We start from the raw sequence: 71478 nt of genomic DNA, 5'->3' as shown, positions 1-71478 counted from the left end.
CCTCAAAATGTGACCTTTGCCATTATCCCCCCAACCCCAGCCATGAGCAAACACCCACCTGCTTCCTGTCAATATAGATGAGTTTTGCTTTGTCTAGATTTTTATATAAATTATCATATAGTAGATATCATTTATATTTTACACTCAGTCCTAGGTTTTGAGATTCACCCATGTTATAGTATGCTATGGATAATTTGTTCTTTTTTTAGCTGAGCAGTATCTCATTGCATGGAAATAAGACAAATTGTTTCTCTCTTCACCCAGTGATAGCTATTTGGGCTATTTCCATTTTGGGCGTATTACAAGTACAAATGCCTTTTCTGATTCCTGATGTAGCACCTGGAGTAAACACGACTGTTGCCCTTAGAGAGCTTAAAGTCTTGGCAAAAAGAGACAATTTAAATGATTTAATCCTCGTGGAATTGTATTACTGGCTTTGATTGGGATATAATCAACTGCAGGGGTCTTGTAGTTGTGCTGGGTGCTATGGAACTGGCAATGAATGGAAGAGTACAGGGGGCCGGGGTCACTTCAGGGCTTTTTATTTTATTGGGGAATGGCATGTGAAAGCTCCATCAAATGACATTGGATGGAGCCCTGCCCTGGGAAGCAGGCAGAGGAAGGCCACAGGGGGAGCAATCCTGGCAGGTCAGAGGCTGCAAAGATGCTGCCAGACCTGGAATAGAGAGTTTGTGTTCAGCAAGGGGGATGGAAATCACGGAAAGGCCTTGAATACTGCTCAAATTGCAGGACCTGCCACTGCCATGATGAGTACACACTCGTTTTCCATTGCTGGGTAACAAATTACCTTCAACTTAGTGGCTTAAAACAATACAGTGGCTTTTTTTGGTTTAATCTCACAGTTTCCATGGGTCAGGAGTCCGGACATAGAGGAGACGGGTTTTCAGCTCATTGTCTCATCAGGCTGAAATCAAGGTGTTAATCAGGGCTGTGCTTTCATTTGGAGCTCAGGGCTCCCCGTTACCAGAATTCAGTTCCTGCAGTTGTAGGGCTGAGGTCCCATTTTCTCGCCAACCTAGAGGCTGCGCTCAGGTCCTGACAGGCCGTGCAGGTCCCCTCCACGGGAAGTTCACAGCATGGCTGTTTACTCTCCTCCAGGCCAGCAGGAGAGTGCCTGCAGCTTCATCAATTACATCTGCAAAGTCCCTTTTGCCATACAAAGTAACATGTCACTGGAGTGACAGCCAGTCCTATTTACAGGTCCCACTTACTCTCAAAGGGAGGAGATGATGCCTGCATGGCAGAGGCCAGGAATCTTAGGCCCATCTGAGAATTCTGCCCATTGCACATGGTTTTTCCTTTGACCTCCTGTTTCTCCATTTAGAAAGGCAGGGGCTGTGAGCTAGGTCCTCCCAGAGATTCTGCTCTGCACCAATACTCTGAGTCTGTGTTCCCCTTCATTTTATGATTACAGAGTCAATGTGGAAGCACTATGACCAATCATCTCATCCAAAATGTGCCTTGAACATAGTGGTGGGGATAGGGGCAGAGATGGCTGAGAACCACTGAAGGGGTCGCAGGCCAAGGGAGGCGCAGCCAAGTGACAGGCAGGGAGGCCTGCTCCTGGAATGGATGTTTGGTGAGTCATTAGGGCTGTTCACATACATTCTGTTTCTTCTTCTGAGCAGCAGAAGTGGGATTTACTTCCCCATCCCCTTTGCAATTCAACATAGGCATGTGCCTGACTGTGGCTGGTGAAATCTGAGCAGGGATGATGTATATCATTCTGAGCTGAAGTTTTAAGAGCCTGTGTGTGTGTGTGTGTGTGTGTGTTATCTCAACTCCCTTGTCCTCTGCTATAGTGATTAGCAGTTTGAGGCGGTGGCTGCTCCGTTATCCTGGGTCCCTGAAGGAGACTGATGCAGAACAGAACTCCAGCCAACCCAAAATGGACATGTGGCACAGATGAGAGAAAGAAATCTTTGTTGTTTAAAGCCCCTAAGATTTAGGGTTGTTCGTTACTGCAGCATCACCTAGCCTGTCCTGACTGGTACAAAAAGGACAGTATCACAGTTAATCCAGTGGCCACCTTCTCTTTTTCTCCGGAAACTCTTATCTGAGCCAGGCCTCTGATGCAGTGGCTTCTGTAAGATATAGCCATAAAGTCCAATCTTGATGAAAAGTGACTGTGTTGCTCTATAGTCATGTATCTTCTGTCACTCAAACTGAGCTACTCACCTGCTTGCTGAGAGAAGATGCTCTCCCAACCCTGGGCCCTCAGCCCTCGTGATAAATAAGCTATTTTTGTTTGAGAACAAATAAGAGTAATTAGCACATTCAGAGAAAGCTGCCAGTCAAACCTGACTTGGACATGCTTTGATGTAGTTTACTTGTCATCTCATTCTGAAAAATCTCAATTCCCTGAAACCTGCCATCCCCACTCTTTTCTTTTCCTACACCTCTAATTTGTTTGTCAGTCACATTGGCATCTTTATGATCCCTATTTTTTCCAGGCTTTTATGTTGATGATGTCTTTCTCTTGGGGTCTTTTCTACCACCACATCCAGAAGACTGCACTTTGTTTTTTCCTGAGCATTTTGAAACTCTGTCCCTTCTTGGATGGCTTCTCACATTGCAGCCACCTGTGTAGCTGTTGCTCCCTGTTTGCCTCCCTTGCTCTGGGGACCATTCTCCACTTTCTTTCTTCTCTGGGCTTGCTTCTCCTACTATCCCTTATCATCTTTTGGGGCTTCAGAGTGGCACTTCTCACTGGGGCCATCTGCAAGCTGTTCTTTGGCTCAGGAGACCATTGCCCCTGCTATACAGTCTCCCGATCAGGGAGGATGCTGACTGAGGTTGGCTGCCACTCAATGACCCAGACTCATTCCAAAGACCATGCAAATTTTTGTCCAGAGAGATGGTGACTGCCAGGGGGACCCATAGAGGGCATACAGGCAGAGATCACCCTCAAGCAGAGACGACAACTGGTTAGGACTATGAGAAGAAATGCACAAGAGCGTGCCATAGTGTAAATTATACCATGGTGTAAAGAGGAAATAAGACACAGAGAGAATCTGGCAATTACAATAATAATAATAACTAACAGTTAATGAGCACTTGCCATGTCCCAAGCACAGTGTAGACACTTCCTATGGATTATCTCCTGCAGTCTTCATATTTCCGGTCAGGTAACACTAGTCTCAGGACCACAATTCGGATAAGGAAGCAGGGGCTCAGAAAGTTAAAGCGGTTCACCTAAGGTACACAGCAAAAAAGCAGAGAACTGGGATAGGGTCCCAGACAGCTGACTTCAGAGTCCATGCTTCTACCCAGGCAAAGGGAAGAAAGAACTGCACTGGCCAAAGGGGACCCTCTGGTTGCCAGTGTCCGTAATGATTCCCTTGTGAGGGGGCCCCCCAGTCCAGATCCTTCCCATCCCACCTAGCTGGGACTCACTTCCATCTGTGATTGGCTACAGGGCTCTGCCACACAATGCAAACTGGAAAAGGCCCTGTTTGAACTCTTCTCCTGCAAGAGTTCAGGCCCACAAGTTCCGGTGTGGGCTTGCTCAGCTGGAGGTAGCCTGAGGTGAGCTGGAGTTTACAGCCCTGGCTGCAGGCATCCTGCTGGGTTGGACTGCCTTGCTTTTCAGAGTAGGGGGAATTGAATTATTATTGCATCAACTCCTCCGACACTCTGAGAACTATGGCCTCCCTCATTCCTTCCTTTGTGGCTTTTCTCTGCCCATAAATGAAAAGCAGATTGCCTCACTGGTGCTGGATGCTCAAAGCAGACCCGCATCCTAGGTGTGGAAGAGCAGAAGTGTTTCTCACCATCTGTTTCTCATTGACTTCGGTGGGGCCATGCTTAGACAATGGGGCAGTATGCAGCCTGAGTGGGGCGCGGCCCCACAGGGTGACCCCATGGCCTGCTGGCTGGCAGGCTGGGGAGTGGCCCTCCTCTGCCTTAAAGGCCCAGAGGCTGGGGAGCTTGTGTTTCCTAGAGTGTGGGGGTGGTTCCCCCTCATTTGGCCGTTTCTTCTTCCTTTTCTTTCTAGAAAGATGGATTTCAGCTGTTTTCCCAAGACTCATGGTAACCTCCCAGTAAAGTCGATATTTACTCTGTGTGTGTGTCTGTGTCTGTGTGTGTGTATGAACAGTGTAAATTTATTCTGTTTAATGCAGAAAACCTAGAAGAATGAAAAGAAGCAAAAAGTAACAGCTCCACTATCAAGATTTTTTTTTTTTTGGTGTGTTCTGTTAGTCTATTTTTCTTGATTATTTTTTAGCATCATTTAAAAAAAATATCCGGACCTAATGCACACTGCTGAGTTAGACAGTATTCTAGGTACTTCGCAGGGGATAATTTCAGGCTGCATATAGTACAACCCCGTGAGTAAATACTTTCATTGACAGCATTTTCACAAATGAAGACACTGCAATTAAGAGGGGCAGGAGCTCCACTCAAGATCACCCAGGAAGGTGTGGTAGGACCAGGACTCAGGACTCAGTTGCAGGTTGGGTAACTCCAGATTTCACAGCTCATAACTACCTCCACCGTACACACTATACATGAAATGCAAGGCAGTTTGTGTCCTGTTTTTTACTAAGCAATAGATGGGGACTATTCAACAAATAGTCCTGTAGGCATGATTTTAACAGCTGCATGTATGTCATTATATTGATTTAGCTGAACCTATTTAGCCAATCCCTTGACTTTGGGTTGTTCCAAATGTTGTCATTATAATCCTAAGATGATCGTTCAATACAGATACCCTTAAGCCTGTATCCATTGATTTGCCAGTAGTGGAATTTGAGCTAATAGACATGCATAATACTTTAAGAAGTTTTGAAAGATGAGGGAAATTGCCTTTAAGAAAAGTTGTACTCTGCAACACCAAGCGTTATAATCTTTCATCTGTGAAAATAGCAAAGATTTTTTTAAATGCATCATTCACTTTTTATACCTTTAATTCATTTTTTTAATGATCAAAATAGGGAATTTTTTCATTCATTGTCAATTTTAACTTATCCTCCTGTAAACTCAATGTTCATGCTCTTCACACAGTGTAATTTATTAGGTAACTTAAGGATGTTGATCCTTTGCCACCGGTGTTGCAAACATGTCTCTCCGTTTGTTATCTGCCTTTTTATCTTGCTTACGATGTTTTGTATTTTTGTGAAATAGAGGCTTAAAAATGTTATGCAGCTAATCAATCAATCTTTTTCTTGGTACTTTCTTCCTACAGTATTTTATTTTTTTAAGTTTTTTTCTGTCTTGCCAAAAATATTGAGTGAACATTAGTACTAGATACAGATACTGTCCTATTGTTTAAAATTGAAGTTGCAGTTATTTTATTTTCTAGCACAACAATTAGAGAAAGTACTTATATTCATTTTTGGTCATTTTTTGTTTATTAATTTTTAAACCACAAACTTCTGAATATATAGATCAAGAATAGCAGGTGAGAAATGAATGTACTGCTGTGTTCCCTTTTTCCCCAGGTTGGCCCCTGCATTCTCTCCCATGGAGCTCAGAAGGGGCTCAGAATCTTGCTCAATACAATGATCCTCAGTGCCACAATCCTCAGCACAGGTACTCTTACAAATTGAGACCCACAGGTCTCATCATTCTTTATGTTTAACAGTCATTAAGAAAGACCTACACTGTGTAATAGCTTTGGTGGCCATCAGTCATTGCAGATGATACTTCCTAAATAAAGGGGTGAAAGATATGGAACAAGAAATTAATTTCTTGGTCTTGATAAGATTTCAGAAGCCAAAGACAGCTTAGGGAAATAGCAAAGGGCTAAGCATAAAATCTCAGAATTTTCTGATAACACAGTCCAACTGGACTTTTGAATTTGGGATGTATGCTCCATAAAAGAAGAGCTGCATATCCAGAATTCCCTATCTTTTTGTTGTTGTTGTTGTTGTTGGTTTGTTTTTTGTTTTTGTTTTTGTTTTTTAAGACAGAGTCTCGCTTTGTCACCCAGGCTGGAGTGCAGTGGCGTGAGCTCAGCTCGCTGCAAGCTCTGCCTCCCGGGTTCACACCATTCTCCTGCCTCAGTGACCCAAGTAGCTGGGACTACAGGCACCCCCCACCATGCCCGGCTAATTTTTTTTTGTATTTTTAGTAGAGATGGGGTTTCACCGTGTTAGCCAGGATGGTCTCGATCTCGTGACCTGGTGATCCGCCCGCCTCAGCCTCCCAAAGTGCTGGGATTACAGACATGAGCCACCGTGCCTGGCCTGTGTTTTTCAAGTTTATTACCTCAGTCACTAGTGTAAGTCTATTTCAAGTCCTTGAATGTCTAAGAATGTTGCCTTCATAAGGCTACAAAATTATTGGATCCCAACTTTCTTCCTTCAAAACTTTCTAAAGCCTGCTCTATATAGGATGGCAAAGGACAAGTCTGAAGCCAACCAATTTTTGTAAACTTTGAAAGAGGTATTTTTTTCCCTCAATGCTTATGACATGAAAACAAGTTAGTCTTATAATTCAAATATGTTGCTAGAATGTGTTTTCGCCCCATGACACAGTGAGGCCTCTGTGTCAGGGATCCCCTAGGCCACAGGTCCATCACTGTTTGGAAATCCACTAAAATGACTCACAAAACTCAACTTAAATTCTACTCATGGCCAAGATTTATTACAGCAATGTTGTAAGGATATATGAGTGGCTCATGAAGGGAAAAGGCACAGGCAGTCTGGAGGAATTCATGTGCAGGTTTCCTCATGCTGTCTCCCTCCCATTAGGAGTCACATACAGCTCACTCTTCCCCAGTGACAAAAATGAAACAACATACACATAATGTATCTGCCTAGGGAAGACCATCAGAGACTCATTACACAAGTTTTTTTTTTTTACTGGGGTCTGATCATGTAGGTCCTTCTGTCTAGCATGAACTAAAATTCCAAGAGAGTAGGTGCTTAGCATAAACCACATTGTTTGTAAAAACCGGTTTAGGTACAGTGAGCCAACCTTATTTAGGGAAAGTTTTATATCCATGCGTGGAACTGCTCAGCAGCTGAGTTCTCAGATGCCAGTAAGCAGGCCTTTCTAAGTATTGCAGTCTTCAGGCCTGCTTGAACTCTTTTCTAGACAGCCCCCTTTTAAATTTATTTTTCTTAGAATGCTATGGGCCACTTTGATTTGCATACTGAGAGCTGTTTTCTGTAATGATGTCTTTGATTATTGCTTTCGTCCCACTTGTTCAGAAGTTCTGTAATTCTTGGATACAGCAGGACAGAGAAGGAGGACCCAATCATCCTGTCCTTCCTCATCACTTTCATCATTTTGCTCTTCTCCTTCGATCTCATTCTTGCCCTCCACGTTACTGATTCACTTTTCTATGGTGTCAGCTATGCTCCTTGTTGACTTAATGTTTTTTTTTTTCAGATATTGCATTAAAAACATTTTTAATTGCAAACCTGAGTACTTTTTCAGAAGTTTCATGATTATCTCCTCCCAGTCCCCACCTCTCCACACATCCTCAAATAGTGAAAGGTCTATCTAGACCCACTGATTTATAGGAGAGGTTGTAGGGGTTTGTACTTGTCATTGCCGTTGACATCTTGGGTGTCTATCAAAAGCCTTGTTAAATAAACAGCTGAGTAGCAGATTGTGGTGTGCAGCTTCTAGTGCTGCTCTTAGTGACCACACGTTTTTGTCTACTGAACGTCTGTTAAACTGAAATCCATCTTCTTCTACCCCACCATGTAACTCGCTGGCATGATACAGAAATGGAATGTGTAGAAAGGGCAGTGCCCTGGCATGCCTCCCTCCAACGTTGCCATCGTGGGCTGTGACTATAGTGCCATGCCCGTGGGACTCTCCTCCTGGCTACTGTGGAACCCATAGTTCCTCCCTGTGCATCTCCAAGGCCATGAGGAGGGGATCCCGTTGCAGCCAGGGCCCCACTGGGAAAGCATCCCAGAGTTTTGCATGGCACAGCCCTGTGTTCTTGGTTATAGGGGCAGGTTCCCTGGCACACAGTGTGGGTGGTCCTGAAATGAGATTTTCAATCCAGCTTCTTGCCTGGCCTTAGGTTGAATCTTGATCTTAATTCACAGAATAACATTTTTACTTTTTTCAACATCATCTTAGATATTTTTAGAAGTTTGGAGCAGCTTGGTAGGAGGTTATTAACCAAGAATCATTTTAAAACTAAAGTCTTGAGGAAAATTCTAACTAAGGGGACATGGGGGATCACAAAGAATAAAATGCTATAAGCAACCAAGGGAGTAGAGTCGCATTAGGGAGCTAAGACACACAGACACGGAAAATAACTAACAATACCAGACGGTGTATCACGAGGGTGCCCTGGGAGCGTGGTGGGCCGGGAATCGGGAACTCTGGCTTCCCATTCCTGACTCCAGCATGGACTTGCTGTGTGACCTCAGATGAGGCAGAGCTCCCTTCTGGAACTCTCTTGCCTTGTTTACAAATGAGGGGATTGGTCTAGTTTCCAATGTGCCTCCAGCTCCAACATTCATCATCTTTCTCAGCTGCTGTGATTCAGTGGGAACACTGCAGAAAGGAGGGACCAGCTGACCTTGGGCTGACTGGTCAGCTCTAGGGGCCAAAGGAACAGCAGATACTTCCCAGTGTCCCGTCTTTGTGCCAGGGAGAGTCTCGTGTCCCACCAGAGGGCTGCTGTCTCTTGTGCCCCATTCTCCAGCTTGTCTCTGTTCAATTTCCTTAGAGGAGCTGGCCCATACATTGTGTAACTTTTCACTTTACAAACATTTGATCTACTCAAGTCATCTTGCCTCTGTGTATGTGTGCACCTAATGTAGCAGAAAATGGATTTCAGGCTTCCTTTTAAAAGAAGTCAATTCTCCCTCTTATGACTGATTCATCATTTAGCCATAAGGAGCTGGACATTACTTCATTCTGACAATGAGCCATGATCCCTTTGTTAGGCCAAGTTTAGACAAGGAATCTAAGGCACAAGTGAGTAACTCCTGATGCATCAGGGTGTGCAGAGACTCCTTGAGTTCCAGAGAACTTGGGGCCTAGCCTGGAGCCTCCTGTGCTCTCCAAGAGGATTTTTTTTCTTCTGTTCAGAATTTTACATTCTCTACTGTCTGACAGGTAGAGGTGAGTCAGCCTCACGGTAAACAGCAGAGTGGCACCCTGCTGTTTGGCAGGGCTGGTCTTAGGTGTGAACGCCGTTGGGGCAATAAGAGGAAGAACTGGGACCTCAGGGACTCCTGTGCTCTGTCCCCCCACACATGGGCACGGCTGGCTGCCTGTCCTCCCTAGTTCTCTAAAGGCAGGAGGCCCCTGATACCCTCTACTCTGTCTCAAGACGTCTCCTTGCCCCAACCCAGGCTAGGAGGGGCAGTTAGCTAACTTAGCAGATTATAAAATAGCGCCGAAACCAGATATTCTACTTGATGCAAAATGCACTTGAGAGGAGTAAATAATTTAATTGGCTGTTGTCACGCAAACAGGATAATCACAAGTTCTCCCAAGTACTGGTTGTTCCAGCGCCCTCTCCTTTCAGGACAAATTGCTCACACTTATCCCACTCACATATACCAATACTTTAGGGAGAGAGAAGGGCAGGGAGAACTGCTTTCGTCATTCCCACCTGTGAGGTGTTGCAAGTGGGGAACATGTACAGGTCCCAAAGGATCTTTCTCTGTGGCTTTCCTTGACTTCACTGCCTGAACTCTTGTACCCAACAGAAAGATCACACTCTTCATTGTTTCCCCAGCACTGGTGCTAGTGCACAGCCTGACCATAGCATTTTCCACATTGTCTGGCATTTGCCTAGTGTCTGTCTTTCCCTGGGTCTGAACTTCCAAAGGTTGGGAACCAGGTCTCGTTATCATCTTGAACAAAACTTAAGCAGAGTGGATGCTCAGCAATGATTTGTTGAACCAAATAAATAAGTCAGCCAAGGCTTTGCTAAAGAGCTGAGGGGATGATATTCCTGAGAAGACAAGTTAACAAACACAGGGTATGTGCATTCAGTTTACATAATTGATAAATATTTATTGAGCATCTACTGTGTCAGGCATTCATCTAGATACTGGGGATATAGCAGTGAACAAGACCAATAAGATTCCTACTCACAAGGAGTTTAAATGTAGAGGGAGACAGATGATAAATATGCAACAAAACAAATCAAAAAGTAGCAGTCATGAAGAAACTTAAGATAATAAAGAGTGATCGGGGTCAAAGAAGTCTTTTCTATCTACTTTAAAGTGAGATCTGAATAATGAAAAGGGGAGAGAGTATTGCAGATGGAGGAGACAGCTAGTGCAAAGGCCCTGAGGTAGAACTAAACTTTCTTGTTAAAGAAACAGGAATACAGAGTGGCTGAAGAGCACAGAGTGGGAGTGGGAGTAGGGACAGGGAAGTGGAGGGCTAAAGTGTAGGCTAGGGCCAGATCACACAGGTTACTCTGACTGCATCGGGGAGCTACTAAGGTACTTTGAGCTGGGCAGAGGAGGGTGGGACAAATCTGTTCATGGAGGCATTTTGAAAAGACCTTTTGGTAAAACCAGGGTCCCATCCTTCATGTACAGGGATGACCTTATACATCCACTCTTGTCGTTTTCCAGGAGGCAGAGGAACCTTGCCTGCTTCACCATCTGGTGCAGGTTTGGACATATGGGGAGAGGAACATCTTTGGCTGTGGGGTAAGGAGGAACAGAGTGGCTCCCATGAGGATAGAAGACACAAATTTGGTCTTGAAAGCATTGAATGGTTCTTCATTGACCAGGGCTCTTTTAGTTGCAAGTGACAGAGGCATAATACAAACTAGTTAAAGTCAGAAAAAGAATTTGTTGGCTATCAAAACAGATCGTTCCCAGGGCACAGCTGGCATGGAGGACTCAGTGTTTGCAGGACTCTCTGTCACTTGGTCTTTCCCACTCTGCTTCTCTGTTTCTGTAGATGTTACTCTCTCTTAGGAGGGCTTCCTCCCAAATGTCCTTAGACCCACGAAGTGGCATCTCTGTCCTGGGCTTCATGCCTCTGGGGACCCTGTGCTTTGGGGTAAATTCCTTGAAATTTTCTAAGCCCCTTGGATGCCTGGAACCAGCTGGAGCCATCATTGACAGTCAGGCAGGGTGCCCCAAACCCAGACCAGGACTCATATGGGCCCTGGTCCTCATGTCTCCCCAGTGGGACATCTGACTCTCTTTCACCTATGCAGGGTCAACCAGATATTCTGAGGAATTTTAGGAATCACATCCATGGAATTATCCAGGGACCCTGGGGCCAGGCCCCAGTTCCAGAAAGATGGTTTGGTGAATAGATCACTCTCACGAGGCAGTGTATTTCTTTCAGAGGATCCCATGAGATTGGGCCTCAAGAATGGTGCTGACAAGCTGATTTGGAATCCTCTTACTTCCATCTGATCTGAGTTCAGAGCTCTAGGCTATACTGGCCCTTGGACTTCTACTGTGTGTGAAGGCCCAAGTGCCAGTCAATCCTGTTCATTCATGTTCTGATTATGGGGCACCAGAGGGTGGTGGAGGTGGTGGCTGGAGTCCTTTATCCTGTGTGCTTCCTGCTGCTGCAGCCAGGTAGCCGCCCACACTGCTCCACAGGTCAGGATCTGTACCATGGGCTGTGCCTGTCTCCTCCAAGAGTTTCCAGATCATTGTTTCAAAGCACCAATGGGCCCTTCAAATTGATGTCCTCTCTTGCATATGATTGATGTGCTGTCTTCTTGGGCTAGTTGTCATTCATGCCAAATCAAGGACAGAGGTTCCTTGTGTAGATCCAGATAATAATAGAGCTCAGGCCTCTGCCCACCAACTCCCACATGGGGAATGGCCCGTGACCATCAGCATCTTTCTACCTTACATTTTTATTTACCTCTCCTTCACCCATGATTAGATATATAACCATTATACAGCCAGCACCAAGTGGTCCAGTTTCAAGGAGGTGCTAGTCAAAGAAACACAGTTCATCTACCCTAATTAATTTCAAAATAACTCAAGTATTTTGCTCCTTGAAAATTACATGGCTTGGTGTGGTGGCTCATGCCTGTAATCCCAGCACTTTGGGAGGCTGAGGCAGGCGGATTACTTGAGGCCAGAAGTTTGAGACCAGCCCGGCCAACATGGCGAAACCCTGTCTCTATTAAAAATACAAAAATTAGCCTGGCATGGTGACACACACCTGTAGTCCCAGCTACTCGGGATGCTGAGGCAGGAGAAACACTTGAACCCACGAGGCGGAGGTTGCAGTGAGCTGAGATCGTGCCACTGCACTTTAGCCTGGGAGACAGAGTAAGACTCCATCTCAAAAAAAAAAAAAAAAAAAAATTAGCTGGGCACGGCACGTGCACTTGTAACCCCAGCTACTCAGAAGGCTGAGACACAAGAATTGCTTGAACCCGGGAAGTGGAGGTTGCAGTGAGCCAAGATAGCTCCATTGCACTCCAGACTGGGAGACAGAACGAGACTCCGTCTCAAAAGAAAAGAAAAGAAAAGAAAAGTTATATAAGGGATCTAAGTACATGCTCCACAGGAATCCCACACATTCACCAGACAGTCCACAGCTGCTCCAGCCGCTCTCTTCAAAGTTCTTACCCTTGCCAAAACTCTTCCTAAATCCACAGCTCTTAAGGCTTTTCTTCTTTATTTCTATGCCTCCCTCCAAGGAATGAATTATCTACATTTGTGCTGTCTAATATGGTAGCCACTAGCCATATGTAGCTATTAAGCATTTGAAATATGGCTAGTTTGGTTTGAGATGTGCTGTAAGTGTAAAATGCACACTGGAGTTTGAAGACTTGGGATGAGAAAAAAAGAAATATAGAATGTCTCACTAATATTTTTCATATTGATTACATGTTAAAATGATAATGTTTTAAATATATTGGCTTCAATAGAAATATTTTTAAGATTAATTTGTACCAGTTTCTTTTTACTTTTGTAATATGGCTACTGATACAATATGATTCTATATTTATAAAGTATAAAATTACGTATGTAGCTCAGGTTGTATTTCTACTGGGCAGCCGTGGATCAGATCAACTAAGACTACCTAGAAGTCTTCATTTTTTTCTCCTTGCTCTGTGGTTCTTTCTTCTTTGCCCCGATATCTTGATTTAAAAACACAAAAGCTCCTATTACTGATCTGGCAGAAATGAAACTCTTCTTAGACAGGACGCCAAGGAGCAAAGGCTCTAGAAACAAATGCATTCATCAGCTTTGTCTCATCATACAGATGTTAACTTGCATTTGGATTCAAACTGGCATTTTAGGAAATAACTAAATTCACAGTCTGTGGAAATTGCCATCATAATACTTTACCACATAGAAACAACATCGAATGGAGGAAGAAGATTAAATTTTTTTTTCTGAAACTCTAACAAATTCACATTTTAGTCTAGAGTTTAAATTATTTCATTCATGAGGGAGCTTCTCTCTAAATTCTGTTCTTTCCAGGCCCTGCCACAATCCCATACTACTTAGTTGACACAACTCACGTAAGACAATTAGCTCCTTTGATTTAAAACTGGCAGGAAACATTTTCCTGTTTCGTTTTCTGCACTTGGATAAATGTCCAGTTCCCAATCTATCATCACTAACAACTTAAGACTCCACCATTTAGTCCCCGCTTCAAGGAGACTGTCCTGAACCATGGAAGCAAAGCTGCCCTGACTCACACTTCACATAAAACATGTCTGGATGTTTGGGAAAACAGCCAAAAGCACTTAATATAACCTTACGATAAGAGATATAAGGTAGTTGGGAAATACAACAGGAGGATTCGTTATAAGCTTTGAAATACTTTTTATCTGATAATCTTTTAAGTCTTTTTTGGATTAAAAAGCAATGCACATTGACAGCTAACAGGAAAATAATTTCAATATCTAAGTGTTCACATATGTGAAAAAAATTGAATGTGAACTGAAAGCATGCATTTGAAATAAATCTTGGCTAATGGGCAAAATTATTCTCCCTAGATTAATAAGGGAATGATTTAATCTGGGTGGTTGTAGTGAAAGATTTAAAAGCTAACTACTTATTGTTATCAGCCTGTGGTTTTGAAAATCAGAAATGAACTTGAAAAATGGTTTCCTAGAACCTCTAAAGAATAGGGGAGAGGGGGAAGACTTTCTCAGGTACATATTTTCTTCCTATAATACCATATTTTTTTGCATATAAAGGACACACATATACAATTTTAGAATTTGTTAGTATTTTCTGTAGTTTTATATGTTTAATATTTCAGACAATTGCTTGTTCATGTTACTTGAGGAAGAGGAAGTAGAGTGTTGTGCAATTAAATGGAATCTCAAGAATTAACGCTGATATTTAGTAAGCCATTTCCTCTTACTGTAAGTGTCTAATTCATGCATTTCTCTATAAATGGCAAAGCTGCAGATCTCATCAAAAATTTCATACTCAAAATATGAATCTCTGAGTTCTTAGTTAACTTTAAGGTGTCATTTCTTAAACATTTTTTGAGACAAGAGGCAGATCAGAATTTAGATAATCCATAACTGTTTTATTTTATGAAGAGATGCATGTACAGACATGAGCAAACAAAAGTTTCTTGGTGTTTGGCCTAGAAGGTTCTATTTTTTTCTCCTCTGAGCTGAAGTTCCTGTGTGAGAGTGAGACCTCATAGTAGAGTGGAAGTTGGAAACATTTGTGGAGATACTGGCACTTAAGCAAAAATCAGAGATGAGCTGCAACTTCTCCTGGCTCTGGCCTGAGGCTGGCCGCACACACCACAAAACCCCAGGGTAATGTCCTCTAGCTCCAGCCATGTTGTTGCAAATGACAGGCTCTCATTCTTTTTATGGCTGAATAATATTCCTCTGCATATGTACCACATTTTCTTTATTCATTTACCCACTGAGGGACATTTGGGTTGATTCCATATCCTGGCTATTGTGAGTAGTGCTTCAATAAACATGAGATTGCAGATATCTCTTCAACATACTGATTTCCTTTCTTTTGGGATTATTTCTAGCAGTGGGATTGCTGGATTGAATAGTAGCTCTATTATTAGTTTTCTGAGGATTGTTCTCTATAGTGGTTGTACTCATTTACATTTCCACCAACAGCATATGAGGGTTCTCCTTTCTCCACATCCTGACCAGCATTTATTATTGCCTGTCTTTTGGATGAAAGCCGTGTTAACTGGGGTGAGATGATATCTCATTGTAGTTTTGATTTGCATCTCTCTAATGATTCGTGAAGTTTAGCATTTTTTTCACAAACCTGTTGGCCATTCATATGTTTTCTTTGGAGAAATATCTATTCAGATCTTTTCCTCCTGTTTTAATTGGATTATTTGATTTTTTCCTATTGAGTTGTTTGAGCTTCTTATATATTCCAGTTATTAATCCCTTGTCAGGTGGGTAGTTTGCAAATATTTTCTCCCATTCTGTGGGTTGTCCTTTCACTTGTTGATTGTTTCTTTTGCTCTGCAGAGGCTTTTTAGCTTGATGTGATCCCATTTGTCCATTTTTGATTAGGTTTGTTGTGCTTTTGAGGTCTTATTTAAGAAATCTTTGCCCATACCAATATCCTGAAAAGTTTCCCCAATGTTTTCTTTTAGTAGTTTCATAGTTTCAGGTTTAGACTTAAGTCTTGAGATAAGGGTCTAGTTTTGTTAAGTGGAATAAACCAGGCACAGAAGGACACATTTTTCACATGTTCTCACTCATATGTAGAAACTAAAAATTTTAAAAAATTGATCTCATGGAGATACAGATGATTACCAGAGGTAAGGAAGAGTAGCAGGAATGGGGGTGTAAAGTAGGAATGGTTACTGGGTACAAAAATGCAGTTAGATAGCATGAATAATATCTAGTGTTCAGTAGCATGATAGGGTGACTATCGTTAACAATGATTTATTGTGTATGTTTAAATAACTAAATGAGTGGAATTGAACTGTTCCTAACATAAGGAAATGATGAACACTTGAGGTAATGGATACCACAATTATCCTAATTTGATCATTACACATTGTACGCCCTGTATCCAAACATCAGATGTACCCCATAAATACATACAACTATTCTGTATCCATAACAAATAAAAATAAAACAAAAATGACCCCAAAAAACCCCAAGGTAGCAGTAGCCTTCAGAAATCTTTTTCCCCATCCTTCCTCTTTGCAGGGCTTGTCCTCAGACAAGTGCAATAGATGGCTGTATGTTCTTAAAGATCTCCTTGGGAAGCTGCCCAGCAGCCTCTGCAGCCTGTTCCAAGCCTAACACTCAAGAGGCCCTTTTAAATGTGTAATATAAATTTGCCCCACTCTAACCTGGGGCCCTGCGGGGTACTGGCCTTAACACCACATGCCTAGGTGAGACACAGGGAGAGAGGCTGACTCATTTCTGTCTCTGCTAAATATCCATTCTCTTATGTGTACTAGGGAAGCAACACTTTCTAACATTTCTCTTGAGACTTATGATTTGGGCCTAAGAAGATAATAATGAAAGAAATTATCTGGCTCTTTAATAAATCCTGCCATATGCCTGCAACCCCATCGGTACAAATTCTTATCTCAGAGAAGAAATGAGTCTTGAATGCAACCTACACTGATACTTATCAGAATCCTGTCTACAAAACGGGAAGGCCGATCCTTATGAGAAATAGGTGTCTGGCAAGGGCAAGAAATGAAAGTGAAGGTCACCAGCAACTAGAAAGAACAGCAGCTTGGGTTGTAGAACCCTGGAGAGGAAGGCATTTTGTCAGCCCTGCTAAGGCACATGAATGGCAATGATGGTGAGGTGATGTCTCCACCCTGTGTGCTGTCTGTAGACATTAAATATCTGGTTCTCTGCCTGATTTTTATGACGGCAAATTACTAAATGATTTCCATAGCATGAAGGGAAAACAGAGGAGGAGTCCAAGCCCAAATGCAAGTCTCTGCATTAAAGGAACATTTATCATGGACTTGAGCTGAGGCCAGGCTCAGGCTGCCAGATGGATCTGGAAGGAGCGATTGGAGAATATTTCCTTTGAAGTTTGGTGGTCAGCTGCTGCCGGCTGTGCTGATGAACCCATCTTGTTCTAGGAAGAGTAAGGCTATTATTTAGAAGGGAGGGAGTCCACATTTGAAGTTCTGTATTAACATTGCTACAAATGATGGAAAACTTTTTATTTCTAGGCAACGTTTAAAGCAACTTGCCTGATGTGGGTTTTGCCCGTTCCCCTTAGGGTAGTAATTTTTAAAGAGCTTTAATTTAATGGAACAATTAGTATGCGAAGTAATCGCCAGCGCTGGTGGTGGGGATGGTTTGCAAGGCTCCCTGAGCGGGTCTCTGCCTGGGAAGGGAGCAGGGCGGGGGTGCAGCTCTGTGTGCCTAGGCAAGTGGCAGGTCTTTCAGGGTAAATAAAGAGAAGTGGGTTCCTACTCTGCCCCTGTAGCCCACAGGCTAATAGGATGGGGTGAAGTAGGGAAAGAAGGCATACAATGTGAATCCGAAGTAGAAAGTATAAGCAGAGAAAACACTACAAGGAGGTCACAACCAGGCAGAAGGGATCCAATAGAGGAGGTATCTTAACATTCTCCCCAAAAGGAGCAGAAATTTGGGCAAGAAATGGAGCAGAAGACAGCAGACTGTGGTGGGTATGTGGGAAACTTTGAGGCACGTTAGGGAAGACAGAATCATCAGGTTGGATTGGAATGGAGGGGAGTGTCTGGAGAAAAGTCTGGAAAGAAAGTCAAGGCCATGTTGTGAAAGGTCTTCCTTTGGGTGGGAAGAGCTGGAGGCTGCCACGGTAGCCCAGGTGAGAGAACGAGCATGCAGCGGCGAACGGGTGGGCAGAATGCACAGAAGAGCTACCGCAGATGAGGCTACTATTTAGAAGGGAGGGAGCCTACATTTGAAGTTCTATATTAACATTGCTACAAATGAAAGCTGTTCTCCATTGTGGCTGCACATCAGAGTCACCTGGGAAGCTTAAAAACTAGTGATGCCTGGACCACATGACCAGAGATTCTGGTTTAAGTGGTCTGGGCTGTGGCCCTGGGCATCAGGATTTTTTAAAAGCTCCCCATGATTACTTATTCTAAGTTGCAGCCAGGGTTGAGAACCACTGGTTGTAGCAGATTCTGATTCAATGGGCTGAGGCCTGTTCTAGAAAACTTGAGGTAAGGTTAGTGATGCTGGCCCATAGACCATTTTTTGAGTAGCACTTGACCATGCCACATCAGCACAGCACCTGCCTGCATTTTCACTTCTCTGGGGAGGAGAAATTACAAAAACTTTGACCTTTTTTCATCAGCTATTCCCTGGGATGTTGGGCCCTGCTAAGAGAGGGCTGCCTCATTCACTGGCGGTTGCTGCCCTTCAAGGACAAACGGGGACTTCAAACGGGAACACACACATCCTTGGGGCTATAGGAAGACCTTTCAGGGAGCATGCATAATTTTTACCAGAATCAACTTCCAAGTCCCCAGTTTCCACATGTGCCCTCTCCTAAAACAGATCAGCCTGAGCCTGTGCCTCCCCTCTGCCGATGTTCCTACTTCCCCTTCCTCAACCTCCCTTCTCCATGAAGGCAAGATTTCCCTCTCACCTGGCTTACCATGGGGCATAGTGCCAGGACTTCTAACAAAGGGGAGTTAGAAAAGGCAGCCTCTCATTGTGCAATTAGAGTTTATAATAATAGCAAACACTTACACAGAAGTGTGGAGCAGTCCTTTTTCTAAGTCCTTTACATAAAATTATCTCATCTAATCCTCCTAATAGTCCTGTAAGTAGGTGTTATTCTTATTCTCAATTTGTAGAAAACATTGACATAGAAACAGTTAAGTAACTCGCCCAAGGCTGGTAAGAGGGACAGAGCTGAGATATGGCAGAGATTTTCTATCAATTGCATAAACTAAATCTAAAGTTCCAATATTTTGACAAAAACGTAACGTAATGCTCATATTCAAAATACAATGCTCTGACATATTTTACTGTTATTTAAACACATGATAAAAAATCTTTATAAGTCAACTTTAAAATGTGCAAAAAAGGTCAATTCTTAGAGTTGGGTTGTGAGCAAAATATTTGAAGATCATTGATTTTGAGCCAAATAGCCCTGGCTATGACTCTTGGCTTAGTCACTATGCCATCTTGGCCAAATCCCACTCTTTCTGAGGCTTAGTCTCTCATCTGTAAAAATGGGGACAACCATCTCAGCAGGGTTGTTGAAAAGATCAAATGAGACAACCCAAGAAGTGGCCTGGCCTGCAGCCAACTCAGGGTGAATGGCAAGTATTAACGTGGTTTGCGTCTGGCAAATCTTGGCATGTGGTAAGAGCTCCATGAATGTGAGTGCCCTTCCCCTTAGTAATGGTTCCCAGATTTGATTCCCATGGAAGCCCAGACATCTTGCGGAGAGGGAGGGGGTAGAATGAGGCCCCCAATTTTCGTGCCTCCCATTGTTTTCCCTTTTCAACTTCCTCAAAGAAAATCTCAAAGTGCACCTCCCCCAAGTTGTCTTCCCTGACTAATACAGCTTCACAATGACGTTTCTCTTTCATCATTTGACTGGCTCATGCCAGGCACTCCACAGTTAATTAACCAATGAATGAATGAATACCGGGAATGGGGTAGTGAAGAAGGCAGGCATTTTCCCTGCCCTCATCAAACTTGCCGTCTGGTAGAGAAAACAATGTCACTGATAGATGCTATGGTGAAAGAAGAAAAGGAGCCAGTAAAAGCCCACGGAAAGGGCACCTACCCAGGCCAAAGGCATCAAGGAGGGCCTCCCAGAGAAAGTGTAGTCTAAACTAAAATCTCATGGACACATGGAAGCCAGACAGCAAGAACATAGGTCTGTGTTCACAGGTTTGGAGGTGGAAAAAAAGTATGCTAGGTTCAGAAAACTGAAAATATTTTAGTAAACTTGGCTATAAAAGTGTATGTTTTCCAGTCTTGAACTTGATTTATTGCCTTTCCTTGGCCCTCCCAGACAATGGTGTGCTTCTGGAAGACATGAAGGACCTTCTACATCTTTTGTGTTTACCCTGTATTTGCTTGACTATGCAATATCCACAGCTGACACTTTAATAAATGCTTAGTGGGTTTGGAACTTACTAGAAAAGGAGACCTCTCTGAAGCTTCCTTGGAGCTCATTTCTACATTCCCTGGGCCTGGGCAGCACTGTATAGAATCCCTTCTAGCCAGAAAGGGGCTAACAGAATCCACCTATTGGCCCTTAAGACATTTATCTCCAGGAAACCATGCTCTGAAATATCTTTTCATGCATTATCGCAAACTCAGAGTTATGTATTAATAGGAGCATTTCACCTGCAAGGGGTATTCATAGCCAGTGGCCCTGGGGCTGGGGCTCTGATTCTGTAGGATGGATGAATGGCAACGAATGGCTTGTCTCATTCTGCATTTCCTGTCCAAGACCAAGGAAGGGCACAGGGTTGGTAGGAGGGAGGAGAGAGCAGGATTGTCCAGTCAGCCTCTGGCTGTATCATGGACAGGTCAGATCCAGTCACCAGCAGATGGACTCGGCCTTTCTTGCTGTCCCAAAGTGGTCATTGCTAGCCATCTGTTCTCCTCTTCTCACACCCTTCAAGACTTTCTGATCAAGTCCACAAAACTGACTCCTGCAAATGACATTGGGAAATAAGCTGTGGTCACCAACAAGTCAAAACCAACTGAGATGGGATATTTCTTTTGAAGCATGAAAACAAAGATTTTTGGTAATCTTTTAGAGCATTCCTAGCTGAACACTTTTCCTGGAAATCCATAAGTGCTCCTTGTGTCCTAGAGAGCAATGAAATTTATTCTTACACCATCCACACCAACTGAATGCTAGTTATGAGATAGGCTCTAAGGTGGTCCATGATACCACCACATACATAGGTAAGCTTACTTCCTGTGTGTCTGCTGGAGAAAGCCGTGTTTATGGCAAATGCATTTATGTTTCCAGTTTTCAAAGTTCAGATCTGATTTTCCCTGGTTTGTGGCAAGCGGGTTGGCCAGCAAATGAAAATCAGCAGGAGGAGACTTTCCCAAAAATCAAAGGAAGATGGAAGCAGAATGTGAGAAGCCTGGGCTCAGCTAGCCTGGTCTCCAAGCCTTGGGCCACATGCAGTCTGGCTGGTACATGACCAAGGTCTGAGGTCAAAGGTGAGATTCCACACAGATGGAGACAGGCCAGTTGAACCATGCCAGAAACTACCACTTCCTAAGTGCACCTCTTTTCTCTACTGAAAGCAGACCCAACTGTCTTTAGTGAGTCCTTTACTATGTCTGTTTTGTGTCACGTGCATTGACCCCTCATATGCACTCTGAAGTCAGGAACAATCTTCTCTCACCTCTCCCCTCCAGAACTCTAGAGGAAGCAACCATTTCATCCATGATAAGAACAGAATCCTGAGCTGATGCCTTCCTGCATACCATTTCCTTGGTTATGAGATGTTTTTACCCCAAATCCAGCCCATGTCTTTCCCTGTTATTTAGGATTATTAGATGTATGCACTTTTCTACCACCTTCTTTTTCAAGAGACATCTTGTCCTGAGGTTCTTGTGTCGTTTGCTATCCATAGCATACGCCAGGTAAACATTCAGCAAGAAGCAAATGCTTCCAGCCACGTGAGTTGTCTGAAATGAAAACACAAGCAGGCCTTCTGCCGGGACCAGTAGCCGCCTGCTGTTAGCTGGGGAGAAAAGACTTTCATTCGTTTTTGTCACCGAGCTGATACTGTGCCAACGCCCACATCTGGAAACAGTTATCAAGAAAGAAGAGGCATGCAAGGCTGGGTCTCATGACCCTGCAGCTTTCCTTCTGCTGCTCTATTTATTAACGTGCTGGTTTAGAGTGATCGACCTATGTCCCCAGAGTAAGTTACAGAAACTAAATTTTAAAAAGACCGCTGCCGTCATACCAATCTACAAAAACAGGCCAAGGTCTAACTTATGGGGTCTTGGATGGAGTTTGTATCTAAATAAACACATTTTAAAGTTGCTTATTGTGTTGTACTTTAATCACTGAGCCAAGCCTTTTTAAGCTTTGCTTTAAGTTCTGTGCCCCTCCCCAGCTTGGCAGAACTCTGTCCTGTCTGTCTCAAGGGCTTGATAGAATTTGTACTTATTGGATCTGGACACACAGATAGAGGAGTCTGTTATTTTCACATCACACAGACCAACACACACAGATACACACTTGTTGCCCTTCCTTGCCTCCTTCACTATAAGTAACTAGAAAGTTAAGAAGGAACCTGAACTGTGTTTGTGTAGCACCAGCGCTATGTGATGGTACTTACTGATCAGGCCCCGAAGGTGTAAGTAGAATCCACAAGGGCTTCTTGGTTTTGGAGTTTGAAAAGTGCCCACAGAGAAGGCTTGAACCTATTTTTGAGAAGGACCAAATCAAGTCATAAGATATTTAGTAGATCTCTCTACAACAGAGGGAGGAATAAAAGTGGCCATTAAGAGTGAATACAGAGGAAAGCATTTCCTTCAGGCTTATATATGTCTCAGGAATTGTAAAGCACTAACAAGAACCAGAAATTCAGACCGGCAATCCTGTCTCTAGTACTAACCCCGTCTCTGGTTTCTGTTTTGATGAGTTGCAGTCTACCTTGCTGACTTGGCTTCACTGTCCACCAGATGATGAATCACCTCTTCTGGGAAGAATCTGGTTCCCCTCTGGCTACCCCAAACTCCCCCCGCCAATCCTTGCTACCCTCCCACCCCCGTTGTGTGGTGTGTGGTTGGGTACTTCCCTTTGGAGTCCTTTTGCGTACAGCCATGCATTTGGCACTTATTTCATTGTATATGTGCCTGGCTCCCCACCAGAGAATGACTCACTTGCGTCTAGAACCGTAAAAAGCAGCCGACTGCTGGGCTCCTAACATAAGCTCAGTAAATACTGGTAGAATCTATCAAGAACCGCTTTCTGGAGCAAGCTGGTTGTTCACACGTTGTCAGTAGTATTTTTAAAAAATAATGTAGAATAACAGGACTAACTGAACTTCTAGTTAGACTGTTACTTCAGGAACGTGCTAACTAACATGGCAAATCTTTTCTAGGCACCCTGGAGGTCATTTTAATTTTTTTGTTGTCCTGCAATTTTGGTGTATAAAACGTTCATTGAAATGACCATGCCACGAGTTTGAAGATTTCTCAAATCTTGATATTTAATTGATATTTCATCAGTGATTAATGAGGGATTAAAGGTTGTTGAGGACTACTAAGCAATTCTAGTTGATATACTGAAAGGAATACTGATTCATGGTCATCTAGAGAGTGGCTCCAGCAGCTCATGTCCCCTACCTGTCTGGAGAAGGAGATGAGTGGCTGTATGCTGGCTGCTTTCTTCCCCAAGCCTGCTTCACTACCAGAGCAGCTGCTAGAGTCTTGCTCAGTGAACATGTGTGTGAAGGAGAAGGTTTGAGGATTGTATTAGTCCGTTTTCATGCTGCTGTTAAAGACAGACCTGAGACTGGGTAATTTATACAGAAAAAGAGATTTAATGGACTCAGTTCCATGTGGCTGGAGAGACCTCACAATCATGGTGGAAAGTGAAATGCATGTCTTACATGGTGGAAGACAAGAGAGAAAGTGAGCCAAACAAAAGAGGTTTCTCCTCATAAAATCATCAGATCTCGTGAGAGTTATTCACTACCATGAGAACAGTATGGGGGAAACTACCGCCATGATTCGATTATCTCTCACCCAGTCCCTTCCACAACACATGGGAATTATGGGAGCTACAGTTCAAAATGGGATTTGGGTGGGGACACAGCCAAACCATATCAAGGATTTTCCAAAAATATGCAACTACGTTACCTGGGGAGGGGACGCATAGTGGTTTAGGTAGGACAACGACTGGGGGCTGGGCTGCCTCTGTTCAAATGCTGGCTCTCCTACCCACTAGCTTTGTCACCACTCCAACAAACTTCTTCACCTCTCCAGCCTTGCCTTCTTCATCCGGAAACAGAAAAGAGGACAGTACCCAACCCATAAGATTATTTTAAGGATGGAATCACCTAATACATAAAGGTATTGAGAATAGGACCTGACACTGGTAAGCTCTTATTTTTCTTTAATAAGCCAGTATTCTACGTGGGCACATGCATGCACATATCTGTTTTTTTTCCCTTCTGCTTGCTTCCCTGCCTCATTCTCAAACGTATAGCCCTTCCTAAACATAGCCTCATCTGGAGGAAGCTTGGAGGCTAATTCTTGCTTTTGTTATCTTTAGAAGCAGAAATCATTCTAAACGCTTGTAGCTTAACTGCAGAGCACTATGTGGTTTGTGTAGAGCACAGTAGTCACCCCATTCCTGTCCCAGTGAAACATGAGGAGTCCCATGGATGGAAGACTGAGGAAGCAAATGCTGGGAAAGACCGGGGAAGGGGGCGTTATGGCTGGCCTGCCACTGGGCTCAGTACCCAACCACTCGATGAGGGACAGAGAAGTCTGGGGTGGGTATCATGGGGCACTCTATGTGGGGTTTAATTTTTGTCCTTTCCTGCCAGGGCAAAGGTGCTGATCTGGATAATAAGCAAGTTCTAAAATGTTAAAACCAGCAGACAAAATATGGTGGCTCTCATCTCACCAGCTCTCCAGCCTGCACAGATTAATTTCTATACCATGGATTTGAATGTCCAGGGTGTTTTGGAGTAGGGTGGATGGGGTCAGGATAGCAGCAAATTCTTAGCAATTTTGAAAATGGCTCTCAGAATGGCTGCTGTGGAGCCATCAGTCATGGCTGCATCAACCCTGCTTCCCCTTTCTACCTTCTGATGCTGGCACAACATTGCAGCTGGGGAAGCAGAGACTCTCTTTCACCTAGCATGAGGGAGCATCCAAAGGATCAGGATGTGATGTTGGGAGCACCAGTCCCAGAGAAGTTCACTCCTTCTCCTTCATGCTGGGACTTAAGGCCTGTGCTAGGGAAGATGGGGAGGGACCCAGGTCCAATGTTCTTTAAAGCCCTTCGGAATCCCTGCCTGACCCAGAAGGCCACGCAAATGAAGTCACCTACAGCAGAGCCAACAAATGTCTTTGTCTATTCCGACCACTCTATTAGAATAGGTGTGAATTATGTTAGAAAGAATTTGGGAAGCCAGTCAACTGATGGATCCGCAAATGCTAACTGGGCTCCATGCTGACTTATTAGGAGGCTGTAAAAGAATCAGAGAACAAACACATGGGCTCACTGTGATGATGGATGTTAGACTTCAAAAAGGAGAGGCTCCATCCAGTAGGAGAGCCACAGAAGGGAGACCAGCTGAAAAAACAGCAGCCCAGAGAGGTGGAGGAATTTGCCTGAGCAAAGCTTCTTAGCAAAGCTGGTTTTGGAGGAAGAGAATCACATACGTGTGTAGAGGCAAAAAAGGAGCATAGTGCTCACTATACGGGAAGCAGAGCAGGGCTGGGGCTGGGGTCCTGAGTGGGTGGAAGAGGCACAGGCCAGCCCTGCAAGAGCCCAGGCTGAAACTGGGACACAGGGAAAGCAAGTTACATGAAGCAAAGGGGGAATTTTGCAGAGGACTCTAGAAGCCAGATACAGTAGAAAGAGGGCAATACATGGGGATTATGGATGTATGTGTTATTTCAGTATAGGGATTATGGATGTATGTGTTCCTCTCATCTAGCCTTTTTGTATTTTTTAAGGTTTTTTTTTGTTTTGTTTTTTTGTTTTGTTTTTTTCTGTTTTGTGATGTGCCTGTATTTCTTTTTAACATGGTAGGGTGCTGGAGAGGATGAGATGTTCATCAAAAAAATAAATAAATAAACAGAGAAGTCTGGATTTTCTTTTACAAACAATAGAAGCCATTGGGAGTGTCCTAGAAGAGCAGTGTTTTGGTAGAAGTGGTGTTTTAAGAAGATAAGACCAGCTACGTTGGGAGATGGATGACTGGGGTGGGAGCTGATGTCAGACTGGCTGGAGGCTGTGGGTGGTGAGAGGCAAGGCAGTGGGGACCTGGAGTATTTGAGTAGTAGAAGGGGGAACAGAAACATCTAGGAGAGACTTGGAAGGAACACCTGCAGGATCTTGGTGACTGATTGCATGTGGGTGACCAGAGAACAGGGACCAGCAAAACTGAATGCAAGATTTCCAACCTTGAGCTGCACCATGGGCAAGAATGAAGAAATGAAGAAGGGGAGCTGGACCAAGGAGCCAAGGGATTTCTGCACTTTGGAATGAATCGCTGCTGGGTGGTGTCCATTTCCCTGAAGGCCTTTGTTCTACGTGCAAGAAAACTCAAGGGAAGCAGAGGAAAGACATGTGTAAGCCAACAATCATCTGTGGGCATCCCTCCACTAAAGTATTTGAGGTCAGGCAATTAAAGCAACCTCAAAAATGCCTCTGGATTCTTCTTAGATATTTTAGCAGAGCCAAATCAATGAAACTCTCATGAAAAATCAATTTCCCTGGAAAATGAAATTGGGTTCTAACCAACAAGTAGCATTTGGCAGGCCCTGATTAAGAAAGCCAGTGTTTGGAGAAGTTCTAAAAACAGCCAAGTCATTTAAGAAACTAAACACTGGGGCCTAATGCCATTCTAGGGCTGCGACGGCTGTTCTGTTCCCATCAATTGCAGAGCCCGAAGCCTCAAGTTTGTTTTAAGTTCCTGCCGTTACAAACCTGTTGACCATCCCAGACTCCCTTGCAGGCTTTGAAAAGAGAGAAGAATGGAAGTTGACTGAGCCCAATTTCCCCTCCCCATCCAGTGTGTAGAAGACACTGAATATGCAACAACTGACCTTGCACCTGGGCATCTTGAAGGTCATCCACAAAGTGAGCTGGGTCTCAGCAGAAAATGAGAGTTCCTCTGTGGTCATTTCACTGGTATGCATTTTCAGGTGCATTCCGTTTTCTTCCATGCCTACATAAATCGAATCCTGTTTTAACCGCCTCTGAGCTCATAGCTATTTAACTGTAGTTAAATAGCTGTAGGCCTGTGCATACAAATCACCTAGGGATCTGGTAAAAATGTGGATTCAGTGGGTCTTGGGTGGTTATAAGATTTCGCATTTCTTCACCAGAGCTAGAAAATAAAATAAATAAATAAATAAAAATGTTTTAAAAATTTCCACATTTCTAACAAACTCTGGGGTTGTGCCAATGATGCCATTTTACAGATTACATTTTGAGTGGCAAGATTGTGGAAAATCCTTGAGAAATCAGTCCAAAATCCCCTAAATGGTACTACAATCATGCCTTAATGTTAGCAAACTAGGATGTTTCTTACTTTTATTTGTAACATGGAAAAAATAATTACTGTATATGAAGTACCATTCTAAGTTCTGTGTGTTATACAAGGGATGGCAATTTTCTCCCAAATTTGATTCATGCCTTTTCATTTGGATATCTCTTGCCAAAACTTACCTTTTTTTTTCCTCCCTAGCAAGTCTTGGGGAGCTGAATTTTAAGAGCTCTTTATTTAGCTACATGTGGCCTCTGAAAGTGATTTTGACTGTGTCTTCTGTCTCCACGGATGCCCAAGCATCACCAGGAACTTTAGGGAGTATGGAAAAGGCAGGCCTGGGGTCAGCTGGGCTGCAGATGCCAGCTCTCCCACCAACAGGCCCAGACCAGTTTCTTTCCTAGGTTTCTTTGTGAAGAACTTGTTGGAACTACTAATTTATCATGATGCGTAAAGCTTGTTGTCATGCCCTACAGGGTTATTTTCAAAAACTGAACTGTTTTTGGTGACCTTTCATGTGCCACAGAATGTAAAAGCAGTCATTTTTTAAAGTGCTTGAAAAAGTCGAGTAAAGATTCCTCTAAGCAAGCCTCACTTTCTCCTGTTTAGATTGTTTAATCTGGAAGGAAAAAATTCTTTCTCAAATGACAGGGCTTCTGGTGCTCTGTGTTTTCCTGGTTGGCTCTGGGTCATCTGGGGATGGAGGGTCCCTGCTCCCACCTCCAGCAGCATCACTCTTGTCTCCAAAGAAGCAACAACCTCAGGTGGGAGAATGTTTATACTCACAGGATTCTGCTTTGCGTGTTTGAAAGAGGGAATGGGTGGTGGGTCATGGAGGTGGGATTTTAAAAAAAAAAATCTAAACCATAAATAAAGTATTACTGCAATCTCTTTACTGAGCTCATGGAAAAACTCAAGTCATCGAATGTTAGTTTTGCAGACTAGAGAAGTGAGGTCCAGTGAACTTGCTTGACTTGCCCTAAATCTTGCTAGAGAGAGCTGGAACCAGATGGCAGGGCTCCTGGCCTCTTACATACAAGGAGCATTTTTCCTAGAAACTGCAATGCAGCCAAATTCTACTGGTCTCAGGGGGAACTTGTTCTGGGAGTCAGCCTGAGCTTGAATCCCTTTGGGTTCTTCCCATTATCCTATGCCAAGCTGTCATGCTGAAACCGAGAAATGTTTTGCTTTCCACAAGTGAAATGAGCATTTTCAGATAATTATTTCTGTAGTTTCTCAAAACTATCATATCGTTTAATTGAACCCTACTATATAGAACAATTACTGGGAGAGATAATAATAGCAATGCATATTTCTTGGCCATTTTAGTCGAATTGTATCATGTAATCTAGTTTAGAGTCCTGTGAGGTGGGTTTTATTATCCTGTCTCTGAGGTTGAATAAGTTGTCCAAGGCCACACAGCTAGGAAGTAGTAGGACTGGTATTTGAACCCATCTTCTCCTTTTCTTCCCCTTCCTCCTCCTCCTAATCCTCTCTTCCAATACCTGCTCCCGAGGAAGCTCATCCAGTGCATGATGTTAGCTACCGCCTGCTCGTGATGGTGACTCAAATCTGCATCTCCAATCCTGACACCTGTCCTGAGCTCTAGACCTTTGAATATAGCTCCCTCCTGTCCATCCTTCCTGGAAATGAAGGTGGCTGGCTTGTCATGCATAATGTGAACACAAATGGAGCACTCTCCTCACACACCCAAATGTGCACCTTCACCAGGGTGCCCAACACAGGCATCCCTTCCTGCCAGCTACTTCCTAACCTGAGCCTCGAGGTTAGCTCTACTCCCCTTCCCTAACCCTGCATGCCCAAGGGGTTTCCAAGTCTAATCAATGCTGCCACTGAAATATCCTATACACCTGTTCCCTCCTCTCCACTAGCTTGGTCACTCCCCATGCAGGCCCTCAGTTGCTTCATACTCTTAGTAGGCAATTCCTCCTCCAGTGCCCACACCACTCTGCTTCCTGCTTCCCCTTGCTCCTGTCCCCTCACTCTCATTATCCCTCTCCTTCCCTCTTCCCACCTTCTTCTATTAGAGTTCTAACCTCTCCAAGCCCCTCTTGTCTTTCCCTGGCTTCCATCCTAAATCGCCCCTTCCCTTCTCAGGCAAGCTTCTACATGCTACTCATCTCTCCATCAAACCACCATATTGAAGCTTCGGATATCTGCTCTCCACAGCCAAGTCCCCAGTGTCTCTGCTTCTGACACAGTGGACGCCATTCAGATCTGTCTTGCTGGCAGCAATCCTCACTTTGAGCAGTGCTGTCCTACTAGGACACCCCTCCTTGACTACAACCCCACATTCTCCACTTCCTGGACTCTTCTGTCACTGGAGGATGACTCCCAGGTGTGAATCTTCATCCCACGTCCCTTGCTCAAGCCCCCGATCCTCATATCCAGCTTTATCCTCATGGGATGCTTCACCAGGATGAATCGCAAGCACCTCAGACTCAGGGTGTCCCAAACCACTCACCTACCTGGCAAGCCTGCACCCTGCATGTGCCTCATCCTGAACGTGGCACCATCCCCTGCCACAATATCCAGACCACAAACACCCTTCAATATCCTTGACTCTCCTTTCTCCCCCTGTGTACAGTCTGTATACAGACTCCAAGTTCTACTGGGAATATTACCTCCTACCCACCTCACATTTGCCCAGCCTTCCCCATCTCTGCCTCTACCACCATAGTTCAAGCTCTTGCATGGTCCCTTCCTGGTTACCTGTTCTTCCTGCCTCCTTAAGCCTGCTCATGACACTGGCCATGTCACTTGCCTCCACCCATCACCTGCTAGGCTCTTAGCTGGAGTCTGGGCCCTGCTACCTTCCTTCCCTTCTTCCCCACCCTTGACTCCACCTCCCTGTGCTTCAGTCAACCAGATAACTTGAGTTTCCTGAATTCATGCCTCAGTTTACCTGGTTAACTCCTTTTCAACTTTGAGGCCTCAGAGCCAGCATCACCCTGTCAGGGCCAGGTGCCTCTCTCAACTCCCAAAGCCTCAGCTACTCTTCATGGAACATCATTGGCTTGGGTTGTGGATTTCCCCAACTTGGAGCTTTTTCACAAAGGGCTTAGGTCTCACTCATTCTATTCATCCATCTGTGTCTCCCCAGGGCTAGCAGTGTCAAGTAATTGATGGGTCATTAATAGGTGCTTGGGTGAGTATTACCTCTTTACCATGTGACAATTTGTTTACCTGCCCTGAGCTCCTCCAGGGCAGGACTCTTGCCTTTGCAGCATGTATCTGGCAGGTACTGTTGCAGAGATGTTTACTGAAGGAAGGAATGAGTTAGTACCAAGGTGAGGACCCCACCCTTCCCCACGGGCTCCAAAAGCAGCTTAGAGCCCAACAAAACCTGCCCCACATTTTTGGCGTTTCTGTGGATCACACGATTTACTCATCAGTCTTTCAATGAGCTTGACAGGTGGGGTGGGGGTGGAGGGATTAGAGATGAGGAGCTGGGGAGGGGGGCCGGCTTCTGGGGTGCAGAAACGAGTCTGATGGGCCACAGTGTTTTGGGAATCAGCACTGCCTCCCCTCACCCCTCCCTGCAGTGTTCTGTAGCCTCAAGATCAGTGAGGGCCCCCAGCATGCAGGACCCAAGCCCCAGAGACAGCTGTCCCTCAGTCCCAAGGTCCCCATTTGGAAGCAACCACAGGAGGCCTAAGCGGCCCATACCCTTGGTTCGAGGGAGCCTGTGGCGAGAGAGGGAGGGAGGGAGTGAGGGCTGGCAGTGTGGGCGAGGGCTGGGAAAACTGTGAGCACGGGCACAGTGCGGAACAGGGTGGGTGCCCAGCGCAGCCGGGGGCGCGCGGGTTGGGAGGCGCCAGGCGGCCCGCCCTTCATGCACGGGCCGGCCCAGCTTCCCCGCCCCTGGCGTCCGCTCCCTCCCGCTCGCCGCTTACTTAACCTGGCCCGGGCGGCGGAGGCGCTCTCACTTCCCTGGAGCTGCCCGCTCGCCCGTGTGTCGTTAGCTCGCTCGGTGCGCGTCGTCCTGCTCCATGGCGCTCTTCGTGCAGCTGCTGGCCCTCGCGCTGGCTCTGGCCCTGGACCCCGCCGCGACCCTGGCGGGTCCCGCCAAGTCGCCCTACCAGCTGGTGCTGCAGCACAGCCGGCTCCGGGGCCGCCAGCACGGGTAAGCCGAGCCGCCCGGCCAGGGGCCGCGGAGGGTCAGGTCGTCGGGGCTCGGAGCGCACGCCGCTGGGGGCATTGAAGTGGGCTGGGGGCGCAGGGAACAAAGCCTGAACTAAAAGCCGGCAGCGTGGAGCGCTTGGACATCAGCCCCGCACGCAGTGGAAGGAGAGAGGGAGGGAGATGCGGGACCGTGGAGGGAAAGCGGTCGGCCGCCGCTTTGTAGAGGAAGTGAGTAGGGAAGCGGACCAGAGATCCTCAACTCAGGCCAAGAGCCTGAGACGGATAGCGCTTTCAGCTTCTGCTCCCAGCCACTGGAAAAAGGGGGAAATGGCAACTCTTTGGCCATAATCACCGTGGGAAGGTGCCGAGGGCAAAGCTCACCCAGCAGTGCACCTATTCCAACCCAGCCAGGCCCCCAGCCAGCGACTCCAGACAAGAACCTAGGCCACACAAGGTGGCAGCATCCAAGGTGCTCCAGGCTCCTGTGCACCTGGCCAGGCCCTGCACTCAGATTGTGCTGGCACCCGACACTACTCTCTGGGCAGAGCAAGGGCAGTGTGACACTTCTTGCCCTGCCTGATGAAGAGCAGGAGAATGCACTGGGCCCTCACACACACTGTTCAAATGGGGAAGCTCAGTCCCGAGTAGTTCCACTTTCCCACAGTCCTGAAGTGTGCGCTGGAACCAGGATTGGAGTCTGTCTTAAAGTATTAGCTGGGTTTGTAGATGTAGGACACTATCGTTGCAGGAATTCCTTTGAGACACTGAAGATGTGTTGACTTTAGGAGACAATCTCAAGCAGGTCTGATCTGATAGTGGCCCTAACACAGACCCAGGCAGAGGCAGGCAACATTTCAACATCAAAAACCAGGCCATACCTGCGTCGCACATACCCAGGTTTTGCTGCAGCTTCCAGCCTACCTGGTTGCACCAACTTCTTTTTCACAACTAGGTACACCTATATATGAGTAGAATCTTGTAGTGACTCCTCAGAGGAGTCCCCAAATACCATCAGGGTCTGGCATTCACACCCACAAGCAATGCCCAGACCTCCAAGAGACTGGACAGATCTGTACTCAAATCAAAATTTATTGGTGGGAGTGATAGAGTTGACTTCACAGGCTCTGACTGTCTTGGCTCCTTGCACTAGGAGTGCTCTTGGTACCGGTACAGGCTGCCCCTTGTAGGGCATAGTTGCCCTTGTTTCCTCTGCTTGTGGCTTTATAGTCTAGGCTTTTCAGGAGTTTGGGACTTTGGGAGAGAGGACCCGCTGGGAACACATCTGGCCACCCTGCAGAGTGAAATCAAACCAGGCCCGGCTGCAGCGTCAACACCCTCCCGGAAACAGGAGAACACTGGGGATATCCTGGGGTCTTTCTGGAAGTGGGAGAATCACCTTTGACTTGGGCAGTGTGCAGAATAGAGTGAGGGGGGGATGTCAGAAAGATGAGAGGAATATGAGGCTCAACATCAAAATGCGAGCAACTGGCATTTTTATTGTCTCTGCCCACCTCTCCATTGGTCTCTCTGCCTTTCCTGCCAATGAATTGTGTTATGTTAGGGTGCCTCAATCTGCTTTGGAGGTTTCTGTTTCTTCTGTATCTTCACCCTAAGTCAGGAGAAGATCCTTATAGCATGCCTTGCAACAGTGTCACTTGTAAGGGCATCTCTCTGCACAGCCACAGTGAAGGATCCTCAAAGGTGTGGAGGGCTTTCCATCAAGAGCCATCTTTATAGCAAACATCTTTCCCTTCAGAGCCCAGAAGAGTGGTGACCAGCTGGAAAATAAAGTTTTTTTCTGAAATGCAGATGCTCCTGATTATGAGTTCCAGATATTAGATCAACTTCCCCACCATACCCCTGCAGGCAAATCCTCTTGATTAGCTTCCTGCAGCATAGCTGGAAAGGCCTATTGTAATCTGTGATGGGCAGAGTAATCTAAGAAGTCACAGGAGCACCCCTCTCCCAGTAGAATCTGGATGTGCATGCACATGAACCATAGCACAATGGTTGCAGGCACAGTTGTATTTACTATGATCTAACTGTCCCTGTTAATGCCACAGGGCCGCCTGGCCTGGCACACATGGGTGTGGCACCTCATGCAAATGGATAACGCTGTTCAAGCTCCAGCCTTTCATTCAAAGTGGAAACTGGTATAAAGGGAAGGAAAACTTTGCTATTTTAAGGAATTGTAGCGTGCTGCCTGATACGAAGGAAGAAGTAACAGCTGTGCCTTGCTTATGCGCAGCACTTGATGGCCACTTTTGCTTTCGTCCTCGCCACAACACAGCGAGACCTACTGTTCATGTTCCCATTTTACAGGTGGTGAAACTGCAGCTTAGTGAGATAGGGTGTGACTTAGTTCAGAAACAGAATGCTGTTGGGAGAGTAATAACTATGATGTGGTCTCTTGACTCCCAGCTATATCTGTGTTGCTATAGGGAAGGGGAAAAATAATACTGAAAGAGAAGTAAAAATACGATCACACTTCCAAACATCAACAACCAAAAACTGAACTGAATTTCCTGAAGCACTTGGTTTTCAAATCTAAGCTGAACATCAGTGCTGTTATTCTTGAGGCAGAAGGCCCAGAAGTGACTTGCTCATTTCAATTAAGCTTCAGCATAAATTTCCTATGTACACAGCCCACCCACACTCCTCGATGTGAGAAGGAGAGGGTCACAGCCGCCCCCAGCCTCTGCTGCTGCCACAAGGACAGCAGCGGTGGAAACACTCAGCAAAGGAATGTTGGAGCCACATCCACAAGAGACTTACTGAAGATTCGCCAAACGCCTACGGAAAGTTGCAGGGAATTCATCGACAGTAATTGTTTCCTGCTTGGTCAGATTGAAGAGCTTCTGGGATTCTATAACAATAAATAGGACCGGAGGCTGGATTATGGCCAGCAAGGACTCTTCAGGGGTTGTTCCAGGACTGTCTAACCTGTGAATCCTAGGCAGCAAACAGAAACCAGGTATTCAGAAATCGGGAGGATTTGGTCAGTCCCAGCTAGGACTAGGGAGGCACAGGCCTCTTCTGGCTGTGGTCCCTTCTCCAGCCTTCACTTCTCTTGCCCGCAGATCCTTACATGCATTCACTAATGCTCATTGTCCCTCCTGGGCCCACTCACTTTCACCTGTTGAACAAAAAACTGGCCAAGAGGTGACAGTTACATCACCGTAGAAGAGACAGGGCAGAGAAATGAAGGGGCTGAATGGACTCCCACCCAGAAGCCTGACTCTGAATATTTGAGAATTGTTTAAGTTCCTGCAGAGGAATCATGATGGGGACAGTAGGTGTAGTTCTTACTGCAATATTGGTGTCTTCTTAAAAAATACACCTCACCTCAAGTGATGTCTGTGGATGGCATTTTTAAAGTAACAGGGAAGTTGATGTTAAAGAAATACTTGACCCTTTGGGTGATATCTGAAGTTCTCTGAGCTAGGAGGTCTTGTAAAAGCCCTCAGTATTGTTTGTTTTCTTTGCTTTCGCTGACTTGTGATTCAGTCAGATGCATGCCTGCCTCAGGCTCAGGAACATCAACCCTCTCCTAACTGTGACCACCTACGTAGTCCTAGGGGCTCCTAATGAAGCTTTCACAGTCACCTGGCCTGAGCATGGTTTGGGTCAGGACTTGGTGTATGTGAATAAGATACACAAAATTAAAATCCTATGGTTCTGGAAAGGCTTCTTAGCAGAACCCCCAGGCATTTACGCTCTGCTTTTTCACAGGGTCCCTGAGGATTCTTTGGATCTGGGTAGTTTGGGGAGCAGTATTATCAACAAGTTCATTTCACGCTCCTTCTACACCCTGCTTGGATGCTAGGCCCCATCTAGAATGTGAACAACAGAACAAGGTAGAACACTTGCCCTCAAGGTTCTGTTGAGTGTTAGATGCAGAGAAGAGACACCCCCCACCTCCCTGCATCACTTATAGGAATTCTGTTTGGAACCCAACATCAAATAAGGACTGCATCCACTGTCAGAGGATGGAAAGCAGCATGTCATCTGGGACATTGGAGAAAGGCTGTCTGGGTGAAGTGAGACCTGAGCTGGTATCTAAGTAATGAGCAACTGAGAGTTAAATGGGAGAGTATCCCCTATCCTATCAGGGTCCTGACAGCAACCAGCCATGCTTTAAGCCAGCTATAAACCTCTGGTTTATTGGATGGACAATAACAACGGCTCGTCTTTGGGAGCCAAGCAGCTGGTCCAGGGATGCAGAACGTGTCTGTGTGGAGAGCTGCCTGAGAGATGCTTTCGTTTACATTTATCAATTGCCCATGTTGAAGAAGGATACTTACATGAAGTTACATCAATGTATAAGACAGATTTTAACAATTTTTGCAGGGGAAGCTTTCATGGGGGGCTGATGGGAATGTAGGTAAACAGAACCAAAGTCTACACCCAAGATATCCGCAGTACCAAGACTGAAATGTCTGTCTCTCCTCTATCTCTAGAAAGTTCCAGTGACCCAAGGAGGCCAACATTGTGGGAGTCATTGAAGTGGGGTGGACGTGCTGATCATCTTCCTAACTCTGCTGCTTCTGTTTTCAGCCCCAATGTGTGCGCTGTGCAGAAGGTTATTGGCACCAATAAGAAGTACTTCACCAACTGCAAGCAGTGGTACCAAAGGAAAATCTGTGGCAAATCAACGTGAGTATTGGTAACCATCCAGGAGACCAAGTTGTATATATGCTGGCTGCGGTTCCCCGGGGCCTGGGCCAGCCTTCTAAAAGGTCAGGCTGCCTAAAAAGCCATGAAGATGCATGCTCAAACGTGTCTGGGACCTGCGTGCTGGGGAGTGGCATTTTTAGGAAGCTGGCCAATTTTATTTTGCATTTTTAAGGCTGCTGACAAGACTTGGAAACATTTTTCAGGGCTGGTTTGGGTTTGTAAGAAACATGAAACACTGTGTGTGTATGTGTGTGTGTGTGTGTGTGTGTCTGTGTGTGTCTATGCGTCTGTGTGTTTTTCAATCCTCACAAAATAATACAGATATGCAGTGGACAAGCCACCAGCATGCGACTCTGGAAAAGAAAGCCCGTTGGTGAATTTGTACTAAAGAACACTACCTCTATCTTACAGTCCTAAGGTAACCACCCCAAAAAAACTTAGGGTGCTACATACGCACATTATGAGACAGCATAGCATATAGTATTTGCACAGACTTCCTGATTCAAACCCTGGCTCTACCTGGGCCAGTTGATTCATCTTTAGAACTCTCCATTGCTTTACCTGAAAAGTTGGTATAACAAAAGGACCCGCCTTATGGAGTTGTTACAAGGATTGAATGAAATAATGTACATAAGAGACTGAATATGGTGCCTAGCACATGTCAGTGCTCAATAAATGCTAGCTACTATTATTATTCATTAACCTAGAATTTGCAGATCTAGACCACACAAATAGAAGTAAGAGTGCCAACGGGGTGTGGACCAGCGTGGTTACAACAGGGCTTGTTGACGTCTGTATCAGCAAGGAGGGAGGCAGCTTTTACCCCACTGCCCAGCTCCCTGGTGGAATCAGGTGCATTTTCTAACAATTCTGGGGAAACCTAATCTGTTTTGGCACTAACTGTCAACAGATCTCAAAGCTGGCTCTCTCCTACAGTTAGGAAGATGTGTGTGACAAATCTCCTGAGCCACTTGTGAGGGCCTGACCTTCCTCCTATCTCCATACATAATGGGACAATTAAGAAACTCTAAGCCACTATCTTGAGCACTTTCCAATGTTAGGGAGTTCTGAGTTTATTGTTGTGACATTGCTTTTGAGCAGACATCTCCTCCAATTTAATAGCCAACTGAAAGAAGAGATAATGCTCTTTCCTTAAACTGTACGTGGAAATAAATATCCCAATGTGTGACCCTGATCATATTAGGCAGCTAGCAATCCTAATATGAATTGAGGGAAGTTGGGATTCATGGCAGAGCTGGGGAGATACCAGCAGACCCCGGGAGCCTGTCCAGGGCAGGTCCGTGGCAGCTTGCTCCATGCCTGATCAAGAGCCCAGCCTGCAAGCTAACAGTTGAGTGAGCTAGGAGGACACACTGCCAAGATTCAGCGAACAGACACCCAGCAATATTCTCGCTGCTAAGAACGAAAGGAGAATGCAAATTATATACCACCCCTTCTTCCATGATGCCCGACTTAAAAAATAAGAAAGAAGAAAACCTTTAGTACTGATTGATTTTCTCCCATATGTGTATATTATCTACTCAGATTAACAATTAATTACTTAATTAAATGCAAAGCCAGGCCTCACCTAATTGCTTCTTGGAAGGTGACCAGAGCACTAGTGCCAAGCAAACAACTCTTCTATATCTCAAGAGCCCTGGGCTTCAGAGGACCATCTTTTTTGTTAGTTCAAGTTTCTCTGAAAATGGAGACCCGTTTATGATGACAAGCTGGCTACAGGGTAGCATCTGCCACACTGTTTCGGGGGTGCCCCTGGGCTGGCATTTGCCCATCTAGTTAACAATAGCTTGATAACATTCTCCAGCAGTGTCCAGCCTGACAATACTGTCAGTGATGAGTCGCCTTGGCTCTTGTACCTGTATCTTTGTGTGCCAGGACAACGCACAAGTAGCAGAGCTGTGTGTTGCCACAATGTTCCTGATGAGTGGGTCATCCCCTCGGGGGCAGGTTTGGATATGATAATGTGATGATGTGGTGGTACAGCTCCCTTACCCAGTGAGCACAAGGGAGTCCTCTGGGAAAAGGAAGACATGTCTGGATGAGGTGGGGAGATGGGGTTCAGAGTGGACTCAATCCCAGCTGTTGGCCTAGTCTCACAAAGCCGGAAGGATATGACATTCACATTCAACTCTTGAATGTGGCCATTGCTTTGAGCAACTTCAAAAAGAGAAAATGAAGATAGAAAAATATTATTTGATATAAAACTTCTAGGACAAGAGAGACCCTTCCTGGAACATCACATGCAGTATTAGGAAGGTGGAGCAGACCTGGAAAAGATCCAGAGAACTCAGAGAGAGGAAGAGGTGGAACCCATCTCTGTTCTTGTAGAGAGCTGAGTAAGGAGAGTGGCTTGGCAGGGCTCCTGTGTACCTGAGACCAAGACCAGTGAGAAGGCTACTGTCTGACCACCATTCGGTCAGAATTCAGTGCTATGGGTAGTCAGGTGGGAAGGGGAGAGGGCTGTGCTGACTGGAGTTGATGGCATCCTGGGGAAAGCAGGTCCCTAGATGCCTTTAGTTGGGTGAGGACCAGACTGGGAAATGGGAGCACAGTAGTGGTTGGAGCAAAAAGGACTGTCTCAGCATGGGGTCCATAGGCAGTTGGAATTTTCTCAGCAACACTCCAGAGAAGGAGACTGGAGCAGAGGTGTATGTTGGGATGAAAAGGAGAGAAGTATCATGGGGGAGGAGGCAGCTCAGGTCATCAAGCATCCCAAAACCAGAAGGAGAATTTCACCTTGGAAGCAGACAAGGGGTACCAGGCATACAGGGGAAGACTTTGTGGTAAGAGGTCACACAGAGATACAGGAGCCGACCTGGTGAGACAGGAGCCTGGAGCCACCTGCCTGCTTTTGTGAGGCCCTGAACTCCACTGCTATCATCAGGTGAAACTCTGTTGCCTGCACACAAAAGCTTTTCTGCATTTACAGAGAGAGAAGGGCCTGAGTCTCTGGTGCAATGCGTCAAGCTGACATATGGACTTTATTACAGGAAGTGGTTACCAATGGGTCCCTATTTAGTGGCTTTTATTGTGAATTTTATTGTTTGGAAATTCACTTTAGCATTTATTTCAGATCCTAAAGAGCACTGGAGTGATACAATGGCTAATCAAACAAAGAGGACTGTGGAGGGCAGACAGTCAGCATCCCCCTCTGTGATTTCAGGCCCTGGTTTGATTAGTAGCCATAAAATTTTTCACATGTGGCACTTTGAGCAAAGGTGCAGGAAATTGTGGTCAGGAAGCCTGGCTGCCTCTCGACAGGCCTCCTTTGTGCTAGCCCCAGGGAGAGGAGGCCTATTTAACAGCCAAGTCCAAGTTGACATCATGGGGCTGGAATAGTCATAGCAGGAGCTCAGACATCATAAACGTGGCATAGGGAGGGCTGGTGGAGGAGCTAGTGGGTATGGGTGGCAGCTATTCATTCCAAAAGTCTTGAAATTGTTTCACGAGCAACACATTTCACAAGTGCAAAGCCTTTCTCTGGAGCCAAGACGAGCTGGCAGAGCACTCCTGTTTCTCTAGTAGCAAGTGTTGCTTTGCCCACGGGCAAAAATATTAGTACTTCTTCAGCACTGCATTAATGCTCAGAGATTTAACTTTTAAAGAGATCAGCATGGTTGAGCTTTTCCATCAGCTGGCAGGGCTTTTTCAGTAGGTGTCTTTCTGGGCAGGGCACCAGGGACAGCTGATGTGAAGCTAAAAAAGAGCTGTCCTTTTCCTCCCTTATATCCCACAACCTTGGTCCCAAGAGGAAAAAAGAAAAAGATGGTGGGAAGCCATCCAAGCAGACCTCAGAGCCATACTAGCGCCTCCTTTCCTGTTTCATATTTCTGGGCAGCCAACTGGGATCTCTTGAATAGTCTGCTCTGGGGGCACTGAGATTGGACATACACCACACAGCAGAGATCGACCAAATGCCTCTGTTGGGCAGTGTTTCCTAAAGGTTCTGTCCCATTCTGCAAACTAGGAGGCTGACTAGCTGACAAGGAATTTTATTATGTTGGGTTTTTACATGAACCTATGTGCCACCTGGGGTAACGCCCTGTGGTAGGTAGAAACATGACCTCCCAAAAGTGTCTACATCCTAATCTCCAATCCTGTAAATATATTCCCCTACTGGAAAAAGAGACTTTGCAGGTGTGATTAAGTTAAGGATCATAAGAGGGGGAGATAATCCAGGATTATTTGGTGAGTCTAATATAATCATCAGGGTACTTAAAAGAGGGAGGCAGGCTGGGCGTGGTGGCTCACGCCTGTAATCCCAGCACTTTGGGAGACTCAGGGGAGTGGGTCATGAGGTCAGGGGTTTGAGACCAGCCTGACCAACATGGTGAAACCCCCCCCTAATAAAAAAAAAAATACAAAAATTAGCCAGGTGTGTTGGTGCACACCTGTAATCCCAGCTACTCAGGAGGCTGAGGCAGGAGAATTGCTTGAACCTAGGAGACAGAGGTTCTAGTGAGCTGAGATCGCACCACTGCACTCCAGCCTGGGCAACAGAGCAAGACTCTGCCTCAAAAAAAAAAAAGAGGGAAACTGTGGGATCAGAGTCAGAGAAGACAATGTGATGATGAAAGCTGACGTTTGAGTGATGCAACCACTAGCCAAGGAATGCAGGCAGCTTCTAGAAGCTGGAAAAGACAAGCAATGGATTCTTCCCTACAGCCTCTGTAAGGAATGCAGCCTTTGATTTTAACCCCATGAGGCCTATTTCAGACTCTAGCCTCTGGAATTGTAAGATAATTTGCGTGATCTTAAGCCACTAAGTTTGTGGTAATTTGTCATAGAAAGGAGTGGTAAGCCAACACAGGCCTTATCTGTTGAGTTATAGCTGCAGTTTTCTTTATTTCAATGTATTTTTATTCATGGTCTCATGTAGGACATTGCTTTCAATGAAGTTATTAACATAGCTTCAACTTTAAAGTTTATACCTGGAGTTTCTTTAGAAGCTTCACAACTGACCACTTAGTAAACAGTAAGCATCTGTTAAGTGCTTCTCATATGTTAGTTCATTCAATTCTCACAATCACTCTGTAAGATAAATATGATTGTTAGCCTATTTACAGATGAGGAGACAGCTCAAAAGGCTTATGCAACCTGGTCAAAGTCATTCACTGGTAAGCTGAGGAGGTCTGTCTACTTCCCCTTTGCTGCCCCCAGGGGGTATCAAGCCTGGCAGTTAGTGTCAGTGACTTGGGAGGTGAACAAGAGAGCAGGCCTGTAGGAGCTGCCTAAACTGCCCCAGGTCTCTCTCTACAGCCTCAAACCTGTGGCTGTGGGTCCCAGAGACAAGGCCTCCTCAGGGTCAGAGAAGGATGCCTTTGGCTCAGAGTCATCAACCTCCAGGTTGCTCACCCCCTGCTGTAAAGGGGATCCCCAAGACTGCTTATCAGACAAGGAACTTGGGAACTGAGGAGACACAGTCAGCCTCCAGGAGCCCTGAAAATGCCCTCACATGCTGCACATAGATTACCACAAATAAAGTACATCCACGTTCTGAAGACTCTGTCCTCATCACTAACCAGGCTGGCCCCGGCAAAAGTTGTAGTGGTTGAGGCCTTTGGTGGTAGACAGTAGGTTAAAGCAAGCCCTGATTTTCTACTGGGAGGCTTCAGAATCAGCTCAGCCACGCTTCCAAGACCAGGAGGGCAGAAAGCAAACCATCCCAGGCAAGCAGTCTATGGGCCATGTCAGATGTCTAGATGTCATGGGTCTGTGTTTGCTCTGTCATTCCTCTTGGAAACTATGATGCCCTGCATGGTTTACCTTCAGTCACAGGTGACTGGCCTACAGGGCCATTCCTTGCTCCAACGACTTCTTGAGTCTAGTTAATTCCCAGGCATTTACAGCCAGAGCAGCCGGCCAAATCCGTGAAGTGCAGTGGTTGTTTTAAATTATATTCACTTATTGGAAACCTATTTTAGGGAGAGAAATCTCAGTACTTCTCTCTATCCAATCGTGAATAAAAATGTTAGAGGGACTGGTGGAGAGCCTCCCAGACATCCCTACACATAGACTTTGGGTTGACATTATCTCTTTGCACCCTCCTTTAAACTTTCTTCTAAATTAGGCACCTTCCCTAATTTAGGCACCTTCCCAGTACTGGTCTGTGACCTGTTAGGAACCAGGTCACACAGCAGGAGGTGAGTGGTGGAAGCGAGCTTTACTGCCTGAGCTCTGCCTCCTGTCAGATCGGCAGTGGCATTAGACTCTCATAGGAGTCTGAACACTATTGTGAACTGTGCACGTGAGGGATCTAGCTTGTGCGTTCCTTATGAGAATCTAACGCCTGATGGTCTGAGATGGAAGAATCTCACACCAAAACCACTCCTTCCACCTGCCACCATCTGGGGAAATATTGTCTTCCACGAAACTGATCCCTGGTGCCAGAAAGGTTGGGAACCACTGTCCTAGGGGATCTGCTTTTTCTGACCTGAGTTTTTTCTTTATTAGACTATGTCTGGCTGAGGAGAACCCTGCAGTCTTTAATCAGAACAGCTTTGGCTGATGAGATTAGATTCAGAAACCAACAGATTGGTCTTTTCTATGCAGGGAAGCCTAGGAACTGGGGGGCTCCAACTGGGAAGCCCCCTATTGTTTCCATCCTTTCCTATGTTCATCCTGGAGGGATGGCATCGGACCCATGCCCCTGTGATTGCCCCCAGCCCATCCAACCACAGCATCTGTGTTCTTCCTGGGACCAGGGCCAGGTGGTGTGGCACACTGACCTCAGTATAGGGAGAGTGGAAGAGGCCACTGTCAGCCCAGAAGATTTTGGTCAAAGTTTTCTGAAATCTTCTCAGCCTTCCATTCACAGCTGCTTTCTGCTGCTCTGGGGCCATGCAGAGCAATTCAGAAAAGAGCTCGTTTGTTGGGGCAGTTGGAGGCAGGTGGACTGCCAGCTTTGACACCTTCTCAACCCACAGGCTGCTGCACCGGGGCTGAAGGCGTTGCTAACCCCTGTACACCTAGAGAGTGGCAGAGATGCCAGACTGGGCAGCAGGAAGGCAAGAGGATTGAGAGAGAGCTTCCTGGCAGAAAGCCACACTCGGTTAACCAGGAAAAAGCCCTTGGCGCAGGAAGACTCAGTGGCCTGAGGGACTGAGCCTTCGTTGTGGGGCGTGTGCTACATAAGTCATCCATGTGTGACAGTAGAGTGTGGTCCAGCCACTGTGGGACACGGGTGCTGAAAGCCCACATGGAGAGGAACAGTGAGTGCTGAAAAGGGCTAGCCTTGATCACTTTGGAGACACCCCCTGTGTCTTCTGGATGTCAGACTTTCCAAATCTGTCTGCTATCCTCCAAACATGTGCATTTTCAAGAGCAATGGAAAAAGGATTGGACTTGATGGAATGCAACAAGAGCCCTAGGTCTATTACTAACTACCTATGACCTGAAGAAACTCCTTCACCCCTCAGAGCCCTTACAGCTTTCTTTCTGATTCTATCCTGAGTTATTCTACTCCAAGCTGAGACTTTTCTGCTTAGATCTATCCCTTCCTCCTAAACCCCCAACCTCCATTTCTCCTGGTGTCATTCTTTACACACCCCTGAACATACACACACACCTAGCCACAGGAACCAATGAGTTAATATTTGAGAAGTTGGTTTTCTTTTGTCCTCAATGAAATCCTGGTGAGGCCACTTGAGCTGTTCAGCTCCCTTGTGGTTTTTTGGGGATGGAACTCAGAAGCCAACAATATGGAAAAAGAGTCTTTGGCCAGCTTGCCCAGGGGCTCCGTGCCATACAGAGTACTGCACCCGTGTGCTCAGGGGGCCCTGACATGAGGACTTTGAGGATAACACTATTCCTCAACTCTGCTTCAGCAACTCCATGGATTTTCACACAGACACTTTTGGAAAGAAACTAAGTTTTGGGGAACTTGACCTAATCCCACATCCCAGCCCCAGTAATACAGCCCTGGAATTTATCACAGAAAGCCTAGAATCCCATGCATATGCATCCCTAGTCCTATGGGTTCAAGGCTTGGAGCTCTCCCTGAATTTAGCTAGGAAAAGTTGGCAGACTGTCCTTTGGAAGAGTTCTTCTCTGTCTTCCAGAAATATTGACTAGAATTGTGAGTGTAAGATTGCAAGTAACTTTTGAAATCATCTAGTTTAACTTCACCCCATTTCATAGACCAAGAAACTGAGACCAGAGAGAGAAATGGACTCTCAAGTTCATCCTGCTAGTTACTGATGGATCACAAGCCAAATCTCCTGATTCTGGCACTGTTTCTGTTACGCCACACCACCTTTGAAAGTGTGTCAATCAAATCTTACTTTAGTTGCAGAGGATGACTTTAGTTTCTGAAGAGAAAATTGTGAGTCAGTCAAGATCAGTCCCAAGACAATAGCCTGTTTAGCCCTTATAAGTTCAGGGATGAAATCTTAGAAAGAAACAGGATGGAAGGAGGACTGGAGAAAAAAGCAAAAGAGGAAGGAAGGAGGAGGAAGCAAACAGGAAAAAAAAAAAAAAAAAAAAGAATGTGCGTAGCTTGTCACTCCTCAGTCATTTCCTGGGGGCCCATTTCTAGCAAAGTGACAGCTGCAACTCCCTGGCCACCTGAGCATCTTAGCTGATCTGTCTCTGAAACACCCCCTGGATAATAGATGAATCAGCCTTCATCTTCGCTTAACTAAGTCTTCCCTGAGACGACTCCATTTAAAAATGAACAAGAGCAGGATGTCCTGGGCACGCTGAGAGCACCTTCCAGAGGCCCCTCCAGAGCCCTAAAGCCTGTATTTCTTCCCAGTCGGCCTGTTTCTTTTCTGGTGATGTCATTAAACGTCCTGTGAGAGGCCCACAGTGAGCATTTCTGTGGTAAAACCCGCTGCAATTAAAGTCTGAGTCCTTTCCTGTCTCAAAGGGCATATCCATGTAGAAGAAAGGAAAGGGAAGGACTGGCTGTTTGCATTTGGTTCCAAGCCTGTTGAGTAGAGGTCGTGCTCACTCTGCCGGTCCAGGGTAGCCTTCAGCAGAACCTGGGGATTTGGTTTTAAGCAAGTCTTTCTTAGGTGTGGGCTTTCAGAATGCTTCCTTCCTTGCAATATTATTTGAAATTCTCAGTGTTTTTGGCATCTCCAGAATATTGGTTCATTAAAGCTGTGTATTTCAGATCTCCAGACAGTGGTCAATGTTTGTATATTTTCAATTTCAAACCAGAAAAAAAGTTCTTATTGATTAATTTTTTTATTTAAAAATAAAAAGTAAGTATCTTCATAAGAGGAGCTTTGCTTTAATTTTAAAGTTTAAAATTTGATTGTGAAGACAGAGAAAAACTTGATGATTGTATATATGCTCCCCTCTTTGGTTATTCGATCAGAGAACTAGAAAATCATGAGAGATTTAATGACCACTGCCTGATACACATATGTGTTTTACAGATGAGGAAACTGAGAACCAGAGAGATGATGAAATTGGCTGGGGATGTCCCAGCTGGTCGGTGACAGTCTCAGAGCCAGAGCTGGTGCAGGCCCCTTTCTGTTCCTTCCTGTTCCCTTTCAGGAACACTCACCATCGGATTCTTCCTGTGAATAATGTTGAGATAAAATCCTTGGTGCATTATGTTTTCTAGTCACAACATTGACTAGGCTGCCAGAGTCCTGTGTTCTCCCAGTTGGTTGGCTGTAGGTATTGGCAGCCGCCAGGAACATTCTACAGAGCGGAGGAGGCGTGAGACTCTCCTTGCTCAGGAAAGGCAGACCTATGACTAAGCAAATGACTCCTAAGAGGAATGTGTTTCACCCACCATTCCTCTTCCTTGGCTGTGGAGGTGACTTTGTGGAGAGGGGCCCGATGACCTGTGAGGAACGGTGAAGCCCTGCCTAACACAATGTATGATTGTCTTGTTACAGAGTCATCAGCTATGAGTGCTGTCCTGGATATGAAAAGGTCCCTGGGGAGAAGGGCTGTCCAGCAGGTGAATGAATCCGCCGGGCCTCGCCTGTTGGTGTGGGTGGAGGGGAATGGTGGGAGAGAGGAGTCCCCACATAAAAGGCAGCAGAGTGTGAATGGGGGCGGTGGCACAAGGACGTGGCATTCTCCCCACGTGCCCATTGGCCCCAGGCTCTATGCAAGGGGCTAAGGATGGAAGCTGGAAACAGTGCATTTCCTGAGCTGCTCCTTCTGGCCTCCTTACCACACTGGTGGAGCAGACTCCAACTGTGGCCTGTCCATGCCCTTCCCGGTAGGCACAGGCTCAGGCTCAGGCTCAGGCTCTTGGCCTCTGCCTCTGGCTAGGAGTGATTCTAAACACATCCAGCAGGGTGGGCCTGATAGACCATCAGTTTCTCATCAGCCCTGCTACAGAGCAGATGGGATGTGGAAGGAGGGGATCTCTGGCGGGCTGGCAACTCCAAGCCATCCCCATCTCCCCGTGTCTAAACTTGGCCCTTTGGAGTTCAGCAGGGAAAACAGCTACAGGACAGGTGGGCTCATCCAGAGTCAGCAGAGAGTCCCATAAATGGTTGCACTGGGCGAAAGACAGCATGGCACCTATGAATTTTATTAGAGCCTTTCTTTTAGTACCACACACAAGTGACTGTACAGGGGAGTTAGTATTTTGTTTTAGTTTTGAAATAGAGTCATCTCTTGGTATCTGCGGGGGATTGATTCTAGGACCCATTCTAGGATGCCATATCCTCAGATGTTCAAGTCCCTGATATAAAGTGGTATAGTATTTGCACGTAATCTATGCATATTCTTCCATATACTTTAAATCATCTCAAGATTACTTATAATACTAAATATAATGTAAATCCTACGTAAGTAGTTGTTATATCCTCTTTTAAATTTTTGTGTTATTTTTATTGTATTTTATAAAATATTTTTGGTCCATGTTTAGTTGAATCTGTGGGTGAAGAACCCACAGATATGAAGGGCCAACTATATTGGCTATTTTTTTTTAGTTAAGAATGTGAGCCTGAGGCCTGGCGCAGTGGCTCATGCCTTTGATTCCAGCAGTTTGGGAGGCCAAGGGAAGAGGATCACCTGAGCCAAGGGTCTGAGACCAGCAGCCCGGGCAACATAGTGAGACCTTGTCTCTTAAAGATCATGAGACTGGGCTGGGCGCAGTGGCTCACGCCTGTAATCCCAGCACTTTGGGAGGCCAAGGCAGGCAGATCAACTGAGGTCAGGAGTTTGAGACTAGCCTGGCTAACATAGTGAAACCCCGTCTCTACTAAAAACACAAAAAAATTAGCTGGGTATGGTGGTGGGTGCCTATAATCCCAGCTACTTGAGAGGCTGAGGCAGAAGAATCGCTTGTACCCAGAAGGCAGAGGTTGCAGTGAGCCGAGATAGGATCATTGCACTCCAGCCTGGGCAAGAAGAGTGAAACTCCATCTCAAAAATAAATAAATAAATAAATAAATAAATCGTGGGACTGAGACATAACAGGAAGGAGGGCAATTTGGTTGGTGCCAAGGTCCCTGGAGTATGTGATGGGAGAGGTTGGTGTGGGTGGGGCCATGGAGGTACTGAGTCAAGTTGAGGGACAAGTGGGGAAATGGGATAGGAAAAGAAGATTGACCTTAGAAGGGGAGCTCAACTCTGAACCCTAATTTCAGACCCTTCAGAATGAATATTAAGATTTTGGTCTAAGAAACAAAAAAACAAATGAGCATGAAACTCATTTTGGTCTTATAAGGTCTGAGAAACCCCTTCAAGCTACTTTAAGAAATAACATTTCATTACCTGCAAATACACACAGTACTTTGGAGATTTATGATAGTCTCTCATTCTAACAGAAGCCTTTAGGGAACCAGTTTCAATAAGCAGGTAAATCTGTAAGACTAGTTTGTAGTTAGGATATCTGTTTTCAATGTACATTCCTGCCTCTGTTATCTAAATGTCTGGGAACAAGAGCTTTGGTCTGCTGTGTTTATATTAAAAATCACCAATTAGTTGAGTTCATGTAGCGAGGCATTTGACTTACTGAGTTGTTTTAAGAAGACTGTAACAAGCCTTCAGCCCCCCAGAAACAGCCTGTCTCTGGGCTTTCCCACAGGCCTCCTCGTCCTCTCCACCTGCAGATGTACTGTGCTCTCTGGCAGAGAAGGGAGGGTCTGGTTGGGTTGGACCCCCGGAGGCCATCCCTCATTTTGTCTTCTGCTCCTGCAGCCCTACCACTCTCAAACCTTTACGAGACCCTAGGAGTCGTTGGATCCACCACCACTCAGCTGTACACGGACCGCACGGAGAAGCTGAGGCCTGAGATGGAGGGGCCCGGCAGCTTCACCATCTTCGCCCCTAGCAACGAGGCCTGGGCCTCCTTGCCAGCTGTGAGATGACCTCCATCTGCCCGGGGGACTCTTATGGGGAACTGCCTTACTTCCCCGAGGGGTGGGCATGATGAATGGGAGTCTGCAGTCATTTCCTACTGTTTCGGGAAGCTTTTTCCTTAACCCCTTAGAAAAGGCTATGGAACTTGAGCTAAAATATGTCTTACCAGGTTGCGTCTAATGCCCCCCTGTGCCCCCTGGGCAGAAAGACTTGGGTGCTTCCTGAGGAGGGATCCTTGGCAGAAGAGAGGCCTGGGCTCACGAGGGCTGAGAACATGTTTCCCAGAGTTGCAGGGACCCATCTCTTGAACATAGAGTCTGCAGTCCCTAACTGACACCCTGTCCTTCCTCCTAGGAAGTGCTGGACTCCCTGGTCAGCAATGTCAACATTGAGCTGCTCAATGCCCTCCGCTACCATATGGTGGGCAGGCGAGTCCTGACTGATGAGCTGAAACATGGCATGACCCTCACCTCCATGTACCAGAATTCTGACATCCAGATCCATCACTATCCTAACGGGGTAGGGGATCCCCAGCCATACTGCATGGCCCTTGGTCCACAAGGAACCCACTTCGGTTCCATGGGTGGGCTGGTTTCTGGGGTTTAAGCTGTAGACAACCCTCCCCTTTGTGCCTTCTTCTCCTTGGGCCCTCTATTCCACAGCTTGTAAAACCCACATTCTGCTACTGTGTTTGAAAACACTGTTTTCTCCTTCTGGGGCTTTGGGACTATGCCTGCGTTGTGTTGACTGCTCATCCTTGCTGCCTCTTTGGGCAGATTGTAACTGTGAACTGTGCCCGGCTGCTGAAAGCCGACCACCATGCAACCAACGGGGTGGTGCACCTCATCGATAAGGTCATCTCCACCGTCACCAACAACATCCAGCAGATCATCGAGATCGAGGACACCTTTGAGACACTTCGGGTAAGGGACTGCTCTGCATGGAGGCCTAGGCTTGGGACACATTGCCTCCCAAGAGGGGCCTAGCAGGAACTCTTCTGCAGGAGGGGTAGAGGATGGCTCCTGTAGGGGAACATAGAGCAGGTTCCCCTGAATGCCCTTGAACATGGAGAATCCATTGACCAGACGTTCAGCTTGACCTAACCTGTGAAATTCCCCATCTGTCTTCTTTATAAAGTGTTCCTTTCCTTGCCTCCCCTGGAAATGTCAGTGGTGTGTGGCTGCAGCAGCTCAGGGTCCTCTGAGCCCTGGACCTGCACTGTAGCTTCCAGAGATGGCAGTTCCCACATGGGGGACTAGAATAAGTGGCCTATCAGGCTGTGTGTGCTTTGGGATCACATGTCCCCACCCTAGGACTCTGGTTCCAATCATACCCATGTTCTCTTGGAGCCCAGAATAGCAGAGAGGCCACCAGTGTGGACACAGAAGTCAAGGGTCTGATTTCCAACCTGGCTTCTGACTGCTCTGGGGCCACAAGAATATGGTTACTTCCCCCATGCCCAGCAGGCATTTGTCTTACAACTGGAGGGGAAAGCATGTTCCTCTTGGCAAGGGCTGCTCAGGAGGAAGTGGAGGCAGGCTGCCCTGTCAGGGTTTTTGCCTTGATTCAAGGAGAACTTCCTAACCACAAAGGATACAAGTGGGAGTGGGGTGGTCCCTCCCTAGAGATCTCCAACACAGAGAGACAAACACACTGGGGCCGGCTGGCACTAATGGGCCTCACAGGCGCAGGTGGCTGTTAGCTGGGAGCCTGGCTCTCTAAGCTCCTCTCCCATGCTTTTCTTCTGGGTTGCTTGAAGGGCAGGGATCTGCAAGAAAATGATGTTCCCACATAGTTGGCAGCACATGAACAGCAATTGATCCCTTTGCGTCACCTCCTCTTACTATTTAGATTTGGTAAATATTTCTTCCTTCCCTCTTCTGACCCTCCATTGTGCCCATCTTCCCTTCTTATAACACATACTTATTAGGTACCTGCTACTTCCCAGGTGGGTCTATGTTCCAGGAGTATAGAGGTGAACAAGGTAGGCAAAGTTCTATTCTCAGTGGAGCTAGTATTCTATCTGGAGAGAGACAACAAACAAATCAACAAGGTAGCCATGGGCTGTGATAATTTTTTTCAAGTGGGCAGGTAAATAGGGAGTGACAGTAGTGCAGGGAGGATTGGAAAGTCAGGGAGGTCTCTCTGGAAGAGGTGACTTTTGATCTGCAGTCTAAAGGATGAAAATGGGTCCATTATACAAAATGCTGGGGCAAGAGCACACCCAGTAGAGGGGAGAGCAATAGTGAAGGCTCAGGGCAGGAAGAGCAAGGGGGAGGCCAGTGGGTCAGGTCACATGTGAAGGGCATACAACGGGCAAAGGCAAGGCCAGCGTGGCCAGGCCTGATCCTCCAGGACTTGCAGACCTGGGAAAGAGTCCATCTCCATCCTGGGAGCAGCAGGAAAGCACTCAGGCCTTTAGAAGATCCTTCTGGCAGCTGTGTAGAGAATGGGTGGTGTGATCCTTCCATGCATGGGCTCGTGTATGTGATTACCAATAACTGTTGAGTGACAGTGTGAGGAGGGCTGCAAGCCATGCGTGTAAGCAGACAGACACACCTTTGTCTGGCTGTGGGATGAGGTGGGAAATGTGCCAAGTTGACCTCCTAAAGAAATGATATTTTAGTGGAAGAAGGAATACAATCAGAGAAGCAAAGAAAGAGGGAAGAGCAGAGGGGACAGCAGGGACAAGGACTTGGGGGCAGGAAGAGGAAAGACAGGTTAAGGACATGAAAGATGACCAGGCTGGCTGGAGCTCAGGCCCAGCAAGGCCCCCGGGGGTCATTGGTGAGCTTGGGTTTGGCTTCTGTTTTCGTCTTGGGCTTCTGCAATAGCCTTGAGCTCTTGCGAGGCACCAGCAAAGCTGTGTGTGCATCTTCTGTGGGGAATGCCAGAGTCTTCACGGAGTACTCCATCTTCTGTCCTCCCCGTAGGCTGCTGTGGCTGCATCAGGGCTCAACACGATGCTTGAAGGTAATGGCCAGTACACGCTATTGGCCCCAACCAATGAAGCCTTCGAGAAGATCCCTAGTGAGACTTTGAACCGTATCTTGGGTGACCCAGAAGCCCTGAGAGGTGAGCATCCTTTGGCTCCTGCTGCTGCGTCATTTGTGCAGCTAGACTGAGCCCAACACCTGCTCTAGTCCAAGATGGACATGCCACCTGCCATGAGGTGACCCTCAGGATGTCCACTGCAGCCATGGGCTGGGGTCATCCTATCCCATTGCTTCAGCTAACCATGTCTCTGCAGCAGCCACGCTGCTCTGAGGGCTGAGTACAGAATCCAGCAGCTTTTGTCTAGGGACAGCTGGACTGAAGAGAGACATAGCTAGAGACCCATAGCTGGCCCTGGCCGGAAACAGGGACAGTGAAAGGCTTCAATGGCCAAGGCCAGAGCAAGGCTAACAGGTAGAGCAACAGCGTACAGGTGTGGAGGTGACAGATACTGGCACCTTTGAAATGAATTCCTCACGCCGACTCTTCACCATTCCTCTCTGTGGCTAAGGGCCTTATGGATAAACCAAAATTACAGTTAAAAACCCGTTATAGGCCAGGCACAGTGACTCACGCCTTTAATCCCAGCACTTTGGGAGGACGAGGTGGGCGGATCATCTGAGGTCTTGAATATGAGACCAGCCTGGCCAACATGGCGAAACCCCATCTATACTAAAAATACAAAACTTAGCTGGGCGTGGTGGTGGGTGCCTGTAATCCCAGCTACTCAGGAGGCTGAGGCAGAAGAATCACTTGAACCCAGGAGGTGGAGCTTGCAGTGAGCCGTGTTCACACCATTGCTCTCCAGCCTGGGTGACAGAGCAACATTCCATCTCAAAACAACAACAACAACAAGAAAAACAAAACAAAACAAAAAACAGTCATAGTCAACTTTTGACTCTCCAGTTCAGATTTCATCATGCCCTCCTCAATGAGCTGCTAAGTGAGGCAATGCCTTGATTATTGCTGCAGGAGAGGGAAGGAGCTAATGTGTTTTCACATGTTTTCCTTTTGGAGATGAGAAAGGAGGACTCTGCCTTCCCCCACCCTGCCCCTTTCTACTCCAGGACCTCTGAAAGGCCATGAGCACAAAGCTGCCTCCTGAGTCCCCTGAAACGCAGGGTATGCCCCACGTCTCTGGTGCACCCCATCACACTTTTCCTCTCAAACACATTCCAGGATCACTTCATTTCTTTTGAATCTATTTAAACCCACCTTGTCAATGTGCTGTATAAAATGTCTAATGCATTTCAGACACGCTATACATTTAAAGTGCTCTCCTTCTATCTGTGCAGGGATGGGAAAGGGTATATTTCTGAAAGCACAGATGGGAAGACAGGATTTGTTCTGTGTCCAGATGATTATGGTACCTCTATGTGCCTGGCCAGCACTGAGGACAGAGGCCATGACAATGAATACAACACAGCCTTTGCCTCCAAGGAACTTAAGACCCAGTAGAAACGGCAGGCTTTAAAAGAGGTTGCTGGCATCTGATTTGGTGACTGCAATGACAGAGATACTCACAGCACAAAATGGGGAATGAGGGCAGGCGTTGGGACACACACAGCCTCAAGGGGCCCAAAGGCTTTTAGAACTGTATTCCCTATTAAAACATGGTTTGTACAGAGCAGACTTTTTGCTTTGGAGACCTCAGAACTCCTTGCTATAGGCCGGGCATGCTTATAATCCCAGCACTTTGGGAAGCCAAGATGGGCAAATCACTTGAGGCCGAGAGTTCAAGACCAGCCTGACCAACATGGTGAAACCCCATCTCTACTAAAAATACAAAAATTAGCTGGGTGTGGTGACAGGCGCCTGTAATCCCAGCTACTCAGGAGGCTGAGGTAGGAGAATCACTTGAACCTGGGAGGCAGAAGTTGCAATAAGCCCAGATCATGCCACTGTACTCCAGCCTGGGCAACAAAGCTAGACTCTCTCAAAAGAAAAAAAAAAAGAACTCCTTATTATAAATTATAAGAAAAAAAAAAGCCCCTACTTCCTCCCTTTTGCAAATCTGCCTTTTCCTAATCAATAACTGGCTGGTTCAGAGCAAGGACACTCTGTTTGGTGCCGTGGCTGCAGACTGGAAGGAAGAGGTCCTTGCCCCACACCCAACAGTCTCCTGCTGTTACCCGCAGGTTGGCAGGCAGGCAGGCAAGTGAGAAGCAGCCAGGGCTAGTGGTATGTCCCGTTTGAAGACTGGTTTCCAGCCCTGGCCCTGCTCACCCTCCAAGTGGCCCTGGCAAGTTCCTCTACCACACCCCGGATTTCACCTTCCTTCTCCGAGAAGCTCAGTCCCCAGGGCCTCATTCCCATAGGCCTTCTCACCCTTTTTCTTTCCCTCTGGCTGAATGTGGCCAGCACCGGCTTTCAAGGCCATCAACTCGTCTGCAGCAGCCCGATGCCTTGCAGAGCCTCAGAGCTTCCTCCTGCCCATGACAGTGTGGTTTTGGTTCCCACACTCGGGATCAGATTGAAACTCGCCTCCATGGTGAGAATGTGGGACAAAGAGCCTCGGTGACCTTGGTGAGCAGCAGTCCAGGCCACCTGCTCAGCCTGGGGTGGGGAGGGGCTCTTCCTCCTTGACTGGTCCTTACATTCGCCTCTGTCCAGCCTGTCTGGGCTCTCCGAGGCAATGGAGGCCAGCAGAAGTCATGATGGGTCGGGAGTCCCCCTTGGGCCTCAGCCCTGCCCTGCCCCCTAATGTAGCACTTGGACAAGCAAATAAATGATCATACTTATTATTTATGGGTATGGTGAATGGGATGGCAAAGGCCGTGTCTTACTGATCACCAAACCTTAAGATATATCCTGGCAGCTAGTGGACCCTTGGGCTAAATGAACAGAAACCTGAACAAATAAAGTTGGTTTTTTTTTGTTTTTTTTTTGCCCTTGGGCAAAGAGGGCCATTTGCTGACCTCAGAGCATGTCATGTGTACACTTGTCCTTTTTTCCTACTACAGTTTACATTTTTATAAAGGTCAGTGGATTTCTAAAATCCCATGGTAGGCTCTCTTGAGTTTTTCTTGTATCCCTGAAGTTCAGCTACAAATAAGCTAATCACTAACATTTGTTGAGCATTTACTCTGTTGTCAGGCACTGTGCTGAGTGCTTTACGTTCAGAATTTCATGTCAACCCTACAGCAGCCCTAGGAGATGAATGCAATTCTTATGTCTACTTGACTGATGAGGAAGTTGAGGTTCAAAGAGGCTAAATGACTTACCCAGGGTCCCACAGCTGGAAAGTGGCCATGGGATTCAAAGCAGGCAGTCTGACCACAGAGCCCCAGCTGGTTTTCTAGGACAGCAGGCAGGAGGCGAGGAGGATCTGGGCCCTGTGGTGCCCCAGCCTCATCTGAGGGTCCTCATCTGAGAGAACAGGATCCTCACAGCGTGGGCAGGCTGCAAGCAGCCCCTGAGGTCATGCTGGAGCGGATTCTGACTTGACCTGAGTCTGTTTGGCCCCCAGACCTGCTGAATAACCACATCCTGAAGTCAGCTATGTGTGCCGAAGCCATCGTTGCGGGGCTGTCCTTGGAGACCCTAGAGGGCACGACACTGGAGGTGGGCTGCAGTGGGGACATGCTCACCATCAATGGGAAGGCGATCATCTCCAATAAAGACATCCTGGCCACCAACGGGGTGATCCACTACATTGATGAGCTACTCATTCCAGACTCAGGTAGGCCAGGCCTCCAGGGTCTTGGCCCTGCCTGGCCCACCATCCCTTCTGCCATCTCTTGTGGCGGGGGTGGGGAAATTCAGGGATCTCTGGGCGACTTCCCTGCCTGGACTCAGCTCACAGCCTCTCGGCCACTGCAGATGTGTGGGTTGTGACCAGAATGATGCATCTTGAACTTCAGGCATGCAAGTGCAGTGGAGAGGCAGTGGGGAGCATTGAAGGGGTCTGGGGACAGACACAATCGCAGAGGCCTTTCAGAAGATCTGCCTGCTGTGGATGGGCAAAGAGGGCCATTTGCTGCGACCTCAGAGCATGTGCTTTCTCAATAGTGCCCAAGCTGTCCCATGGTCACTGACCCAGTTAGAATGACTGAATGGACTTTGGCTTGTGTTTCATTCAGAATCCTAACCCCACTCTAGTCTTCCAGGGAGATCTGTCCATGAGTGAAGAAATCTCATAGGAAAAAATAAAATGCTTCTATGGGTGTGGTTGCTGGCCTTATCTACACCGCAGAAGCCATCACACAGACTGCCTTTCTCCCCAGTGTTAGAATGTGCCCTGACCAAGCAGCCCACAGGGCCTGGGTCAGCGGCTGATCTCTGCCTAACTGAGCTCACCTCTCCTCCCTCTCCTCCTGACTGGTTAGATTTTCTAGGCAACTGTTCCCCTGATGACATGAGCCCGCTGGGCCCCAGCAGTGTTTAGAGGGGTTGTTGACTCACGAGATGACATTCCTGCTGATGTATGTCATGCCCTGGGGTGGCTGAATGATAAATGAAAACAGCATTTTTAACTTTTGAACCCACTTTCTCCTTCCTTGTAGCCAAGACACTATTTGAATTGGCTGCAGAGTCTGATGTGTCCACAGCCATTGACCTTTTCAGACAAGCCGGCCTCGGCACTCATCTCTCTGGAAGTGAGCGGTTGACCCTCCTGGCTCCCCTGAATTCTGTATTCAAAGGTAACATGGGGAAGACATCCCCGTTAGTTTGTCCCTGGAGGCAGCTTCCCCACTCCTGTCACCTCTACAACACTCTCCGATTTACAGCACCCCATGGGACATTAGAACTTCCACTCAGCTCAACTAAAAGCAGATGTGACTTCAGCAGAAACTTCAGAGGCTCTGTTGTTTCATTAGGCAGCGCAGAGAATGCCTTTGGGGAGCCATTCCTCAGAACTCAAGACTTGACATCTGGGAGAGCAGAGCATTCCCTTGCCTTTCTATTTGCAGAGTCACTTGCCAATGTATAGTCAAGAGGTCAGAGTGAGGGTACAGCTGAGCTGCAGCCACAGGAAGGCAGAGAAGGGGGCCAAGTTGTATGTGTGCCTGCCCTTCCCTTTTAGGGCAAAACCCCAAACACCCTTGATTATCTGGATCTTCTTTATTTCTCCATAGAATATACCAGATGTTAAGGAATATTGGCAGCTCCACTTGGTTTCTCAATCCCTGTTTCCAAACTCAAGGACAGACAGGCTTTTTCACTGTATTTATCTCTCATCACTCTCTTCATTGCAGGAGCACATCTCTCTGGACTTAACCACACCCTTTCTTGCAGATGGAACCCCCCCAATTGATGCCCATACAAGGAATTTGCTTCGGAACCACATAATTAAAGACCAGCTGGCCTCTAAGTATCTGTACCATGGACAGACCCTAGAAACTCTGGGCGGCAAAAAACTGAGAGTTTTTGTTTATCGTAATGTAAGTTCTGGGTCCTAAGTCATGCTCCTCGGAAGCTCCATATTGTGGGACTTCTATTAGTGTAAAAAAAAATGTCCTCAATAAGCAGGAGTTTGCATGAGGACTGGTTGCTGAAAAGGAAGGAAATAATTTCTGGAAAAGTATTGATATCAAAATGAGATCCTGCAGAAGGACTGGAATCTCTTTTTCTGGAGGCCTTTGAGAATAAACCACACAATTATCCAACCTTTATTGTGAAGGAACAAGTCCTTCTTGAATTTAGGAATGAACACCTAGGAGGAGGGATGGAGTTCGGACTCCTTCTGAGCTTATGAGAAGAGAAGCCCCCTAAACTAAAATACAGCCCTCCTTGGTCCAAAAGGTGCCTTCTCTCTTCTGCTGTATCTTCTTTGTTTTCAAACCCAACAGTTAGCCTGGAAATCAAATAGGAAGTACAACTCAACACAGCTCTTGCATGGGATCCACCAGCACCATTTGACTAAAGACGGCTATCATCTGTTAAACAAATAAATAAATGAGTTCAATCTATTTATTTGAACATTGTCAATGGACCTCATGTGTAACTGATATTCTCACTATGGGGCCTCTGTAACTTTGTTGGGGCCTCTTTAGCCATTCTTTCCTTAAGGAAGACCATTTATTGAGAAAATACATCATTTCATCCCAGCCTTAATAACCCACCCCAATATATACTCCTTCATCTTCATGGATGATGACCCTGCTACATGCTCTGAACAAATCAGGAGGCCCCTTGTGGGAGGATAACCAGTCCTTTCTTTCTCTGTCCCTCTTCTGTGCAGAGCCTGTGCATTGAGAACAGCTGCATCGCGGCCCACGACAAGAGAGGGAGGTATGGGACCCTGTTCACAATGGACCGGGTGCTGACCCCGCCAATGGGGACTGTCATGGATGTCCTGAAGGGAGACAATCGCTTTAGGTAATTAGTTCCATCCCCGGGTGGGGCTTCTGCCCAGTGGTCATGCTGGAGTGGGATGTGGGGCCCCAGCTACTTATCAAGCTTTCTTCTACTTTAGGGATTCAATTAACACTAGTGGTGCACTGCTGTGACCTTCCAGACTTGGGATGGGGAAAAGGGAAGGGTCGCCTTGAAAGCTTACATTGGGAAGAAAGGTTACTTCTGAGAGTGTAATCCTCACATGCGTGGGAAGCAGGGAGGGGGGACTACATTTTTATGACTGAAGTGCAAGGAAAACATCACTCGCTCATTGTAAAGCTCCAAGTGAGCCGAGAGCACATAGTTTACAGGGCATGATGAGTCTCTCACTCTCTGTGCAGTATCTGTTTACTGCAACTGAAGCACCCTTGTGAGTTTGTTTTCTTGCCCTGCTATCTCCGTTTCTGACTTGCTCATTCACCTCGCAGTGCTGTCACATTGAAGTCACTGACTTCAGCCACCTGCACAAGGCCCTGGAGACCACACCCCTCTGCCCTCCCAGAATCATATCCCTGGAGGCTCAGTTAGTCTCTGGGTCAGCCATACCTCTGCTCTTTCTTTTCCACCTTTCTCCCATGGCCTCTGACCTCTGGCCATTTAACAGAGCTTAGCATTTTTGCTGGGTGGAGAGGAGATGGAGCCTAGAATCACTCCCTCTTTGTACATAGGGAGAGTGTGAAAACCAAGGTGTGAGCATTCCAGCGGTCTGGGCTCTACTATCCCCAGTGGTGAAGTATTTAAGGAAAATACCTCTCAGCCCCCAGGACAGATGACATTTTCTGTGTGTGTATCTCCAGCATGCTGGTAGCTGCCATCCAGTCTGCAGGACTGACGGAGACCCTCAACCGGGAAGGAGTCTACACAGTCTTCGCTCCCACAAATGAAGCCTTCCGAGCCCTGCCACCAAGAGAACGGAGCAGACTCTTGGGTAAAGACCAACTTAAGTACACATCTCCACTTTTCTAAAGTAATGATCCCTCAGGGCCCCAGCAGCAAACAGTTGGCACATTAGGGATTGGCTTGAAGGGGTTTAATGATAAGACTATTTGTGGAAGAGTGGGCGAGATTAAAGGAACTAGCAAAGAATGAGGCCAACCAGGGACTAGCAACCCTGGGAAGCCTTTACTACCCCTAGGCCTGGGAGAATGGGAGGATTAGAACAGGAACCAGGGAGGTCATGGGCCTTGGACAAGGGCACAGAACAGCAGCCAGAGCCATGTGCAGCCACTGTCAGAACCATGCAAGGAGAGTCACTCAGCGCCCCAGCCTCCCTCTCTCCAGTTGCCATCTGGGTCTCTCGTTGGCTGATGCGAGAGCAGGAGGGAGTCCACTGATGCAGTTTATAGAGCTCAGTCTCCTGGGCAGAAGCCAGGCAGAGAGGAGTAGAAAAGAAGTGAGGATGGCTGCGACCAGCCCAGTCACTGAGGCATGTTTCCCGCTGGAAACCTATGAGCACAGTGATAATGAAGCCGGTTACCTGCACTGACGATCCCTCCAGACAAAAGCTTTCCCAAGAAGTTAGTCATGGCTCTGAGAGATCTAGCTGAGGATGTTTGGGAGGGGATCTAGTGGTTACAAGTGGCTAAGAAAAATGAGGAAGGAAGGAGTATCTTGCAGCCCGTGTTGTGAGGATTAAATAGGATGCCACACACAGTGCCAGGCACACAGCCCTGGTCAATGATAGCCATGACGATGGGGACGAGTGGAGCGGGATTGGAATTTGCAGTGGTTAGCTCAGCTGCATGCCTGTGAGAGATGCTTCCGCTCTCACAGAAAGGTGAGACTGAGGAAAAGGGGGAGGAAGGGGAAGGACCTTGACAAACCTTGGGGCCCACATTGTCTACACCTCCCTTCCTGCTCTCGAGCAGAATAGAAAGTTCAGGTTGCAGGCAGCTCCAAGGTGAATTTGTGTCATGTTTAATTTTCTTTATTGCTAAATGAATGCCTGTGTCTGTGATACTGACGTATATTCCTAAGGAGAGAGGAGAAGTTCATTCTGAACATAAACTTCTCAACCTCTCTCTGTCCGGCAAGAATGGAATATTCCCCAGGTGGCCCGAGCTGGCTTGGCTTTCTTTCCATTTTCAATTATGTGGGAGTTGAGGAGGGGGATGGAGAAAGCTTCCCTAACACATCCTCCCCCAGGCCTGGAGCACCCCTGGGGGACAGAGGGTGTTAAAGGTTGGTCCAGGTGTTAGAGATATTGAAAGGACATCCCATGCACCCCAGAGGTTAGTGTGGCTCTGCACTTCCAGGCAGTATTTTGTGGAAGGGGAACCTTGTCAGCTCCAGGTTGTGGATGTTTGAAAATTGGTTGGTACCCAGTGGCTCCATCCTCTGGCACTCATATGCATTTGTCAATAACCAAGTGAACTCTCCAAAATATATTAAAACTTCCTCCCTTCTCAGTTTCAAGATGCTGGAAATAGCTATTCATAAGCCCTGGGGAAATTTAGCCATTTGGCTGGTAATGGGAGTATCCGAGATGAGAGGGCAGCTGGAAACTTTCAGAATGACCTCCCACACTTAATTTGGGAAATGCCTGTGCACCTTTATGGGCAATCAGATGCCTGCCCCAGTTGCTGGAGACACTGATGTGGGCTGAAAGGAATGCTGAGACGTGACGAGGAGAGATGCTGCGGAGGGAATATCCCCCTCAGCCCTGACCTCATCGGCTCCGTGGCTCCTCCACAGTACAGCTGTCTACTCTTTTAAGTTCTCCCTTCAGGAAACAGCCGTCTCAAACAGAATGAGCATTTGAGGGCAGAATGGGTAAATATTGCACTACTGTGTTATAACCGTCGGGAGCCATGCTGATGATGAAACGTCCCAGATGCCGGTGCTGGAAAGGTCCCTAGCTTTCCAAGCAAATATTTATCTCATGGAAACATGAGTCATACTCACAGAGGAGTATGGATTAACTCCTTCTCAGCAGCCAGGGAGCCCAGCATCCCAGAGAGCATATTTAGCCCAGAAGCCCACTGACTGCAGGGGCAGATTTGTGGTCATGAACATGTGTTTTGTATCCTCTGACCATTAGACAGACTGTGGGTCACAACGTTGAGTAACACTGGGAGCTTAATAAGTGCTTATTCCCTGGGCAGGGAGTTCTTCTTCTCAGGGCTGACCACTTACATCTTCTCCTCTGGGCCCTCCTTGACCAGGCTAATTACCATTCTTGGGATTAACTCTATCTCCTTTTCCCGCAACCTGCAGGAGATGCCAAGGAACTTGCCAACATCCTGAAATACCATGTTGGTGATGAAATCCTGGTTAGCGGAGGCATCGGGGCCCTGGTGCGGCTAAAGTCTCTCCAAGGTGACAAGCTGGAAGTCAGCTTGGTAAGTGTCCTGCAAATCAAAGGCTGGCTGTGCCCTGCCACCAGGGCTCCAGGACATATCTCACCCCCGGGATGGCATTACACACCTCCAAGATGCAGCCCGAATTTCTGAGTGTAATTCATCCAAAGAAAAAGAGAAATGTGAAGAGGGTCTTCAGGGAAATCAAGTGAGATCGTAGTTAGCATGAGTAAGAACTTCCAGATTTACAAGGGAATCTCACAACATTGTGTATTCCTTGCCTCCGGTGCAGTTGAACTTCTGATTTGGCATCTGAGAGAGGCTATTAGATCTTCCTTCTGTTAAGGAGACGGTAGGCAACTAACGTGACTGAAGAGATCAGTCTCTACACTCACCCCATCCCACCCCCCTAAACCCAGGAGTTCACTGAGTTGTACCATGAACCAGACCATCCCAAGAGGCTTTTTGAATTCTGACACTTGCTCTGTGAGCCCCTTGCTCTGCACATTGATGATATACATTCCACCTTGGAACTGCGCTAAGATTGTCCCCAAAGCAGATAGCCAGCCGAGCTCCAGAAATCTCCCCAGCTGCACCTGAAGAGGCCACTGACCCCTCTGTGGAGGGACCACTCTTCAGTGTGTGGCTGGCTTCTGCTCTCTGCTCCTTTCTCCTGGTCTTCAGCCATCCTTTGCTCACCAGTTTCTCACCAGGAGCATAGGAAGATCTGCATGTAGGGAGGTAGACATGCGCATGACTTGTTTGACTTTAGCAGGTCGCTCAAGAATCTCCTCATACCTGGTTTCACATGCTGGGGTCCTGTCTGTCACAGGCTTCTGTGCCTCCTACCTCCTTGAGTCTGTCACATGAACCCTTTAGGAAGGCCTGAGATAGATGTGCCCTGGGTGGGCCTCCTATGAGAAAATCTTAAGTCAGGTGCCCAGGCAAAATGGAAGGAGACTTTTGCCCAGAGCAGGAAGCCTGGCTTCCATTTCCAGCTGTTCCACCTACTTAGCTTAAAAGAGGCACTTCTCCTGTCTTCAGTCTCAGTCTCTTCTTCTATTGAATGGGACAATAATATCTACTCTCCTTATCATATACTGCTGTGAGGACTAAGTGGATCACACAAAAGAGCATTATGTAAATTGCAATGTGCTAAATCCACACAGGAGATTTGAATTAATCCGCCACACTGAAGGTCTGTCAAGGGCAGGGACTGTTTCATTCACCAGAGTATCCCCAGTCTTACACAGGACCTGGTATATGAAAAGTGTTCAGTAAACACTTGCTGAGTGAATAAAATAAATGTGCTCTACTTTCAACCACTACTCTCTGTTTTTCCTTTAGAAAAACAATGTGGTGAGTGTCAACAAAGAGCCTGTTGCTGAGCCTGACATCATGGCCACAAATGGTGTGGTCCATGTCATCACCAATGTTCTGCAGCCTCCGGGTAAGTGTCGCATCCCCACTGGCTCTACAATCAGTCCTTCTCTCCACGTGGCAGTTGGTGGAGAGAAGAAAAACTGTTCCAAACAATGATCAGAATAACACGTAATTGTGATAGTTAAACTGTGCCTATGTGACTGATTGCAGAGTGAACTGGGAGCTGTTGGTTTTGAATGCACCACACTAAGGAATGTGAGGATGCATTGGTCTTTGTGGAGTTGCCCAGCTGTGTTAGCTCCCCTCGGACACAGCCCAGTTTTCTGTATTCATGTGGATGCTGTCCTCGCGATTCCCAGCACTCCTCCTATAGCATCTCACATCAGTGTGTGCTCCTTGCCTCCAGTGCAGTTGAACCTCCATCCTGCCTCTCTTCATGTGTGCATTCACCTTTCTTGGTGCTCTCTCCCCATGGGCCAAGTTCTACCATGAGTTATGAAACATTATAGAGAAAACATGTCTTTGGAAATGTGAGCCAGAAAGCCCACCAGTGTCCCTCAGTCATGGTTGTTATGAATGACATGCTATTGGTTTCTCTCTGGTCAAACCTGCCTTTTCTTTCCTCTTCAGCCAACAGACCTCAGGAAAGGGGGGATGAACTTGCAGACTCTGCGCTTGAGATCTTCAAACAAGCATCAGCGTTTTCCAGGGTAAGATGCCTGCTAGATTTGCACCTTGCCTGAGCAGCCTTAGGTCCTCTGTTTGGGCCACAGAGGAGCCTCTCCAGCCCCTATCTTCCTTGGCTGCTCCCCAGGGCTCTCTTAAAACTTCTCCCCACTCCCACTGGGGCATCCTCAGCCCCAGCCTGTGTCAAATTCAGAGTAAAGAACCCAGGCAACTCCTGGACTTTCGTGGGCCAAAGCACAGGCTTTCACACAGAGGCCTCTGAGCCTCAGATCATGGGGAGGTCACTGCTGGTGAGAACAGACACACTCTGGAAGCCATCTGCCCAAGAGGGCAGCCCATCCCAAGCTCATCTTACAGTGGCCAGGCCTGCCCTGAGCCCGGGCCTCTGGGTCACTTTTCTGCTGTCCATGGCATTGCCCATCGTGGGTAAGGCTGGGGCTCTCCTGGGCACTGTGTGGATTCTGGATACAGGGATACTGGGCTTGCTCTGTGTGTGGAGCCATCCCTTCCTTGCCCCAGCCTCACCTCCCTCTCAAACCCTCTCTGGCTCTTTCTGAGCTTCCTTTCCTGCTCCCCAGCTTGCCCAGTGCTCAGTGCCCTGCTTGGCTCTTTTGCTGCTTCGGGTCAGGTGGAGCTTCGTGGGAATGTGAGGTGCCTTACAGAAGGATTGCACTTCAGGAGGAGAGGCTGCAGGGAGCGGTCCTGGACCCAGAGGCCTGGAGCTTACCGTGTCACTTCACTTTTGTACACAGGGGTCTCCTTAGTGCCCTCGACAAGGATTCTTAGCCCTGAACTCCTACTTCTGAGGCCACCCCTGTGCAGCCCCAGCTCCCTCAACTCTAGGCTGTAGTCTCAGTGGCAGAGCCTGGCTTGGGGGTCTCCTAGGAATGTCCACCTGAAGCCACACTTGATAGGGGCTTGCACAACTTATGTCTGCCAAGGCCACCTGAGGAACTCCCCAGGGCCTATAAGTTCCACCTTCCCCTTTCTCTTCCTCACCCCAGCATGTTTTCTGAGTAGGGGTGGCAATAGGCAAAGCCATCATCATAAGCAGGTGCAGGTATAACTTTCACTAGAAAACCTGACACCTTGTGTTTTCTTTCAGGCTTCCCAGAGGTCTGTGCGACTAGGTAAGTCTGGTCTGGGTTTGAAGTCATTGCAGACCTGTTTAGGCCTTACCCCCAAGCAAGCCCAAGCCTGCCATCTGCTGTATGTAGATAAGAACATCATGGTGCAGTAAAACAAGCCTGGCCTTTGGAGTCAGAACAGCAGGGTGACTTGGAGTCAGACCCAGAACACCCCATTTCCTTCTCCGTAAGATGGGGATAATAAGAGTAACAACCTTTTAGGATTAATGTGAGTTTTCAGTTTAGGGAGTCTGGGAATATTGCAAAGGGCTTGGCAGGAGCCCATCGTGAGGATCTAGTTCCAAATTGATAGGTACAGAAAACCAGAACATGAGGCCTTGAGTAAGAGTGAAGGTTCACAAACCACACCTGCTATGTGCAGGAGAGCATGGCAGAAGGAGGCCACTTGGCCCCGGTCCTTGAGATTCTGACAATGTCCTAGACAGACATGGGGAGATCTGCACCTATTTGATGTTACAAACTTCTCTTTTTCAGCCCCTGTCTATCAGAGGTTATTAGAGAGGATGAAGCATTAGCATGAAGGACTACAGGAGGAATGCACCACGGCAGCTCCCCGCCAATTTCTCTCAGATTTCCACAGAGACTGTTTGAATGTTTTCAAAACCAAGTATCACACTTCAATGTACATGGGCTGCACCATAATGAGATGTGAGCCTTGTGCAGGTGGGGGAGGAGGGAAAGAGATGTACTTTTAAAATTGTGTTCCCCTAAACATGGCTGTTAACCCACTGCATGCAGAAACTTGGATGTCACTGCCTGACATTCGCTTCCAGAAAGGACCTATCCCAAATGTGGAATTTATTGCCTATGCCAAGTCCCTGGAAAAGGAGCTTCAGTATTATGGGGCTCGTAAAACATGAATCAAGCAATCCAGCCTTATGGGAAGTCCTGGCACAGTTTTTGTAAAGCCCTTGCACAGCTGGAGAAATGGCATCATTATAAGCTATGAGTTGAACTGTTCTGTCAAATGTGTCTCGCATCTACACATGGCTTGGACGCTTTTATGGGGCCCTGTCCAGGTAGAAAAGAAATGGTATGTAGAGCATGTAGAGCTCAGATTTCCCTATTGTGACAGAGCCATGGTGTGTTTGTAATAATAAAACCAAAGAAACGTTCGTCCCGTGTGCGTGGTACAGTGTGCTGGCCTGAGGTCATGCTCCTTCACACCTCAATTCCGCTCTGGAGAAGCTCAGCAAAGAGCCCCGAGGGATGGTTCTGGGGAGATTCCAGCAGCCAGCCCTCAGACACCCAGACAACTCATGGGGGTTTGAGCCCGTCTTTGCCAAACAGGTTTTTATTTCACCCTCCTCTGGCCCTGGGGTTTCAAGTTTTCCGTGTTCCCTTCACCCCGCACTTTATTCCTCTTATTACCTGGAAGTACCTTCCCTCCAACATGGTGATCCCCTGCCTGTGTGCTGGACTTTTGAATCCTCAGCACCAACCCGTGAAGTGGTTGCCAGCACAATCCCATTATGCGGATGAGGAGACCAAGGCCCAGGGAAGGGAGAACCACTGGCAACACGTAAACTAGCTGAGCTGAGACTGCAGCCCACGCCCCCTGACTCTCAGGGACCACCACTGACAACAGAACAAGTCCAGGTTTTCCAGGCCTATCCCCTCTGTGCCAACCCACGTTCGGATTCCTTTCCTGGCTCCCGTAATCGCTGGCATCTAGAATATCCTCAGCGCTCTGAGAGGTGGTGTCATGTGGCTGTGCTGTGGTTGCCCCCTACCTGTGTGGCCTAGGGCCAGTCATGTGACCTTCCAGAGTCTCGTGTTCTGTAATAGGGAGATGTCCGTCACATCTACTCCATGGGTCTGTCGTGAGGATGAAATGAGATGATCTATATAAAATGCTTGGTACGGCATTAGGTGGCCTTATTTTTATCCTGCTGTCTGGGACTGCTCAGGATCAATGCACCTGAGAGCTTTTATTTGTGTCTTTCCCACAGGTGGGCTGGCCCACTTTCCTGGAGAAGGAGACAGACCTCCTTCCCACCCACATCCCCTGCTGCCAAGGCTGATTCACTCCAGCAGGCGGAGCTCGTTTCACTTCATGGAACCAATGACCCAAAGATATAACCCCAGCACTACTGCTGGACAGTCCACTGCTGCTGGGAATACAGCAATGGTAGTGGCAGACAGAGGCCCTCTCTTAAATAGCTTCCAGTCTAAGAAAAGACAGATACGACATCAATCCATTAAAATCATTCATCCATTGGTTCCACAAATATTGGTTGAGGGCCACCTATGTGCACCCCCATGTTAGACCCTAGGGAATAGACAAGTCATTCTCATGAGGCTTCTCTACTGATGGGGGGGAAGATAATTGTCAGCCAGATAATGGCACTACAGCCTGTGTGTTCTTAGTGACTCTGAGGACAGCACTGTGGTTCTGTGACAGATAATGAAGGATTTGGAAGCAGGAATGCCCAGGAGCTCCCAGAAGTGGGAGGAGATGAGAGGAATGGAAGGAACTTACCTGGAGAGGAAAGCATCAGGCTAGGGGGCTCAGGGAGAAGGTGTCCTGAGAGGTAAAGCTTAACTTTGGGTGTGCACTTGGTCCCTGTCACTCTCCCATAGCTCTGTCCTGCTGTTCCCACCTCCCCGGCAGCCATGTGGGCTTGGACAGCTAATGAGGGCCCTGCTCATGCTGGGTATCCTATGCTATGCTTCACTTTGAGCACCCAAAATGCACACACTGCACTTTGCCAAGACGACCTCAGAAACCAAAGAAGTGATCAGCATAAGTTTTAAAGACCCTTAAATTTAAAGTAAAAATCACTACAGGATCCATTATAAATGCCAAACACTGAGATGTGTGTTTCCACTTCTCGCCTTCATTTGTCCCTTCCACTCCCTGCCCTGACTTTGCCCCACCCCCTAGTAATGTGGGCTCTACTCTATTCTCCAAACTCTCCCTGGAGAGCAATATTCCTTGTGGTTGAGGACCAGGCGCAGCCTTCCTCTCCCACCAAAGAAAGTCACATTCCCTTTTTTGGTTCCTAGCCATCCGCACCCCTTCTTTTCTCATGAAGACTCAGGCTAAGCACTAATTACGGCTGCCATCTGGAGGATGGACCCTTAGAGCTGAGGGGCCAGCACTGTGTGTTTCCAGGGGTGGGTGATTTTTGGGAGGGAGGTGTGCCTCACCCCATCAGAAGGCCAGAGGGTAGCCCAAGATAGAAGGAGGTCACCCAGGCCTTGCCTGAGCCCTGACCACTGAGTCCCAACCAAGGAAAAGGAAGGAGAGGAAGAAGGGGAATGGGCTCTTCTTGGTACTCTTCTGTCTTTGCTGTCACTCTGGGAATACAAAGCCTTCTGGGATGTAGAGAGGACTGCAAAGACCCTCGGCACTGGGCCCTGAGGCCTCCCAGGATGGGGTATGCCTTTCCCACACAGGGGACAGGAGTGGCCTAAACATGGCCACATTGGCCAACTAAGAGGCCAGCTCAGTCATGGGGCCACAGAGGCCTGCTGTATTGGGCTCTGCACCTAAGTGCATTATTTTTTCTATTACTTACATTGATACTCTGACACAGGTAATTACTATTAAAATTCTCATTTTACTGCTGCAGAAATAGAAGCTTAGAGAGCTAAAGTAGTTTGCCAGGTCACAAAATAGGAAGAGGCTGAAACACAAATCCAGCCCATTTGGCTCCCAAGCCCACATTGTTAACCACGCTTCTCCCTTCTGCCCTACTATACCAGAGGCCAGGAGGGGTAGCCAAGGCAGCCATGGACAAGCAGACATGAATGCCAGGGTGGTCAGAGGGGCTCAAAACCCCCTACCCTCCTGAGAAACCCCTGCAGGCCAGGTCTCTTCTTGCACAGCCTAGACCATAACTTGTTTCTATGGTGCCAGGGCATTAAGAAGAGTTAGCAATAGCCATGAGTGCCCCAGAACTCATGTCAGGAAAAAAAGAGGAAAATACCTCTGTGCTTGAAAGCATAATTCAATGTTATGCTCTTAGAAGAGCTGCCTGGAATATTATGCTCAGAACTCTTTTCAAAGCCAGGAGAGAAAGCCATGGAATGAGGGATGGGCCTGAAGGCCTGTCCAGAGAAGTCAAATGAGGCCACTTTGGGCCATCCCTATCTGGCAGGGAAAGAAACTCATCCATTCCAGAAAGCCAGAGAGCCTGTCCAGAGAATAAGTGGTGGGTGGAGAGGAGAGGAGTCTGGGACAACCTCTACACACACGCACATGCATTCACACACACACACACACACCCCTGCATGGGAAACCCAAGACACAGACTTAGGCAGAGAAAACATGCACAGCAAACCCAGTTGTGGCTGGGGAGAGGATTCCGGGACCTGGGGGCGGAAGGCAGCAGCCGGGGCTTTGGCCTCAGGCCTGTTAGGGGAGGCTCCCCAGAGCTGCTGCACTCTATCACCCCTGCAGGCCCTAACAGTCCCTGCAGTGCTGGAGCTCACCATCATTTGTGGAGGCAATGGAGGTCACGGAGACCTGAAGAATGAAGAGGCTGCGGAAGAGAATTCAGTCTGAAGAATAGTGTCATAAAGCCTCTGAGACAATGTGAGAGAGTTTTGTGTGGCTAGAGACGAGAGAGACAATTCCTCTGGTGAGAGGTTTGGGAGCCAGACTGTACTGGGCCTCATAGGCTAAGTACTATCATAATTAGTGTTAAGAATTTTAGACATTATCCTTAAGACCATGAGAAGCCACTGGAGGGTTTTAGATGGTGGAGGGAGATAGAGAGGGATGTGCAATGATCAGATTTTTTTTATTGTAGTAAAATAAACATGGCATAGAATTTACCATTTCAACTATTTTAAGTATACAATTCAGTGGTATTCAGTACATTTCCCATTGTTGTGCAACCAATCTCTTTTCATCTTGCAAAACTGATCTGTTCCATTAAACACTAACTCCCCATTCTCTCTTCCTTTTTGCCCTTGATAACCTCTGTTCAATTCTCTGTCTCTATGAATTGGAATTCTCTAGGTATTTCATGTAAGTGGAATCAGTATTTGTTCTTTGTGACTGGCTTATTTTACTTAGCATAATATCTTCAAGGCTTATCCATACTGTAGTGTGTGTCAGAATTTCCTCCCTTTTTGAGGCTGAATAATATTCCATTGCATATATATACCACTAACTTTGCTTATCCACTCATCTTTTAATGTACATTAGGCTTGCTTCTACCTTCTGGGTCTTGTGAATAATGGTGCAATGAATGTGGGTGTACAGATATCTGTCAGAGTCCCTGCTTTAAATTAGTTTGGTTATACCCAGAAGTGGACTTGATAAATCATATGGTAATTCTATTTTTAATTTGGAGGGGAATTGCTATAGTGTTTTCCATAGTGGCTGCATTATTTTACATTCCCCCGACAGTGCACAAGGATTCCAGTTGCTCCACATCCTCTCCAATACTTGTTATTTTTTGTTTTTTGGTAATAACCATTCTATTGAGTGTGAAGTGATATTTTATTGTGGTCTTGATTTTTGCTTTGTTTTTTAATAATTAGTGATATTGAGCCTCTTTTCATGTGCTTATTGGTCATTTATATTTATTCTTTGGAGAAATGTCTATTTGATTCATTTGCCCATTTTTTAAATGGGTTTTTTCTTTTTTAGTTATTGCACCTTAGGAGTTCTTTATGTATTCTGATATTGATTCCTCATCAGATATATAATTTTCAAATATTTTCTCCCATTCTGTGGGTTGCCTCTTTACTCTGTTGACAGTGTCCTTTGATGCATAAACATCTTTAATTTAGATGAGGTTCACTATATTTAGTTATTCTTTTATTGCCTGTGCTTTTGGTGTCATGTCCAAGAAATCATTGCCAAATTTAATGTCATGAAGCTTTTCTCCTGTTTTCTTCTAAGAATTTTAGTTCTTACATGTAGGCCTTTTATTCATTTTTAGTTCATTTTTGTGTATGAAGTAAGGAAAGGGCCCAACTTCATTATTTTCCATGTGGCTACCCAGTTTTCCCAGCACCATTTGTTGAAAAGATTATCCTTTCTCCATTGAATGATCTTAGCACCCTTGTTGAAAATTATTTGACCATACAGGCAAGGGTTTATTTCTGGGGTCTCTACTCTATGCCATTGGTCTGTATGTCAGTCTTTATGCCAGTACCATACCGTTTTGATTATTGTAGGCTTGGAGTAAGTTTTAAAATTAGTAAGTATGAGTCCTTCAACTTTGTTCTTTTTCAAAATTGTTTTGGCTATTGGGAATTCCTTGAGATTTTGTATAAATTTTAGGGTAGGTTTTTTCTATCTACAAAATATATCATTAGGATTTTGATATGGATTATATTGAATCTGCAGATCACTTTGAGTACTATTGACATTTAATGATAGTAAGTCTTCCAATTCATGAACATGGGATGGATGTCTTTCCATTTGTTTGGGTCTTCTTTAATTTGTTTCAACAATTTTTTTTTTGCAGTGTTCAGTGTACAAATCTTTCATATCCTTTGCTAGATTGATTCTTAAGTATTTTATACTTTTTGATGCTATTATACATAGAACTGTCTTCTTAATTTTTAAATATGTTTTTAAATGATTGTTTTGGTTTTGTGTGGAAAGTGGGTTGAAGTGGAGGGTAGGAGTAGCAGCTGGGAAGCCAATTAGGAGGCTGTTACAGTCATCCAGGCAAGACATGATGGAGTACCAGGGCAGTGGCACTAGAGATGGAATGACACAGGGGAACTTGGGACACATTTTGGAGGTAGAACAGATAGGACTTGAATATGGGTGGGAGGAGGAACATGAGAGAAAGGGAGAATTCAAGAATAGTACCAAGGTTTTTGCCTTAAACAGCCAGCTAAAGGGTTATGCCATTTTTTTTCTAAAATGCAGAGCAAGGAAGAAGCTACTGGTAAAAGAAAACTAGGAATCTACTTTGGATAGTTTGAGTTTGGAAAGCCAATTAAAAATCCAAGTGGGATGTTAAAAAAAGCTGTTAGATATTCAAGCCTAGAGTCAAGGAAGAGGTCTAGGTTAAGGTGGAGTGTTGGGGAGTAAGTAGATATAGGTGCTATTTAAAAAGAGTGACTGGATGTGATCTCCCAGGGAGAGAGTGTAGAGAAAGAAGAGAGCCTGAGACAGAGTCTTGGGTAGTTCCAGCATTTGGAGATCTGGAAGAGGAAGAAAAACCTGCAAAAGGGGTCTGAGAATATGTATATGGAATCTTAGAAGCTGAGGAAGGACAGCCTTTTAAGGACAAGCATCAACTCAGGTGAATTATTGATGTCTCTGATGGGTTTAGCCATATGCATGTCATCAGGAACCATGGCAAAAGCATTCTCAGGGGAGATGAGAGGACTGCCTCTGGGCTGGGAGGAAAGGGGTCAGGAGAGATGGATACATTTGCTGCTGTGAGTGCTTGAATGGATGCCATTTTTCAGGGATTGAGAACCCCACAGGC

General features: G+C 46.6%; 1 protein-coding gene across 1 annotated transcript; it reads left to right on the top strand.

Moving 5' to 3' along the window:
* The first annotated feature begins 31015 nt into the window (after positions 1 to 31015).
* Positions 31016 to 65178, top strand: TGFBI (transforming growth factor beta induced). Its single transcript, XM_008014536.3, has 17 exons — positions 31016 to 31231; positions 35788 to 35886; positions 45786 to 45850; positions 48052 to 48212; positions 48568 to 48732; positions 48990 to 49136; positions 51147 to 51288; positions 54677 to 54889; positions 55713 to 55850; positions 56446 to 56591; positions 57392 to 57528; positions 58344 to 58474; positions 60763 to 60887; positions 62193 to 62295; positions 62859 to 62938; positions 64021 to 64045; positions 64538 to 65178. The coding sequence occupies exons 1-17, from the start codon at positions 31098 to 31100 to the stop codon at positions 64576 to 64578; spliced, it is 2052 nt and encodes a 683-aa protein (XP_008012727.1). The 5' UTR covers positions 31016 to 31097; the 3' UTR covers positions 64579 to 65178.
* Positions 65179 to 71478: the final 6300 nt, after the last annotated feature.

This window comes from Chlorocebus sabaeus, chromosome 23 (assembly GCF_047675955.1).
Source record: "Chlorocebus sabaeus isolate Y175 chromosome 23, mChlSab1.0.hap1, whole genome shotgun sequence".
NCBI lineage: Eukaryota > Metazoa > Chordata > Mammalia > Primates > Cercopithecidae > Chlorocebus > Chlorocebus sabaeus.
Note: the sequence above shows the minus strand (reverse complement) of the source record. Positions and strands in the feature narration are given on the sequence as shown.

What these genes read in the sequence shown, in the direction of transcription:
- TGFBI (XM_008014536.3), top strand. Translation starts at nt 31,098, where the DNA reads ATGGCGCTCTTCGTGCAGCTGCTGGCCCTCGCGCTGGCTCTGGCCCTG. An exon ending in AAAATCTGTGGCAAATCAAC is followed by an intron (nt 35,887 to 45,785) that starts GTGAGTATTGGT and finishes GTCTTGTTACAG; the next exon opens with AGTCATCAGCTATGAGTGCT. An exon ending in GGAGAAGGGCTGTCCAGCAG is followed by an intron (nt 45,851 to 48,051) that starts GTGAATGAATCC and finishes CTGCTCCTGCAG; the next exon opens with CCCTACCACTCTCAAACCTT.